General features: G+C 40.9%; 1 protein-coding gene across 7 annotated transcripts; it reads right to left on the bottom strand.

The window, feature by feature from the left end:
- Window positions 1-34,780: 34,780 nt before the first annotated feature.
- pdgfab (platelet-derived growth factor alpha polypeptide b) lies at window positions 34,781-55,806 on the bottom strand. 7 transcript variants are annotated; one of them, XR_002427131.2, is made up of 7 exons: window positions 55,093-55,806; window positions 54,250-54,346; window positions 50,013-50,147; window positions 47,771-47,961; window positions 37,806-37,932; window positions 37,136-37,261; window positions 34,781-35,772 (listed from the first exon to the last, which is right to left on the bottom strand). XR_002427131.2 is itself a non-coding variant. In XM_012853318.3 (6 exons), exons 1-6 carry the CDS (start codon window positions 55,150-55,152, stop codon window positions 35,738-35,740), a joined length of 624 nt encoding a protein of 207 aa, XP_012708772.1. In that variant the 5' UTR covers window positions 55,153-55,800; the 3' UTR covers window positions 34,781-35,737. The 7 variants fall into 7 exon arrangements, 3 of the variants coding, with proteins under 3 accessions (XP_012708772.1, XP_012708770.1, XP_021166687.1); XR_004932947.1 differs by having other exon boundaries at window positions 34,781-35,751; window positions 54,250-54,349; window positions 55,093-55,804; XR_004932948.1 differs by having other exon boundaries at window positions 34,781-35,748; window positions 54,250-54,349; window positions 55,093-55,804.
- Between the last annotated feature and the right edge of the window lie 16,283 nt (window positions 55,807-72,089).

Below are 72,089 nucleotides of genomic sequence, written 5' to 3'. Positions count from 1 at the left end.
CCAGCACTAGTGCCAAGATCATGACTATATATGTTATACTTTAGATACTTGCCGATCCCAAGTACCGATACTTAGTAGTTACTGAATTGGTTCTATTAGATGACAAATAACTTAACATTATTATTGATCACTGAAAATGACTAATATTCAAGGGCAATGAATTCAGTTAGAGCTTCAGTTATTTTCTCTTCTTTTTCTTTTGGAGGATCATCAAACAACATCTTGGTATACTACCTTGTATACTAGTCTGCAAGTACCGGTCCAACTCAAATGCAGTATAGTACCGTTTTAAATGATGCAGTACCCCGGTACCAAATTAGTACCGGTATACCGAACAACTGTAGTTGTATACCCAATACCGGTGCCATTACTGGTATCCGGACACCATTGGGTGTGTACTGTGATTGGGCTCTTTGTAGGGGGTTTATGTGCATATAATGGTAGATATGTATGCAATCTCTATGACAGCTGTGTTGGCATTACATCAAAATGGAATATTACCTAACTGTAGCATATACCAGACAATGTTACCTATCAAGACAAAGGGGTAATGAATGCATGTTTGTAAAATTCTTACCTTTTATCGTTCAATTCAGCATAATTTCTTCAGGGTTCTTTTTTTTTTTTTGTCCCATTCCTGCCGTCTTGTCAAAACTCTCATTGCATTCTTGAAAGAATTACCATGACCGCTATGAGACTGACAAAATTGTATTTATCTGATTAAACTTGTATTTGTGTTTCTCATCTTCTGCTCTCACAGCAACATTGTCTTTATAATCTCTCCCTTTTCACTGTATAAAAAAAACACAGTGGGTCTTCTATCCTAACCGAGCCGTGAAACACTGACACTTTCTCAAGTCAAAGAGCTGCAGTCTATCTGTCAAGTGTGGTATCACTCATCTGATTACGTCCTGGACACCACTGGCATCTCTCAGATACGGTTGTTGTGGCCGTTGCCTGCCGACGTCTCTGTTGTGGTCATGTTTCAGAGATAAACCATGCGGTATGTTGTTTGTATAGTCTTTTGGAGAGGTGATAGAGAGTGACTTCATAGCTGAGCTGTAATATTATTTTGGACTCATGTTACAGCTCACCCAGCATTGCTACTTTTTGAGCTAAATCATTGTGAATTAAGAAAGAATGATTATTTCCTGATTGTATTCCAACTTGTTTGCGCTATAAGTGTATGAACTCTTTGACACCCTGATCCTACAGGATCCTAGGCTTCAAAAGCCCACTATCCAAACATCAATCCACAGACATACCTTTGCACTTTCCAGCTTGCTTTAACCTTTTTCCGTGTGAACATCAAACCCCCTTCCTCTGTTTTTATATCTCTGCCCCCCTACTCAAAACACAGGAAACCTGTCCTGGAAAATTCAGCTCATATGTCACTCCGCTTTAAAGTGAGAGTTTCAAGCAGGAACATAAATATGGGAAAGGGAAAGTAGCTGCAGAACAAAGTAACGCTAAATTGGTGTGGCTGCATAGCTTGGTTCTGGCTGATGTCCATGCTGATAAAGAGGCTTAGGATGCTAGTGTTTCTACAAAGCTACCTCTGATGCTATCAGTGACATGCTATTGCTTCACTATTAGACGGTGAGGGCCGTGATTGTGGCTTTGATTATGCTGCTATGTGAGCAGGGCAGCGACTTTGTATGTCTGATTCTTCACTGAGTAATCATTTGGAAAGCCAACACGGATTAGCATGTGCTCACAATGCAACGGCTGAGTTTCACTGCTTATTTTTTATGTTCCAGCTCCCCATGTTTGTCTCCTTTGTAATCATTCAAAGCTGCGTAAATTGTTTGTGAGACTGGAACAAAGTTAAATAGTCCCTAAAATCTTTACAATCTTTGTCATACAATCATAATTTAATGTAATTTATTCAGATTTTATGTAATGGAAAACAGAGTAGATCATAGTAGTGAAACGAAAGAAAGCGGTGCATTGTTTTTAAAACTGTGACAACCCATTGAAAAAAATCCAGGCCAACTTATTTCCTACAGAAGTTACCTAAGTAAACCACTTGTGTACAATAAATCTCATTACAAATGCTGCTGTTCTCTAAAGAAAAGAGTGTTCATTCAGCATTGCTCAGTCCCTGATTCAAATATGGAAAGAGTCTGGAACAACTGCCAACCTAGACATGGCTGTCCACCTAAAATCGGAGGCATAGCAAGGAGATTAAGGAAAGCTGCCAAGGACAATGGTAGGTCATACGGAGATTAATTTAATTGCACAAATATTCACAAAATTGCCTTTATGGAAGAGGGGCAAGAAAGGGATTGCTGTAATAAAGTCATAAGGTGATGTGGAATAAAATCAATTTCTCATCCCCCATAATAATACACCATCCTCATGCTGAAACATGGCGGTGGCTCCATCAAGCTGTGGGGATCCTGAAGCTGTTTTAGAGTTGATGGGGAGATGGATGTTGTTAAATACTCAGATATCCTGGAAATAAACCTGTTTATAGGATGAAAAAACTCAAGTCGGGATCAGAGGTTTACCTCTCAGCAGAGCAAGAACAATAAACATGCAGCCAGAGATGGAAAATGAAAAAGTTTTGTTCATCCTAAATCCAACTTCAAAACCGATGTTCTCATAAATGTACACAATAATGCAAAGACGAATGGGCAACAAATGGTGGTTCTACAAAGTGTAGTTTATTAAACATCATGAAAATCACGTATCATTTTTATTTCACTTCCCACTTATGTGCTATTTTGTGTTTATCACATAAAATCTAAGTAAAATACTGCAAAGTTTGTGCCTGTAGTGTGACAAGATGTGAGGTATGAAGGTATGGGAAAAGACACCGTTTCCTCTAAACTCTAGTCACACATTGTCTTGGCCAGCATATAAATAAGGCACGAAGAAGTCACTATAAAAGAAGTCAGGAAAATATTAACGCAACAAAACTCCAATTATGCTTGTCGAGGCTTTCAAAGTGTGGAGCATGTCAAGGAAAGATAAACACAGCTTCTTTAATCATTCATCAAAGTTATCATTGTTGTGGCACGTTGTGTCTTGTGCACTTCGAAGACAGAAATCTGCCGTGCTGCTACTTCTCCCGGTGTCTCCGCACATAAACGAACACACAGAGGCAATTTAAAAGGATCATAACAGCAGTGCAAATATTCATCTGTGGGTAAACTGATAGGAGGGACTTACAACACACAGTTTGGCAGGTGCTGCGCCGAAAGGGGGACGATTTCCCAACAAGTCTTAACGGCTTTGCTCTAAAACGATGCTGAGTGGATATTTATCTAGTGGAATGTGGGGTAAATTCGCAGCCTGCATATTAAGCAGCCTGGCGAAAGGAAAAGACGATACAGAGGGCCGATATGTTTAGGTGGAAGGTTGAGGGGGGGACCGCAGGGGGTTAAGCATTCCTGTAAAGTTGCTGTGGGGACAGTCGAGGCTGTGTTCCAGGATCGTGTCCACATGTTGACAGCTTTACGCCTGTGGTCCTGGACTATAACTATAACTGCTGCCTCGGATAAACCCAGAAGCCTCCGTCTTTCTCTGATTCGTGTGCATATACTGACAGGAAATTTGGACTGAAGCTTGTAGCTCAATGCAGAGCATATTAAGGAGAATGAATAAAAAAAATACATCACAGGTATGTGCTGTTTGAATAAGGTGGAAAAAAGTCAGTTTTCAACAGGTGTTCTGTCTAAAGTCCAGACTACTTCAGGGAGCAGACATCAGGTGGTCATGTTGCTTGAATTTGCCATATTTTCTCAGAGCTGATCTAGACTTTCAGAGGATACGCCATCGTCGTCTCCACCAGCGGGTCCCAATGCTAAACTGGAAGAACCACTTGTTTAATGTTGACTCTTTTTGCTTCTTCCAACAAAAGCACTGAAACACATCTTTCATCCAGTACTGGAGACGGGTTCTTTGAGACCATTAACTAGGCAGAATATTAAGGGATGTTTATGCTATATTTAGCAATCATTGAGACACATCTAGCAACTCTTCTTTTTAAAAAGCAACTAGCAAAATATCTATCGACCTTTTCTGTTTTAATTGGGGCCTCTCACTGAGCAACAGGTGCAGCTGTGGGCCCCATCCTGAACCACACAGGCAGCCTTGTCCTCGCAGACAGTCAATCCCTCCCAGCTGCAGTCAGACCAAGACATTTTCAACCCCCTGTCTCAGGGGTAGGAAAACTTACTATGATTCTCTTACATTGCACTTTTTTAATCAAATTTGTATCCATTTATATTGTCAATCAATAACCTACGAAAAATTGTATGGTTAAAAATGTTCATGTTTTATTGTGATCCTGCTTAACCGCCCATTCCTAAGTGGATGAAAAGGCCAAAAGCCAAACTGTTCTTCTTTAGTTAGAATAATGCTCTCCCACATTGCATTCAATGATCTTACCTGCCAAAATCTTACAGATGACTGAATTAGTCTTAAGTTGCTGTCCTTGTTAAGAGGATTATTGAATCCATTTATACGTTGTGGAGCTTTCTTAATCACAGAAGTAAGTCATTCTTAAACATCGTTGCACAAAATCAGAGAAATTAGTGAACAAAACTCAACTTTCAGTGTTAAACATTAAACCCAGAAAACAGTTTGGATCTATTTACAAAAAAAAATCTCTCTCATGTAAGATTGCATAAATATTATTCATCTATTCATTCATTTTCTATAGCCCCTATTCTGTGCAGGATTACAGTGCCTATCTCCAGCGGTCATTGAGAGAGAGGTGGGGTACACCCTGGACAGGTCGCCAATCCATCTCAGGCATACAGAATATATGTGCCTTTTTAACGCCATGTCATACATTTATGGCTCTTTGTTGGTCTAGTTTGGCAAGAGAACTTCACACTTACATGATTTCATTCATGCTTTACATTGCTTTTCATGCATTGGCTACTTGACAACCAGCTGTCTAAACATCTAAATATACAGATTTGGCTTTTGTAATGATAACCTGACACCTAACAATGTGTCACTGGTGCAGAGTAACAGGTCATAGCCATAGTCATGCCTGCCGCTGCTGCTGCTGCTGCTGCTGCTGCTGCTGCTGCTGCTGCTGCTGCTGCTGCTGCTGCTGCTGCTGCTGCTGCTGCTGCTGCTGCTGCTGCTGCTGCTGTGGTGGCTGTTTTTTGCTGTTGTTGTTGTTTCTGCTCAGATTCTTTGAGCGGTGCTGACACATAATGTAGGATTCATGTTCCCCTAACAAAGTCTACTGTCCTGAGACAGAAATATAGTTTCTGGTGGATGTTATGTAAGTTAGAATTACTAACAATGGTTATGTATGCAACTACAGTCCTGGATGACCACAGCGAACCGTACGCAAGAAGAAAAAAGGAACAGGGCCTCAGACGTGTCAGACTATATGGGTTCTGATTGGTCATACAATCAGTCAAAGGTGTGACTCCGTTGATCTCTATTTATTCTCTGGATATCCGATTGGCCAAAAACGTGAAGTCATTTGCCGCCATCTTGATGTTCCCTACTCTCACGGAGTCACGGCATAAACATGCCGAGGTGTGTAGTTACTTGCAATATTATTAAAGGCTGTGCATTCACATGCTGTGTATGTAATGTATAAATATACATGTACACTTGAGTGTGTATGGCAGTACGTGAATCTTATAATAGCATTTGTATTTTCTACAATGGGAACACATATTAACCATGAGTGCTCTCTTATTATTTGGAGTTTCCATGTGAATTTTTGGGCATTGAAGTATAAAAGTGCATTTCTTGTTGTTACTATAAGCAGAGAGCAAAATATGAATTTAATGTTGCCTGTTATTTTGCAAATTTATGTGATTTTGCTAGTGTAGAAACTGAAGCTCTGTGAAGTGATTTAAATTGGTTCATTAATTTAGCTCTATTGTAAATATATGTCAGATTTAAAGTCTAATACACAGACACAGCATAAAAGTACATGGCATCATGCATGCACAATTTGTGCATGCATGCAATATGTGCAAATGGAAACATCACACACACACACACACATATATAATAACATATAATAACAATAACAATAAATATATATAATAACAATAACATATAATTAACAAAATAATTGTTGTTCGATGCTGTAGCGCACGTATTGTTTACATTCCGACTGGTCGTAACTAGGGAGTATCAATATGGCGGCTGGTGACCTCATAGCAACGTGTACTACCAATGGCCAATCGGATATCCAGAGAATAAATAGAGATCAGTGATTATCACTCGAATGGCACATGCACGTAGGGAACATTCAGGGGTTTCAGCACTGCCATCTAGCGGTCAGGAGGGATGAAATAGACCTGGCATTTGAACATATCATATCTCTCTTCATTTCATTTCTGCTCTACACCAAATTTCTGTCATTCATCCATTGTCTATACCTGTTTATCCATGCTGGGTCGCAGGGCGGCTGGTGCCTGTCTTCAGTGGTCATTAAACGAGAGGCAGGGTACACCCTGGACAGGTCGCCAGTCCATCACAGGGTAACACAGAGACACACCAGACAAACAACCATGCACACTGTGGAAGTACCTGTAAAAAACATATGCATGCACAGGGAAGAATGTACAAACTCCCTACAGAAAGACCTTGGGACAGAATTTGATCCTAGTATCTTCTTGCTGCAAAGCAATAGTGCTGCCAACTGCGTAGCAGTCAATTTCTTTGCTCTTGCAAATTCAATTGGATTTGGTTGTAAAACAGCACGAGTTATTGGAAATGTGCTACCTGAATAAACCTTGACCTTGGATTGATAGGTAAGCCTTAACGTCAGCGATGTTAGAACTGATGTGTGGTCTGTTTAAAATGTCTTCTAAAAGACAGCTTCTTGGAATTCCCGAAAATATGTAATATAACCTTATAATTTTAAAATTGTGAATTGTTTATATCCATTAAAGTCAAGCAATTTTTAAAAGCCTCACCTAATATAAGTCTATGAGTAATACACAAATTACAATATTTGTAAAACATGCAATGAAACAATCTTTGTCTCAGGGCCCTGGGCTACAGTCTGTGTAAGCTCTTTTCTAAAGTCTGGCCCTAGTTAAGGGAGTTGGTACCAAATAACTTTTACATAAACATTTTCACATTCTCTGTGAAGAGAAAATAGGAGTTGGCTCTAAATGTTTTTTCTCCAGTTTTGCTGAAATTCACACATCCTCAATCATCCTCTCAGCATCACTCTCTCTGTATAATACCACCTTCTATCCAACTTAAACTCTGCCACTGTTCAATCCAAATTCAACACAGATTTGATTAAAGTATTAAACTTCTTAAGTGTATGGTTCACAAGTGAAGGACCCTGCTTGAATGGGCTGGTCATAAAGATGCAGGTGTTAATTTTATACCTGTAAGGCTGTTTCTTTTTGACCTGCTCGTCCTCAACGGGTGTGGACTAAAAAGCAAACATGCAAAAACCAAAGACAAACACACGCCTCATAGAGGATGTTTTACAAAGTGTCACCAGATGAACTCAAGTGCTTTTACTGTATTTCATAGGTAACTTTAAAGCTAAGGGGGAAATACGTTCTCTTGATTCTGGGTAGAACGATATTTCCAGCCAGCTTTCATTTTTAGCATCTGTTAATGTAAACTAAATGTGGCTTCACAGGAGGACACAGAGCTTTTTATACTGAATTGTATGCACATGTAACATTAACTCTGTCCTACACTCCACACATGAAAAAGACATTCCTGAAAATATACAGCTCAGGTGGTGGCCGAAATGACATGAAAATGGTAATGTTTCGTGATTAATCAGAATTGATGAATGCCTGTGCAAATTCTCAGTCAGCAAAGCCTGTGTGCTATAAATGATAAATGTGTTGATAATAACACAACTTTCACTGTGTTTCTGAACTCTCTTCACAATTATCAGACATTCTGGAGAAGATAGTTACTGAACTGTAGAAAAAAAGCTGCACAAAAACATGTTGGCATCAAGCGTAGCATTAAATAGTCTCAAAATTATTTGTTGCAGTTCAAGCTGTTCTGGACTCACACATTGTTGTTCTGTTTCTATATACTTGCAACTTAAGACCAGGACACTTCCCCTGACTTACAGTAAGAGCAGCAAGATGCATCCACCTTGCCTCTCCTGATTCCTTTTTTTGTCCTATATTTGAAGAGTGACTTGGAGAAATGGACCTCTCTGTCATGTCACATCAAGAGAAACAAGTACTTGTTATACCTGAAAAGCTACTCTTGAAAATGGGATGTAGGAATTAACAAATACTTAAAACACATACATTTTCAGAAAACTGTTAAGAGGGATAGTATTTTAAATACTAGTAATTTTGTCAAAAATATGTATATTAATTGTCTTATCAATGGATAGATGTAACCAAATTAAAGGCTGGATTTTTTTACATCCAAAAAATTGTTTTCACCAAGAGATTATGTAATTGCAATAAAAGATTAATTTATTGTAATGTCTTTCTCCAGTCTTTACCAGGAGAGATAATAGAGTTAGAAGACATGTGTTCTGTGCACAGACAGAAACTCAAAGAAGCTTTAATCTAATCAGTGCTGACTGCCTGCAGACGTCTATACTATGTCAACGTAAAGTATTGGGGAATAGTTTATATAAAATAAATATCATGTAGACAAGCAGATACTGATACAATAAGATAAATTTTAGTGGAATGTCAGTAGTGTTGTTTTATTTTCTTGATAACTTAGAAGTATGAGCCTCAAATACAATTGATGCATTAAGTCATTACTTGTTGGACCATGAGCTAGATGGTCTTTTTGCGCACTTTTAAAGCAGTAGTCTTGTAAATTTTGTCCACATGCAAATTAAAAGGACTGATGAGCCAAAAATATCAGCGAGTCCTATCAAAACAGAGAGAAAACAAGCATTAGCATAACACCTAAAAAAAAACCTTTGTTAGAGTGGATATATAAAATTTCCTGTCGTGGTAGTAGAAATAAGGGCTTCAATATTCATTCAAATCAGAAGGTAATTTGGCTGGACAAAAACTATTCTAAGGCTTTTTGTTAACTTTAAAGCGATTTTAGGCATAGCATTAGCTGAGGTAGTACAGCAGTTTTCCAGCAGTCACTTTTTGTTTTGTATCAGTTAAACAGTGTTTCATTTGAAGTGTGCCACGATAGAGGACAGCAGAAGAAGTAATGCCCCTCTGCCGTATCGTCTGTATTAGAAGAAGGGGTAGATAGGAACATGGGATGAGCATGATGAAAATGTTATGATGGTAAAAGAAAACTGACAGAAGGGAACGCCAGGAGAGCAGGACAATGAACCTCAGCCGGAATAACAGACAGATAACAGGAGAATCCAGTAGAGAACAATGAACAACGAAAAACTCTGATGCTGAGGGAAGTGTGGAGAAAGACATTGGATGCAGGTGTTTTATCAGGAGATATGTGTAGGAGCTAAGGCAGAAGTTGAGCCGGGGACGGTGAGAGGGAGACTAATTAACACAGAGGGAGCAGAACTAAGACACAAGGAAACACTTAAAGGAAACAACAAGAAATACTAAGTCAATGGAGTAAACTAGAATTCCCAGGGAACACGAGAAATAAATAAGAAACTAAACCTAAATTATGTAACTAATATAGCAACACTTAGAGAAAATGAACAGGAAAATTATGGAAACAGAGGTACAAAAGAAACCAAAACACTCTCATCATAAAAACCCTCTCTTTGCATGAAAGTATTACCGTCCTATCTAGAGGATGTTTATTTGTTTTCTGGAAGACTGTTAAAGAACATTAAATAATGGAGCCTAATTGGAATGTAAACACTGTAAAACTGCACCCCTGGAATACAGTTTTTTCTGCAACATTGTATTGGATTTTTATTCTTGATTGCATGTGCAAGACAGAGCAGTGTTTCCTTTTATTATCACAGGCAGAACTGGCTGGTTGGATGTTTTTCTGGTATCAATGCAGGACTCAGATATTTGAGTATAAATAGCGTGAAAAGAGGAACTGTGCCAGACAGGAATGTCCTCCTCAAGGGCATCGCTTGGACAATGCCCAGAATGCTGTGATGGGTGTTAAAATGTGCTGGTGTACGGCCAAATATAAGCGAGGGGGGGAAAGTGGCCTGGAAAAAGACAGAGAAAATTGTCCAAAGAGAGGCCTGGGTAATGTTCTTTCGCCCTTATTAATCTACTTGTTGGGAGGGAAACATATCATCCAAGATCCATGTGGCAACAGGTTCACAGCAACTCTGCAACTCAGAAAAAGCAGGAATTACTAGATCAAATGTATGCCAAGAAGAAGCCAAAAGAGATGCAATTATTTCATAAACTCTTGTGGTCCTTATTGAGGTCACCTTCAAACACACAGCAGCCAGACTAGAGGTAAATAGAAAGAGTATGAGGTGGAAAAATACAAAACAGATTTCCTTGCTACTTCATAATTATGCACTGGTAGCAGCAGGAGTTTTCCATCATAAAGGATCCAAATGAAATGTCGTTTAAGGTTGTAATGTTACAACATTTTCAATTGGTTTGAATGATTTTAAAAGATGCTGCATGACAGGTATTGGGTACTAATTTTGTGCAAACCTTTTCAGTGAGGAAGTCCTGTGTGGCTGCACAGCTGTGTATCTATATGCAAGCAACCCCAATAGCCTTGTTGCCTTGTTTGTAGCAACAGCAGCTCCTGTCAGTCGCATAGTGAGCCACCTATTTTACAGAGGTCAGGGGTGAGAGGTCAGTGATGTGACACTGGGATTGTTGGGAGACATGTAGAAAACCAGCCCAGAGGCAATATGACAACATGGTCTCTGAGCTTATTTTCTCGGGAGGCTTTTACATGGGGGTGCCGATTTTGAGTTGTTAATCAAGGAAAAGGCAACAAGAAAAACTGAGGCCTTGTGATCATTTGCCACTTACAGTGATAAGCTTGAATGGAAATGATCAACATCACTGGTGGATTGTCGCATGACAACCTATGAGTCATAGTGCTGACAATGGGGAGACACCCTTTAAGTTTTGGCAACAGATTTGCACAGAAAAATTGGGAAGTTAATGCCCACAATTGTGAAATTTGAGATTATTTGATTGTGACAGACACCAAAGAGGTCATTGAACTGATGGCACCAGGAGGTATCATAACTGTTGTCACTGTTTCTTTTTTTTCTATTATTATTATGCTGCATTTGGATGCCATTAAAGGTCTTTGACCTATTGAGTGATCGGATTCCTCTCAGGAACCAATGGTTTGAATTTTCAGTCCAAAATATATATTTTGGGCAAGACATTTAGCTATACATTGCTGTCATATGAGCTATTGTAAAATCTAAAATTATCCAGAAGCCCACCCAGCTTGTGTGATAGAACCACTATGGGTTTTCTCTTTGATTTTGATTCTCATCATATTGAATTATTGTGTGGTTCTGGTTAAGTAGAAAATATATTTCCCTAAAGTATTCAAAAGGTTTTGCTTTTGAAAGGGAATGAGCTGGAGAAACAGTTTAAGGTAAAAAAAAAAAAAAAAAAAAAAAAAAAAAAAAAGAATACTGAACCATGCACTGTTGCATTGTTTAGTAAGCAACATTTGAATAAAGGCTAAATGGACTGAAAAAAACGTGTTTTGGTAGGTACTATGATTGTTTATTGTTTTGTCCATGCACAACTTTTAAAAACCCAAGTCTTGAAACACTGAGCTAACACTACATTTGCTTGTTTTTCCATCAGTTTAGATGTGATTTTCCTAATGTTTATTTATTTATTTATTTACCTTTTTAACCAGGAAGTCCCACCGGGATTAAACTCTCTTTCACAAAAGGGACCTGGCCAAGGTGGCAGCCATAAAAATAGTAAACAATGTAAAACAGGTATATAGTAATAAACGATACAAACAATCACTTGCTACAGGCAAATGGTATAGGTCAACTTTACAAGTTTTCACTTTAATCAAAGGAAGTTTAGTAAATAATAAACTGCTGCTTTTGGCTAAACATTTCAACACTAATCCAACATCAAACCTTATTCTTGGCTGGGCTAAGCCTGGTTTGATCATACACAAACACTCAAGATTAGTCTTCAGAGGACAGGACATTTGGTCAAAACCCTAAAATTAGCAACAGTTAATTATATATCAGTTTGTTGTATGGCTCAACAGATTTTTGAGTCTGTTCTTTGGATAGTATAAATGTTTAGGAATCATGTGGCTACTGAGGTCTTGGCAGGTGAAATCGGGCAAATACTTCATACAAAGATGTGATTGCTGATTGAATTCACGGTTTAACAATGTGGGGAATTATTATTTTTCACTAGACCAGGTTGGTTTATGTTGCTTTTCTCTCCTTATAGATCATATTCTCATAATTTGAAAACTACTTTTTGTATTTACTGATGCTTTAACTTTGTCTAGTATCAAAATTTGCTGAATGATGTGAAACATTTAAGTGTAAATAAAAAGAAAAAAAATGGTTTTCACTCTGTAACATTACGCCATGGGCTTAATATATGGCAGATATGATCGGTGTTTTAACATCACATAAAACAAGAAGCATTATAAATATCGTATATAAAAGTTGCAAAACAAAGAACAATCTTACTAACTTGATTTTAATTATGAATTTTAAATACAACCGTGATTTCTGCATTGTCTGTGTGAAGTTACATGCACAACTGACGATAAATAGTAGACAACTATTCAACAGCAGCAGTGGTAGAGTACAGGTTTATCATGGTCCAGTGTATTGCTACTAACTGTTCAAACCAGGCCAGAAAAACAACAAGTCTAATTTTTTTTATTTTCTCCCAAAGACAAAAAACTTTGAGAGACTTGGAAATGTAAGCTCTGATGTGAGAATTACAATACAAACCTGAGTGACTGCCTGTGTAGCAGCAACCACTTTGAAGATTCTTATAAAAATATCTGTTAGCATACCATGCTAAGGACCATACTCTAAGCCATGAAAATCACTAGTGATGCTCTTCAAATCACCTCTTCTCATCTTGAATCCTGGATTTGTTATGTCAGAATCAAAGCAAATGTGACTCATGTATCTCATAACATAACATTGACATAAAACATTCTTTTCAATGTTTTGAAGCATTTCAAAACATAATCAGTGTATCTGTTAACCAATGCAGGTTTAACTGTATAGCAAATTTCACTAACCAGACAATTCAAAGTGCTGTACACGAACAGAACATAAGAAAAGAAAGTATTACAGAAACCAATACATTGCAATGGAATAGGTCAAGATATAAGATGAGTTGGACTACAGCCTAAAACATTAACATTTAAAGGCAACTCTAAACAAATTTAAAGAAACTCAGGGCTTCAGGTCTTTCACAGTCTCGCAACTCATGTATACACTAACCCCATGGCTCTCAACCGTTGGTACAGCTGGTAAAACAAGCTTTAGAGGTTCTTTGGGGGATGAAATTATATTTTAATTCAAAGGTAATACAAAGAAATAACTGAGATGTAAAGCTTGTAAATTCCAACAGAAAGACCAATAAAGGATGAGTAATTTAAACAGAAAGGTGGAGCATATGGACCATGTGGAATACTCCCTTGAACAAGTCAGTTATTCCTGACAATTTTCGAGCTTTTAACCATCTTTATTATAATAAATAAATATTATAAATTGTTTTTTTAATCAAGAAATAGTCCTCAGTGACCAGGCTAAAGACTGTCGTCATTGCAAGCTAATGAAAATCGGATTTTCTGCATTTTTCTACCATCAAACATTTGAACCACATATAGCACCAAATCACAACAAATGTCATGTTTAGGCATTTTCCAATTCATATCCAGTTATAAAGAAATGCACAATAAATATTATTCATGCCAAAACCATTCAGTTGTATAGACAGTTTTGATTTAATGTTTCAATCTGATCCTGATGTATTACAAGACAGCCTGAGTTTGTAACGCCATGCCAGTTGGTCAAAAGTTATTTTGTTATAGTACGGAGGCCCTGCCAATTACTTCGGGTCATTGATTTTCCAGCAATTCCCTTTCAGCAATTCTTCTGCAAATACTCTTTTTTATTATCACTGTGGTTGTTTTATATGCAACCCAAGTTCTTTATACAAGGCAGCCATGTTGGATTTTAAGATTGGGATTGGTGAGTATCCTCTGACTTTCAAACTTTAAAATTCTGACATCAATAGGTTTCAAAATTTAGACATTTTAACTCCTAAATAAAAATACAACATTTAATTAAACCACATCCTTGAGCTAATTATGCTGTGTCAATGTATAGGAATGTTTTTCATCAGATAACCTAAAACCTAAATCTAGTTGTGCAACAGTATTAAAATCTCTGTCATTATGGACGAACTGGGGAATCCTAAGGCTTTAAAAAGGTGGTATGTCCCATAAGGAACAACTGCATAAAACCATGCAATGAAAGCTTGAGGGCGAAACTACAGGAAATATGCCACCCATGCTTCAGCCTGGCACCCACTATCAAATCCATCTGTAACCACACACCCCAGTGAGTTAGATGGCTCTAAGTGTGAGAAAAAGACATTAACGCAGGAGGAGGATTGGATGAAAAGAACAGAACGATGCCATCGCTGCCAGTAACTCAAAGATTTTATTTTGGATCTTTGTGTGTTATCACAGTGTGAACATGAACTTAAAAAAAAGAGACAGAGAGAGATGTGAGGGTGAAGAGTAAGGAGGGGGTGGAGTAATGAGAACAGTGTGGGAATGCATGTTATTCCCTTGATTATCTTGCTTCTCCATCAACTCTAAAGCAAAGGCCTTTTTAGCGAACTGAGGCTGCAGGAAAATAGCTGCATAAATATTTACACACAGGACTTCTTGCACTACATCTGCTCTTTTCACCCTGCTCATTGTGCAGCTCAAGCTCATTTTATTTGATAAATGCGAGGTCTTATTTGCTGGTATCCTCTCTCGTTTGTTTTGAAGCTTCGTTAACTCTTCTTGGATTTGACTAAAACTTCAGTTCCTTCCTTTCTCTTCTCCTCTTTCTCCCCTCTACCTTACTTCGATCTCATCCTGTTCTCCTCTCTTCTTACATGTCATTATGCTGTACATTTACCCAGGTGGCTCCATGCCAAGCTTTCACATACAGGAGCCATTGTTCCAGTCTGCTCTGAGACAAGCGGTTAAAACCTTAAATATCCTCACAATTTATAACATAAACATTTACCCATTGAAGTATTGGTTTCTGCTGTACAAACATGATATCACTGTCTTTGGACTCCCATAAACACACACGCACACACAGAAGCCTTCAAGCATTCGGTGTCTTGGATGAACTCAGCGTTGAAATGCACACTTGTGCCATTGGCATTAGTGCAACAAAGGTCTACACAGGCCCTGTTGTCCTGGGACAGTAAGGTAGTTATCTGTGCCACAGTGGGAACATAAAGCAGTCAATAGATGAATGCTATCTTTATATCTACTGCACCAGAGGTGAATTGAAATGCTGCCACTGGACGTCATGGAGCCCCGCTCTGAAGCAGTGCCTTTGAAGCACTGACAGCACAGACAGAATCAGGCCAGCTCTTTGATACGGCTGGTTGGGAGAGGAAAACGCAAACCTTAAGAGGGAGCATTATTTAGTTACAGCACCATATAAAATTCTGGACTTTACAAATAAGCCCTGTAATAAAAACATGTTTGAATGTAGTTTTTTTTTTTTAAAAGACTTTCTTACCAAACTTGTGGTTTTTATAAGTTAAAAAAATTATAATGTAATCGTTTCTTAGGGGAGCAAAAGTTATATTATAGTATTACTATAACCACCTTTTACAATACATTTTTAATTAAAATAGGTGGAATGTAATGGAAATATATGCAATAAAAGCAAATGAAGTAACCTTTTAAAGAAATAGAGCACCTTGCAAAAGTATTCATAATGACTTATACTTTATCATATTTCAGCAACACAATTGAATGTATTTAATTGGAGTTTTGAGACGGATCAACACAAAGTAGTGCATTAATCTCATTGAGAAGCTGTGGCATGACTTGCATACTGATTATAAAAATGGTCTCTGTCCATTTTGGCAAGAGCTCATGGGCTATTTGTCAAAAAAGAAAGTGCAAAAGATTCCTCCAGTCCTTCAAATATTCTGCCTCTTTTCAATCTGACCTTGTTCAAGCACACCTGAATTAAATGACCGAATCGCCTCATCATCCTGAAATGAAGTGATATTGATAATGATATAATCACATATCCGGGTGTGCAGTAGCAAAACGCCATCTAAAATCTGCAGGACTCTGTAGAAAGCTAGCAGAGATGACAGTTTACCCCAATGCACTTGAGGCAGTAACTGCAGTGAAAGGTTTTTCTACTCAAGAACCACATTCCCTCAGCATGATGCTGCCATCACCCTGTATCAGGAGGCTGTTTACATATGCTTGCCATTTTTTTTGAGTTCATAAGTGTAAAACCATGTATAATTTCCCTTTCACTTCATACTTATCCCCCACTTTGTGTTGGTCCATCACAAACAAAAAGCACAATAAAATGAAATGAACTGTGCCACTGTAATCAACAAAATGTGAAAAAGAGGCATGAATTCTTAGGAAGGTACTCCAGTAGTCCAAAGGAGTTTAATCAGCTGAACCGGCTTGTTTTACCCCCAACTTCCTGTTTTCCAATCTCACACCATCTAAAGGGTCTTTTTTCTCTTCTAGCCAACATGACTTCAGGTAAACCAAAACATTACATCATTACAAGGAAACTCGTGTTTCATCATTTCAGACCCTGAAGGCCTTTCTGAGAAGAAGGATAAACACCATTGCTGGCACTCAGAGTGAGCTAATTGTGGCCGCTGATTCACTGGCTAATAGCTGGACCACTTCTGCGGGGTGTTTTTAGAGGGCTCCAGGAGTCAGGCGAGCAACAACGTTGTTTTTTAATGGGACTCTGAACAGTTAGAGCTGGGAACACAAACTGAGCCACTGCTTTTACTTGTGGTGCAAAGAGAATGATCTCATTAGAGGGCTGGTAATAAAAGAATCCTGGAGTGATTAGATCATAAGGAGCTGAAAGAAACCCAAGAACAGTATCAACAGGTCTTCTCAACCCAAAACACACCCTGCAGCATTTCTCTCACCGCAATCACTCTTAATGTCTATTATTGTATAATTACATGCTAAACTTTCACTTTAACTCAGTCATGTTACAAAAACGATTGTCTTTGCAGAGATAAGACATATGCTGAAAAAGTACACTACTTGTCTGCCACCAAATTATTACGGTATGTCTCTCTTTACTAGCAGAGACATAAATCCCTCAAACACAATTAAAACAAAATAAAACAGTTGTTAAAAAGCTAAATAAATAGTTTTACACATTTATGAAACAGCCGCTTGAGATGAAAGCAAGATCAGCATGGAAAAGCTTTTAATTCCACAGCTGTTACCATAAAGCTATAAAACCTAAATTTGGAAAGTTGAAAAATAGAAGAAGAAAAAAAAGCAGCTACAGCATATTAAGTGTAGCTTTACTAAGTCTGGTCTCAGAAAACGTAAATGTAATTTTTAACGGCAGATTTTGTGGTTGAGGCATGTGATGTGTTAAATTTATGTGCCAGTTCCACAGAACGCAGAAAGTTTCCTGTAGTCGCTCGCTTACCAAAAAGAAGGAGTCCCAACTAAAGGCTGCATAAATCTTCTGTTTGAAAAGAAAAGACAAAGAGGAAGTGCAAACTATTGATAAGAAGGAAGTGAAGGCTGCGGTTGAAAAAAGGATGTCTAATTCAACAGAAGCATACTAAAGAATTACTTAACTTCTCACTTTATTTGTAACTTTTGCAAACATTGCTAAATATGAGCATGCTGTCACAGTATATTTTCTTTTTGAATTGTGCTATTATTGTGAACATATTTCATTTTCTAAAAAGATACATAGCCTTGTTTATTATTATAAGAGTAAACTATTTCTGTTTTGTCAATTAGAATCACCAAAACCTTAACTATTTACTCAATGGCAGTTTTTTGAGGCAACATCTCAAGCACACTAGCTTCTATTACAAAACAATTATGTCATAAACACATAAATGAGCCACCTCTTAACTCCCTCTGGTGATTCGTAAATCCAGAGTGGAGATGGCAATGTCCTGCATAGCTGGAACTGGATGGTGCTCAGTGGGAAGATCAAAGATTTGAATGTTGTTTTATAACTCCGCCCTGACTTGTATTTCTCAACAACTTTGTCCCTGACTTGTTTGGAAAACTCCTTGGTCTTCATGGTGTGATGCCTCTTTCTTACAGGTGCTGCAGCTTCCAGGGGCCTCTCAGAGAATTGTGTTTATACTGATGGATCATGTGACACTTAGACTGAACACAGGCGGACTTCATTTCACTAATTATGTGACGTTTGAAGATAAGTGGTTGCATCAGAACTTTTTAGGGGCTTCATAGCAAAGTGAAAAATGCAAAAGCCAATTTTCAGGTTTTACACTCTAATTCTTTCTTTATACATATTTTTCTCATTTCACTTCACCAACTAAGTCTATTTTGCATCTTCTTCATCAGACTGCCGTACAGTAGCAGAGTATCTTTAGTCAGAGGCTTCTCCAGATCAGCTGTAGAACAACAGGATATCCGTCCTGCCTGCTGCTATCAGTAGCTACAACATGTTGTTGAAGAAACCCCATAACATCACACCACCATTTCATTTTCCTTTGAGATTGATTAAAGTATTGAATGGGGAGCATATACTTTTGCCAGCAGAAATGGCTCATGTATAACAAGTTGTATATTCAATTATCCCGATAATCCTGATAATGTCCTAAAACCCCTTCTAAGAGAATTTAAGTAACCTTCTCGACAAGACCTCAAAAGCTAACTTGGTTTAACCTCACAAGCTTGAAATGTGCCTTGAACATAAGCCTTTCATCAAGTCTAACCATTGTCACAGTTCTCAGTGTCACTGAACAAATATGCAATGATGAAAACATACCAGGTCAGCAGACAACACATATATTCAGCTTCAACTTTTCCAACTCTGAGAAGACAGATATTCATCTTGCATTTACTGTAAATGATGATGTCAGAGCTTCCAACAATGAAAAAAATGATTATGAAAAGCATGGAAAGACACATTTAAAGGTGAGGTAATTCCTTCACATGAGCAAACTGGTGGTGATGTAACAACAGAAACACCTCTTGTCTCAGTCCGTTCGGGAGGCATTATAGGCTTGTTTATGCTGAACACAGGTTTTCTGTTTTATGGGAGTTTCTTGAAATCACTTCTGAAGTCATTTGCTGCCTCTCCTCATGACTTACCTGTGAGTCATGAATCTTCACTTTAGACTAAGCACGAGGCACATTTCCAAATGGAAAATCACATTACAGTCTGGTTGTCAACAATAGCTTTTAGAAATTTAATAGTGACTCTTCAGTGAGAGATGTAATGAGCAATGTGTCAAAAGCTAATTAAAAACATGTTTACTGTCTCACTTTTACTTTGAGAAAAGAGAAAAGGAGTCACGTTGCTCACCCTGAACTCAACACCTCAGCCTCTCTGACTGAACAAACAGATTGCCTTATTTACCTCCGACTGTCTCCTTTAGTACTTTGTGGCGTCTTTGTTTAGGCTTAAAGTGAGACTTACTGTTAAATCAAACTGAGACTGAAAGGAATGTTGTTTGTTTGTTTTTTATTCAGCGTGTTTAAAGACCATTACATTCTGCAATTTTAGAGTCGAAAAAGTCATTACAGCTACTTATGACAAAAGACAATGATTGTGCATAAGTCTTAAGGATTTTATAAACTTTCCACCAAAGTAATAGTTTGATTTATTTTTTTTAATCATAATCTTGGAAGCTTAATTTTATAAAAAATCATATGGTGCTGTACCAACTGTCATCATATGCAGAGTTTCAACACCTGTGTATGTGGTAACGTCTCCCATGATGCTGAAAAGAGGATGCTCTATGTTCAATTAGGTAACTGCCATCCTTAGAAGGTGTTCTGACAACTATAGACAACACAGATTGTTGAAAGTGCCATTCCTCTGTAATCAGCGGTCTGAATGATGTCAGTTTGGAGAACCTGTTCTCACTGCTGAGTCCTGCAAATCAGACAGAAACCAGTTATTAAACATTTCACCACAGTTTATGTTTCAATAAAAGTGCTAGGTTGACAGAGGAGGAGAATTCCCTTTCTGTAATATATTAGAGGCAAACTGATAATGACCGTTATTAAAACAGAGAGACGACATGCTAACATTAGCCGAGCACGTCACAGGAAGCTACTCCACATGAAAACGTGCTTCTCATAGCCAACTAGCAGTCTGGTCGGAGAAAAGTTTGCCCCTCTCCTCACTTTCAACTTGGAGATGTCTGAAGGATATATTGAGTACTTGAAGCTTGTTTCAGATCACCCCACAAGATCTCAACAAAATCAAGACCTTTGACTTAGTTTGACTCTTCCCATTGCTCAGTTTTTAGCCAGTCCTCAAAGAAAAGTTAACATAATGTGTTACTTTACTGCACTAAAGCAGCTGAGGTTTAAAGCAAACACATGACAGTGATCTTATTTACTTGAATGCCGTACTGGAATGGAAATCAACCAGATTTCTCATTTTAAGTTATATGAATTGGTACCTGGAGCAAAAAAAAAAAACAACTCTGCACATTAGAAAATGTTCTTTGCACGCATTAAACTAAAATAGCCAACGTGTCTTATGAGACTTGCTGTTCTTGCCGGATTTTAAAGCTGCTTGCTCTGATTCCTGTTTATATGTTCTGTTTTACAGAGGAAATCCCGGCAAAGACATCTCAAAACGCTGACGAGACAAAATCCAGCATGTGACGAATGTGTGTCTGCTGCTGAGTGGGGCTCGAATAAGAAAGGAAAGGAATGAAAAGCGAATTCCTGGACACTGAGCACATGCTCTTTTGCTCTGCTTTCGCTGCTCACAGGGTCAGGGATGTCAGTCATTTGTGCTGGGCTGCCTCGCACGGTGGCTCGCAATGATTTACACCTCCATCTCTGCACAACAATGAATATGTCATTTAAAATAGCAGGTGTTCACATGCTGCTTAGTTCATGGAAAGCAAATTAAAGAGGAATGGGGGCCAGGCAGAAGGGTGTGTGTGTGTATGTGTGTGTGTGAGGAAACAAGGACAGCATTGGGCTGAACCTGAATTAAACTCCTTTAAATTGGTGCAGTCAAGCTGGCATGCAGTTCACTGAGTTTCCCAACCACTGGCAGGCCTGTTTCTCATCCCGCCACAATAACTTTGCCAGGCAGCTTCCAGCAGCCCTGGTAGCACTTATGTTGCTGTTATTAGCTTTTGGTGAAAGTCATCTCAGAGATATGCGGGTCAGGCTAAAACCGCTGAATATAAAACCCCAGGGTTGGTGGGAACTTTGCATGCATTTGTCTGCATGCTTTTGATTTTGCCCAATCTGCGATGACATCATCCAAGTATTCGAAGAACGGATACATGAAAAAGGTCTGCAGATAGACACAGATCAACTGAGTCAGTAGGCAAAACTGCAGTTTTTTTGTTGTTTTTTAAGGGAGGGTGGGTGATGAATAACTCTAAGATCGTATGACGTTAGCACAGATGGAAACCTTGATGTCAGAAAATCTGAAAAGATTTTGTCCTTTTTAAGTCATGACAAAGAGAACAGATGGAGTTCTGTGAAGTCTGAGAGTCGCCCATGTTACCCTCTTCTGCCACGACCTCCCACTTCCACTCAGCATCTTTCAGCCTCACCTCCCATCAAAGACGGTCAAATGTGGGGAGTGGGTGTCTTTAGAAGATAAGTTTACAGAAAGACATCCCAGCCTTTAAGTGGATACTGCAGGAAGTCCACATCCAGTTTGGGAAGGTTCTCCAATAAGAGAGATCAAGAGATTGTCAGGGAAGTTCATTCTTTTTGCTCTCACATTGAAGTTCACAGGCTTCCTCAACATTAAAGACTGTTTCAATTTACAGAAACTAAGAAAATTATAAGATTACTTTTGAAGAGTAATTTTTAGAAGCTATATCTGACCTGTGTATTTGTTTTGTGATAAAGTATGCTACACAACATGCTTGACTGTCCCTTGAAATTTGAAAGTAATTTCATGTCAGGAAAATATTTGTTGAAACATCTTATTTGTTACATTTTGCTATTTATTTTTAGGACAGGAAGCCCCTTTTCTCTGATGATGAAACTACTACTACTACTACTACTACTACTACTACTACTACTACTACTACTAATAATAATAATAATAATAATAATAATAATAATAATATACTTTTTGTTTTTACATGTTACATACATTCTTTCTTTAAAAGCAGCTTCCTATCATAGAGCTTAAAAAGTATATCTAAAAGAGAGATTGTTGCATAATCTGTAGGTTGGATACATTTTGACCAAATGGCATGAAATCATAAACAGACTTTGAATGTATTGTGTTTCATATGATTCTGGCTCAGCTGGCCTCCTCTATTACTCTCCTGCAGCGTAGCAATTAAGATAATTTCATGCACCTGTCAGCTCTTCCACTGCACCGCACTCAAAGTAACCTGCTTCACCTGATTCGCTTTCTTTATATACTGAGCCTTCACAGACAGTCAACGCCATGATTATGGCAGTATACCATCATTACTAAAAAAAACTGACAACATTCAGTATCAAGCATTGAGATTAATGAACAGGTGTCATAGGAACTACTCCAAAATCAGCAGTACAAATAGAAATGAGAGAAATGCCATTTGATTTGAGAAGATTACAAATACTTTCTACATACTGTTTTCATTTAAGGAGTCATATTAAAGATCATTCGTGTCAAGAGATTTTAAAACCATGTGTGAGACAACAGAAAACAAGAAACCAAATTATTTTAGCTGGACAATAGATAATATTACAACTAATGTTGAATTATCTCAAACAAACATCAGTCAACCAGTTCTACGGTCATCAGTTTATCATTTGTGTTACCTGATGTTGATGCTGATCTTACCCTGTTGGATAAACGTAAAAACAAGGAGAACTTTTCAGATCTGTGTACAAGCTTATCTAAATAATAAATACTGTGGATGCTTTCAGCTTTATTGAGATGCATCAAAAGACTCAAATAACAGAGATTGGGTTTCACTTATTGTTTATAAATTAGTGATGAAGTTTCAGCCTACACAAGAGAAATGTGGTATTTTAACCCCTAAAATGAGATAACTAGATATATGTCACTTGAAATAAGATGACAGAGATGAGTTGTTCCTATTTTAAGTGCAAACATCTTATTCTACTGGCAGATTCTTATTTACCTACTCAAATCAAGGAAAAATACACAAATTTTAAGAACATTTTACTTATTTTTAATTCAGTTTTTGCAGTGAGGAAGAACTTACCAAGACTAACGATCCATCCTGGTCTCTGAGGATGTTAGGGGCTTCAAAGGTTCACATCACTTAATGAATATATCTCAGCCACTAACCTTTCTCTCTCCTTGGCACGTGTTTCCTGTGAGCACTCCTGGCAGTTTCCTGTTTCCCACAAGTAAACCTTCTTAATAAATATTTTAAAGGCACTCTCTGTTAGACTGAATTTCAAGGTTCTTAGTCTGTGGCATTAAAGTATTATAATTAGCATTGGATTGCATGTATTACTGTATGAATACATTATATTGGAATGGACTAAATTGATTTCTTTCTAATTGGAATCTATATAAATCCATATGATTTGTACCTGTTTGTAAGGTGCATTGAGGTGACTGAATTGAGCTGATGTATGTCATCAGCAATTCTTATTCACTTCTTGAACATTTCAAACCTGAGTGCTGTTATCCACCTAAACGGATCCAAAACTAAACTATAAATTGAATAATTTTAGAGTTAATAAAACTAGCAACCTATAACTTGTTGCAGAGACTATATTCTGTGCACCATTCCGGCATAGGTGCACTAAAAGAAAAGCAAAAGAACAAAAAAAACCTTCCCACCAGATACACCAAAAAACCTGAACAAAGTCTCACATCACAGCATAAAACAGGTAAAAATCACATAAAAAACAAAAAAATAAAACTAAATTCACAAGACTAAATGAAAGCAAACCAAATTTAAGCAAATAACAAGACATGATGGAAATAATGAAAGCAATCTCTACCATTATAGGTAAGGTGCACCAATATTTTTGGTCCTGATTGTAAAAAGCATAAAAAAACAACAACAAAAACACAGTTGGTCATGACAGATGGCTGAGCACACTGAGCCTGGTTCTGCTGGAGGTTTCCTCATCCTTTCTGCCGTCGCTATATGCATACTCACTATAAGGCATTGCTGCAAAGTCACGCAATGCAAGCGGCTGTCCACTGCCGCTGCATGCTCATCAAGGAAGAGTCAATGTTGCAGGTCAAGGACTTGCTGCAATCTGCTGTGTTTTCTTAGAAAACATGTGAACAAATTTGTATAACAACCTAAACTTGACTGTATTGTTTGATAACTTAGAAAATATTTTGGAAATTAAAAAATTGACTTGAAATCTGTCTTTATGATTCGACTGCACTGACTTTGTGAAGTGCTTTGAGATACCATTTGAGATACCATTTCTGTATGAATAAACTGAATTAGATTGGATTGCTTTCTTAGCTGACGAGCATAAAAGGTAAATGTCCTCTTGTTTATTTCTTATCCATGGATCCCAGAATGAGGCATTCTGGGATGATCTGAAGGTGCTGCATGGTTCAGACCTGGCCTTCAAACCTTTCCAAACAGAGAGCAGATGCAGTGATTTAATGACTGGTGTGATACAGCGCTTCACTGGGGACAGGCATGTCAAGGTTTTAGTTGGATACCCTGTGATGGATGGATGGATGGATGGCTGGATGGATGGATGGACGGAACAACAGCCTTGTAGAATGTAGCTGGAAGCAAAGGAGTAAGTTTCAAATGTGCACTTGCGTCCTTTTTTATAGTTTCCAAATAAATGTAGGTGTTATGTCGGTCAATTTGCTTCTAAGATCATAAATGAGTTTCTATCTAGCCAAACATCTAGAGCTATACTGATCAGGCCTTTCTTTTGGCGGCTTTTTAGGCCATTTCTGACTGATTCAGTACTCTCTTTCTAAAGGTCAAACATGTCAAAGAAGAAAAAATGTGCTGTAGGTTTTTTGTTAGTAAGTCATAGATCTGAATCAAACTAAACAATTTTTTATATTAAAGTATGCGATCCAAATATTACAGACAGCTTAAAATCTTCTAAATGAAAATATTAGATACAACACAAAGTATTTGTCTTTTAAAGCTATAGTTTATAATCCTGTTCAGAATTTTTTTTTTATTATACTGGGTAAATATCATCCTTCCATCCTGAAAGTAGTAAATACATTATGTATTCAGAAAAAGGAGGTTTAAAAAAATTGTATCTCTGTGCGAGCTGCAGGCCTGTAAAAACTCTAACCAACCACTGCTCTTTGCACTGAAAAGCAGGGATTTGTCAGAGTTTTGTACCTGCTCTTACTCCTTCTGTCCCTCAAGTTCCAGGCATATCTGCTTATCTATTGGTTGTCCCACATGTCAATCAATCTGACATAACGTCAATGCTCGTGTGTGTTTCTTCTTAGTCTCCGCATGCTGGCTGCGCATGCGTACTTCTAGTATTTAGGGATTTGGTTAGGTTAGCGGTTAGATTAGCAGTTAGCTTAATTAATTTTGGAAAGCTCAATGCATGTAAAAAAAAAAAAATTTAAAAAGTAAAAAGAGGATGCTTACAGGTTACTTTTTCCAACGTTTTTCTTTTTGGAGCCAGACTGAATAGGTCGTTAGCTCCAGTACATGCAGTTGGTTTACAATATTAACAAAAGTCACTGCAGTCGGGCCATTTTTCTGTTGCCAGTGTTTTGTGATGGCCTTTTTGCTTGCAGCTAACAGTAACCTAAGAATGTACATATCAGTTTTACTCATATCATTTATGTTTCATTAGCTTTTGAGTCATGCCTAATGGTCTACTGACCATTAAAACACAGGACTTTTGAAATTATTTTTGTCACATCCTTCAAGAAGATCTGGATGATGGTACAGGACCAAAAGACATGGGAATGAACAGCAGAGGTCTCTCCACATTCTCTCCAACAGCCCAGTTGTTTGCCGGTCTGTTTGGATTTCTGCTAAGGAGTAATAAAAAAAACATTTTTTTTTCCAACAAATGTCTCCCCAAGTCCAGAAGTTGGTGGAGCCACATGTCTTCAGTTATCACAATGTGCAGTTCTTTGATGCTGTGGTATAATTTGCCTATGAGTCCTTTATTATTTGCTGAGTTGTATGCATCCATAAATATGTGAATAATTCATGGTGCTTCTACTGGATTCAAATCCTTCAACTTTTTACCTAAATCTACTTTTGAAGTTCTGGATCTAAAGTGGTTTATACATCTCTTTCATACAGAAAAACAAACTCATTTGTTAAATTAAAATGTTGCATGCTTGTAATTTGTGGAGCAAGTCATACAAATTCACACTATTATTATTTCTAATGGAGGGGGGGGTTATAATAATTTTTGTCACCGAGTACTTTTGTCTTGACAGATTTGGCCCCCGTTGACGAGGAGTTTGGATGCCCCTGCCCTACGGTACCAAATTTTCCCCTGAGAGACAGTAAATGTGTGAAATGAAACCGCACAAATCCCTAAACCCACCATCCCAACAGTAAAACATGGTGCTGGCAACATCATGATGTGGAGATGCTTTTGTTGATCCGGAACCTGAAACCTTGTCAGAGTTTATGGGAGAATGGCTGGGACTGTGCAATCCTTGAAGAAAATCTGTTAAGAAGTGAGAAAAAGAGGAAAAAAATACCTTTTGGTCATGGATGTTAACCTAAAAAAACACAGCCTGAGCTACGTTTAGAATGGCCTTTTCAATACATTGACATATGTGGTTGTAGTGGGACAAATATCAAATGTTAGAGTTCAAGGTGCTTGTCTTTTGTTAAATACTGTGCTAAAAGAAAGAAAGAAAGAAAGACTCCCTGTATATGACGACATGCTTCTCTTATTTGTCGTATTTAGACATTTCAAGATTAAAGAGCTCAAATTCAGTTTTGAAAAAAAAAAAAATTGCTCTGCTTTGAAAATGTCCATAGGATGTCCTTAACAATAGGTCCCACATAGATGTATTTCAGATCTTTCTTTTCTTTGAGAATCTGTGCGCAGATCCACACTTTGGCACCAGGTGTGTCTGCCACCTGCCAGCTGGGCTGAACAGTGTGAGGTCTGTGATGCTCTCATCATACCCTCATCAGGCAGATAGAAGGGCGCCTGCTACCTTACTTCTTCCTCATGCCATCTTTTTCTTCTTTTTTTGTCAACACAGTGAGGTCTCTATGTGTGTGTGTGTGCTTCTGCCCAGTTTATTGACAAGATTTTTCCTTGAAGATAAGGGAATGGTGGGTCTCTGTGTTTGTCCGTGTGTGCCAAACCACTTGGTCTTGTTGAACCGCTTCATTATGGGGCTTCAGATTCTGTTCAGAGCACGGTTTACTCGGGCTTAAATTATAAGGTGAACAACATTCAGAATATCACCGTCTCAGTGAAGTCAAGCGTCTCTGAGAGGCCAAGTTCAGCTGAGTCCATTACTTCACCAAAGATTACGGATCAAAGTAAACACTGATACTGGCTACATTGAAATCAATAATACTGCCGGCACAGGAATGCTGGTGGTGCTGGCTACTCCCGACCTCACACATACAATCGCACACATGCGCACCAAGTCCTCATTCCTCAACAGCACTGACACATTGTGAGCTCTCATCGTTTCTTCCCACAAAGCACAAACACTCCTCACTCCTTCCATCTAATTGTAGACTTTTGATTTATTTGATGTGCAAAGGAAAACTGTCTTCCCCTCGCTGCACTCCCATCAGAAAACATGCACGCTCACACATTAATCCTCTTTCGAAACAGCCCACTTGGTAGCGGCGCTTCTCCCTTTCTAATTACAACACATGCGAGCTTCCTCTCCCATTAGAGACTGACTTATCGCCCTCAAGAGACCTCTACACTCTGTAGTTCCTGTTCCACGCCAACTTTCTCTCCCTTCTTCTCTTGGGTTTTCACTCCTTGAGTTTTATTGGACCTGACAGGGGCCCTGCCAGACTCGCCCCAGCCAGACGGAGGGAAAAAAGGTCTCTTGTAAAAGAGAAAGAGATACATTTTCTGTCGAGGAAGTGAAAGCTAAACGCCAAAACTGTGTGCACAGATTTGAAGCGAGTTGGGCCGTATGTTTTATTAGATAATACCTCAATGAATCAGCCAGGCTAAGGTCCATCCCCAGTTTATCAGCAGCATCAGTTGGCTCTCCTCACAGAAAATTTCTAGAGCTGCTGCTTTCATGTGTTTTCTCTCCTCATCACTGTGGCTCTGAAACATGAAAGGTGAAATGACAAAAAAAAAATTACTAAAATGTATGCTTATAGTAAAGATGTGTATATAGTTTTTAAAATATTAATTATTAATAATTGTTAAATCATTCTTGAATTATAATTTTTATTCTAAAAAACAATCTAACTTTAAGTTGAGTAAATTGGCCTAGTAAGGGAAAACCTCTTTGGTAAGAAATTTGTTTTTAAAGCTAAAATGTACCATAAGTTTTGTTTCTGTTTTTGCCTCATATATAGCTTTCTTTTATAGGTTGATCAGAATTTCTAGGAACTTCTAATGAATGATTCATGGTATTCTTTTTCTCTTGTGTACAAATGTGAAACGCCGTAGAGGCTCATTGGTTTTCTCCACTGGACACTACACTGGATGGACCCCTTAATTAACTTGCTGCCAAGCACAGCGAGAAGGAAGGTTAGGATATAAAAAAAAAAAAGAATCTCCAAAGCTCACACCAAGACAACTGCAGCATATGAGTCTCCAAGTCTTTAAAATGACTTCTAGATGCTCTCTACACTCTGGTTGTTCTGGTGCCATGTCAGAGAAAAGCCTTTTATGTCCTACCATCACAAACATACATATTTGGAGTTTAGCAAACTTTTTGGTGAATAACTGAAAGACTCTGATTGTTTTTTTGACAACCACACCAGCTGGGCTTGTCATTAAACAAATGATGGATATCTGGAAAGGCACCTGATCCCTACCGTAAAGTATGATTGAAGAACTCAGATGCTGTGGGCTTGTTTATCTTCCAAAGTCTCTGGGGAACCTTGTTGGATTGCATGACATCATAAACTATTTAAAATACCAGGACATCTTAAAGTAAAAAAATAAAAATCTGGGGGCCTCTACAAGTAAATAGATAACGGGTCATTACTGGGCATTTAAACAGAATAACCATGCAAAACGTATGAGCAAATCAACAGAGAAGTGGTTTCCCAGACACACAACCAACCTTCTCCCGTGGGCGTCTCAATCCTCAGAACCTGTGGGGTGAGCTGAAGAGAAGACAGCATCAGAGAGGATTCTGGATGACCCAGTAAGATTAAGCAAGGAAGAGTATTAAAAGATCTCTCTCTCTTTCTATATGCTCCAACCTTATGAAATTACAGGAAAATATTTTAGTGCTGTCCTGCTTCCAAAAAGGGGTCAAATCGAATTAAAGGTCAGGTATATCAGAATGTTTCCATATCAAACTATGCTCCTTCAAGAGCCAATAGCTTCACTCATCTTTAACGGGGGATTAATACATGCATCTAAAACTTTCATTTGAATTCTGTCAGGACTCCTTGATGGATTTCATGGTTGTACATAGACATTAGGTTAAGTTGTATTTAGGTAGTCCTAAATACAACTAAATTAGGTAATGGAAAAGCGTAGATCTTAAATAGAGTCAAAAACGTTACAAAACGGTGTTTTGCATCAACATGAATCTTGAAGTAATTTAAATTTAGACACTTTTTGAGAGTACAATCAAGATTGCTTCATCTGAATGGGGAAAGACTTGTGAGGGTTTCTGAGGGACCCAGAGGTGAAACCAGAGTCTAGAAACTCCAGAGAACAGTCAAAAACCATAACCTCAACTATCTGTTGCTTGAATAAACCTTTCCTGCCCTAATCCAGTGTTTACATTCAACGCTGGGCAGTAATGATAGCCATGAGACCATGGACCACACCACGGGCCCTATACACCTTCCCCTCTCCAACCGCCACGCCACCTTCCACCACTAACCCCTGAAGCTGTTTCACAGGAGCCAAATACCTTAAATACATAATTAGCGGGGTCATTTGTACAAAGTGGGCCCCAGCAAGGGCACGACTGTGTTGGTGTGAGCTTGTGGGGGGCAGATGGAGGATACTGAGTGAAGCAAGGGAGCGGTGGGGGGGAGTAGGATATGAAGATGTAGGAGGACGGCAAACAACAAAGACATTCATTCATGGTTGTGGCCCCAGACAAACTTGGCTGCCGCCTTCTTCAAAGGCCACCTCTGCCTTTCCTCAAAACCCGGAGGCCACAGGTTGGGGCAGAGAGGAGAAACATAACAGGGGGGAAGTTGGGGGAAAAATTTAAGGGGCAGATAGGGGGGGGTTGGAAGAAATGACGCTAAAAGCTGTGGCTAATCCTGACAAGGTTGCTCATTAGGATCGAGATGAAGTGTTCAGTAACACACATTCGGGTTATGAGCTGTAAATACAGAGATGAAGGGGGCTGATCAAAGCTTGACAATTCATTTAGCACCTCTTGCCACATCCTCCTAAGTTCTGTGAACCCTGAACTCAGACCCCTTTGTATTGTAGGCATTAAAACCCAAGTTTGCTCTTTGGAAGAGCCTGAAATTCCAGCGGCCCGTGTTTCACACTGGGAGACCTCCTCCGTATTGTTCATCTGCATGCACAATCACGCACATTTGCAGACTTTCACATGCACAAGCGTACATGCATACAGCAACATAAAGCCCATTCACCAGCTCCCTTTTCACACCTTGCCTGACCTCTGTGCCCCTCTGGTATTGTTTATAGAAGCACGTCCACTTAAGAGCTGACCTGTCTGGCCTTTCTTGCGGTGGTGCCGATTATCCACATCTTGAGTCCACGCTGTTCCCTCTTTTCTTTATTTTTTCCCCCCTCTGTCTCTATCCTATTGCACTCTCACTCCTCGGGGTATCCCCACTCCTCCTCCCTCTTTCCTCACCATGACATATTGCTTTCTTTTCTCTGTGTGGTGAACACTCTAAATCCCCACTTCAGCCTCCCTCCTCGCCTTTTTAAAATAAAGCTGTGCATGTCAGATAAAAACAATAAAATCAATCAACTCCCGTGCTCTTCCTTTTATCTTTACTTTTTTGACTTTATCCCTCCCGTTCCCCTGGCTTGTCGAATTGCTGTCTCTCTGATCCTTTCTTCTCTTTCATGTGTTGCCTTTCTTTATCTGGCTTCCTATTGAGGTTATAAGAGGGGTGTATAGCTGGGAAGTGGAAAGGAGAAGGATCTTTCATGTCCCTCCACCCTAAGATTAGGGTTAGCTCCTTGGGAAAAGCAATAAAGCTCCCTTGAACCTCTCGTCTGTTCCTGATGGGTGCTAGAGTAAAGCTCTACTGTGCAAGCCTGAAAAAGCTCTTATTTCCTTTACACCACCACCTGCCTTTGTAGCTTTCAGGTTGGCTGCAGCTGCAGTACCTGTGCAAGTGAAATGTGAACATTCAAAACAGATATTTTTGAGATATTTTTTTATTAGATCCTGTAAGAAGTATTTAAGAGCCTAACTCTCTCAGCGTCTCCTTTCAGTGCATTAAGCAGATCCAGCTAAAACGAGACCGATGTAGATTTCTACAGTAAGGAGCTTCTGCGAACGTATGCCCAGTGATAATTTCCTCAGCATTCAGTTTGTTCAAAATAACCTTCATGGAAGGCTATCAGCTTTCCATGAACGTGAGGATTTCCATGAAAGCAACTCAAACAGAAAATGTTAACAAGTCTGTTGCTGTTTGCCCAATCAAGCAACTTTAATGTTACTACTCTACAGTTACGTTGGCTGAGGGTGCAAGAAAAACCTGCAAAAAACTCAAAGACACAGAAAAGCTTTGTAACATACCATCTTCGATGCCATGCAGAAATTACAGTCTGCTACAAACAATCCTAAACTTTACTCCGCTCTTATTAGCTAAATGAACTGACGAGTTACAGCGCACCAGGTGGATAAATCCAGCCCATAGCCTCAACTTGCATAAGTGTACCTTTTAACCTTCTAAATACGTGCTTTTTACAGTCCTTCAGCTTCATAACAGTTACTGTACAGTAGGAAATGCTTTAAATGTTCTGTTCTCAGTGCATGTTTCATGTAGGACAGCTGCTGGTGGTGCACCATCTCCTACCTCATTTCTTTGTTAATAAGAGCACTTCTGGGAAAATAACTCCTCAAAGCACGTTTTAAGACAGTCAAAGTCTTGACTCCCCTTGGACCAGCTGTTAGGTTCAGCCTCTGGGATCACATTTTCTTGTTTTTTTTTTGTTTGTTTTTTCAGATCTCTGTTGTAGTCTATCAAACTTTCGGTGTATTAATTGCTATTTTGCTTGTGTACCTATCTTTTTTTTGCATAATATAGCAAACTAAACCTGTAACAGCTTTCAAAAAAACTTGCCGTAAGTTAACTTAACATTCACTGAACAGGTTCATCAACAGAAATGTGTTTATTATGAAAAACATAAATATATAAATTACGATTATTAGCAACTGTGTCCAATGGAAGTGTGAGCTATAGCAAAATGGCATTGTTAGATGGTTATCAAACAGCTGTAAGCGTGGTCCCTGGTTTAGTGAGAACATAACCGTACATTGATGTTATCTTAATGTGAACAGTGTTGAAAGATCCACCTTATAACGCGGCACCAGTCAGCTTTTGCTAAGATCCTTCACTGGTCAATGTAAGATTGTGCAGCCAAACTTTTCACCCTTGGTTATTCCCTCTCTTTGTAGTTTTTTTTTTGCTGTTGTTGATTCACATCCAACCCTGTTAATGCAACTGGTAGAGGAAGTGGTTGTTTGTTCTGAAAGGGTGCAAGGTCAGGCCAGCACGGCAATGTTTTCAGACCACCTCGGTGAACTCATCATTTGTCCTGATTGTACCTGAATGCATAAAGAGCGAGTACCCTCCACAGGGCGGAGTGATTTGTTCCCCTGTTAACACGGGGAGTAAAGCCTGACTAAACAAGGAGGGCATTCATGCAGTCGTCGATTTGCTTTGCTCACTCATTCACTCTTTGAAAGCGGACTTTGCTCTTTGAGGCATATGTGCACTTGTGAAGCTGACCAGGCAGGCATCTTCCTTATCAGTGTTGGAGATATGTGTGAAAAACAGCCTCTTGTTACAGACACACAATCTAGAACTATCTACACTATACAACTTACCTTTGTGTCTTTATGGAAATGTGTCGTTTGCACTACAAGACGTTTTATATGTTGAGTTTTAAACATGTGAAATTTCAGTACCAGTTCAAAAATATACCTCTTTAAAGGCTGGTATAGAGTTTCCATTCACTCCAATCAAGGAATTCAGATAGAGAAGTGTTTAAGATTGCTGACTTTCAGATTCAGCTCAACAGCAACCAAAATGTTCTCACCTGCATTAACTTAACTTTTGAGCAATTTGCAGGCAGAGGTTTCAGTTTGCAAACTCAATCTTAATGTTACGTGTTACTCTGATGGAGTGCAGTGGCTATAGTTTTGCTTCATCATATGGACATAAAATAACTCTAAATACGTTTTTGTGTCAGTTTAGATTTATCTAAACCGACATACTGTATTCAGACCAATGCTCTGGTTTGAGTTTAGGATTTTTTCCCCCATACATACGGCTGGTTTTAGAAGGACATATGGCTTAATTAACACGTTATCCCACGGTTATAACATAACCATAACTGAATTTAGTGGCAGCAGCATTATGCTGTGGGGATGCTTTTGTTGACAGAAGAACACAATATTGTAACAATTACACCTGCAGGTCTTTGTGGTGTGATTCTCAAAGGTTTGCACATCTAAAGACTTGAGGCTTTGTGCCCATTCGTATTAGCAAAAAAGCCAAAGCTCAGTCAGACACGAAGGACAGTGTCTGTGACCTTCAGTTGTTGTTGTTTAGCAAGGGATTCTTACCTGGATTCAAGTCTGGACTTTGATTGGACCGTTTCAGCCTATAAATGTGTTTTGATCACAACCACTCCATCATACATCAGGCTGTATCTTTGGGTCTGTTGTACTGCTGAAAAGCGAGCCTCTGCTCCATTCCCAAGTCTATTGCAGTCTTTAACAGGTTTTAAACCTACATGTATCTTTACACAAAACCAGGTAGGTACTTTTTAAACAGGTGAAAATAGATATTTCTTTTCACTTCTGATGTAACCATCATGTAGATGTGTCAGTAATTTTCCATGCATCAACATGCAACCTCTGGATCTGCAAAAGTAAATAAATCTTAAATATAAACTTAAGGCAATAAAGATTAACAGGATACAGCAAACCATTTTTGCAGCATTAGCTGCAATTGTTCTGGGAAAGTCTTTAGCTTAGCACTGCATTAGCCATGCTTTAGATTTTCTTATTTTGCATTCTGTACAAAGAAATAAATGGGTTTTGCATAAATATATTTCTGCTGATCATAATGACACCGAGGAAGCACTACCTACATTTTTTTACTTAGAAATATCTGCAAGCTGTGGTAGCTATAATATTCTGGTATATTTATATGATTGTCATTGGCATATAGTGATATTTGTTTGTTGTTGTTGTTGTAAATGTAACTAGACTACAGCATAAGGAACAGTAAATTACCAATAGCTATGGATTATCTGATTGTTTGCCCTTTTCACAGCAGTGATGCAAACCGATTTCAACCCCACCCATTTGAATCTGGCAAAATATTACCATTATTACCCAAAAGATTAAATGCAGGCTTTAAAGCACAAAAACTAAGAAAGAAAACATAATTCCTGCTTGGATATAAGTATGCATAATATATTTCATAACAAAAATAAAACATCTTCCTGTACTGACGCTCACATCTCCTCCTTTCACACATACATCCGAACCATATGCAAGACTTGACATCAATCAGATATACTGCAATATAATACGAAACATGGTTGACGATGAAAAAAAACAACTGCTAAAAAAGACAAATGACACTGAGATTGTGATACTGGTGAAAGCAAAGGACTGGACCAAACATACCACTTGCATGTCTGCAGAAATTAATAAAAACTTTTTTTGTCCTTTCTTGAAGATCGAAAGTGACAAAAGCAAATGTCGACACGCATAAATAGTTTGTAAGCAGCGGCGCATCCTCTGTTTTTTTTTAGATTTATATGTACATAGCAGGTAAGGTAAATTCAAAACTGGAAGACTCTGAGGCTGATTCAATCCTTAATTACAACAAATTGTCCATCAGTCACAACATTCGCTGCCTCTCATAGTCCTGCAAAAAAAAACACACCTCCAGGTTTTCTTTGCATCCTTTTTCCTATCTTCCTTTTGTTTGTTTGTTTTTCCTGTGAATGCAACAGTTATTTGTACAAAGAGGGGCACTTTCTTTTTGAGTCATAGCACTGGATTCCCAAAAGTTTTTGATCCAACAGTTTTTCCATTTGGCTTGTCTTTTTGAATTGTTTATCCCAAATTCCTTCCATCTTCTTTGAGTCTGAGCTTCATGGCATCTTCTCTTTTCTTTGTAATCGGAGGCTCTGTTCAGTTGCCTTCACCAACACTGTTTTTAAAGCACCTTTGGCATTCCGTATTTCAGTCTGTTGTCTGTTTTTCATGACTCATGACTTTAGGAAAAGGCATGTTTTCCTCGAACAAAGTTTGCATGGTGGGTGGAGAGATGGACCAAGAAGACGTGTCCTCTTCTGCTTGAGGTCCATCCCGTGCTGCAGTCCTTTAACCTGGGAGGTCTCACCTCACATCTGCTGGTGGACAGAGAGACGAAGCTGGAATTAATACAAATGAAAGAACACAGTCATTTCATCATAAGTAAAAACATATATCTTAATAGATCTTTGGATTCATATGCCAATTTCAGCATTTAAAACCATGCATTCCCTGCAAAGTGACACACCACATAGATAAACAAAGATTTTAAAAATACCCCCCCCCCCCCTCCCCATTGAAGAACTTGATCAACTGAAGCAAAGTTAAGTTCATTTTGATTAGTCTGTGTCCAAAGGACAGACAGGGCAAAGAAAAGGTGCCAAAAACGTGTACTCTGAAAGTGTTTTTACCCCTTGAAGTCTTTCACAATTTGCCATGTTATAACTAGAAATTTTACATGATAGGTCATTTGAATCTAAAAAGTGTGATGATCATTTGTACTGAGTCCCACTTACTTTTAAACTCTTAAAAATCTGCTGCACTCAATTATCTTCATAAGCAAACTGCTCAGCAGATAAAGCACACTTGTACAGCATATCTCTGTATGTGTATATATGTTATATATATATCATTAGAGGTTAATTAAGGAACATAAGTGGATAAACAGCAACATGAGGTCATAAGCGTTCCCCAAACAGGTCAGGAAGAATGCAAAATAAGGTTAAGTAATGGAACAAGTATACAATATTTGAACATCAGAAGGAGGACTATTCAATACAAAATCTAGTTCCCCTGTAACTGGCAGAAAATTAACACGGCATATTACCCTGAATGTTCCCGCCCCAGGAGTGAAATATGGTGGTGATAGCATCATGTTGTGAGGATGATATTCTTTAGCAGAAGACTAAAAGTCTTTTGTTGGAGGTGATTCTATCAGCTTTGCAAATCTAGAGACTTAAATTTCCAGCCCATGACGCTCTGCAGCATAATGGTGCCACCAATATGTTTCACTGTCGGTTCAGGGTGATGTGCAAGCGTTAGGTTTACAATGCATTACTTTGCATTGGTCTGTCACCTAGAATACCAATGAATGACACTGAGACTTTGTGATTTTTAAAATAACAAGTGAAAACTTTCAGGGGGTATGGAAGCTTTTGCAAGACACTGAAACTTAAAGAAGAGCAAAAATGAATTATGAGTGAAGGGTGATTTTTTTTATTTTTTTTTAGAAGTTAAACAAAACAAACAGAGCAGGTGCACACGTCAAGTCACAAGAGCAGTGCTGTGAAACAAAGCACATTTGCAAAGTGAGCATGCTTAGGAGGCCGCTAATTCAACATGCAAAATTGGGACAAAGAGCGTAAAACTTGGCAGCCCTCCTTCTCTTCACACTGTAATTGGTGACAGTGATTGGCAGGTCCATTTTTGGCTTTGGTTGGATCAGTGTGACACCAAAAGATGACCTCAGTGCTCAAGTCCTACCTGTGTCCCGTCACAGCCTTCCAGTGGACTTTGGGCAATAAGAGCAACTTTATTATGTCACCAATAAGTCCTTGGTGGGTCTTAGCTTTTTAGGTTTCCTTTTTTTACCCTTAACCCTACGATGGCCTGAAAACACAAAAGTTGGGGAGGGTGAAAAGGAAGGAGGGTTTAAAGCAAGAAGCAGGCTTTATGGAAACCGAAGACACCGCAACAGCCCTGGGACAGAAGCAGAGAGTGCAAAGCTATAACTCAGTTTAAATTCTTCAGGTGCCTTATCAGCGCACATTACAGCGCTTATCTGCACGCAGATATAGAAAATCTTCAGATCAAGGCACGTTACCTGCTGTCATGCCAAGCAGCCTTTGAACACACACCCTTAACACACAAGTTTGCACACAAATTCTAACAGAGCAAGGCTCAAAGTTTTACAGTTTTTAAACAAAGAGGCACCTTGCAGGTGTGCATGTCTGCTGAGAAGCATTCGGTGGTAAAGGTTTGTTCATTCGGTGCAAAGCAGACAAGGAATAAGGACGCTTGCACAGCGGCAAAAGGGTGAATGTGGGATTTTGACCATCAAACGTTAGAGTTTGACTGAGTATAACAATTGTGCAGAAAAGGGAATACTGAAACCCTTAGGGAGGGTGTGAAGGAAATCCAAGCTCCTATTTACCTGTTTCTGCATCTAAGTGTTCTACCACATGATGTTGCGATGTGCACACACACTCCAGGTGGTCCTCTAACCGCACAAAGACCTCCTTCAGCTTGGGTCTCCTCCTCACGTACTCCACCTTGGCTACCTAAGGAGAGGAAGAGGAGAAAGGTTAGCTATAGGCTCCGGCACATTTACTCTTTCCTGTGTGTGTGTGTCAGTGAACGCTCACTCTATTTGCCCACCAGCGAACATCAAGAGGTGTAGCTCCGTGACTGATGGCACATGCATAAAACTAATTCATAAAAAAAAACTCAGCCAAGGCTTTGCTTGTTGTGTTTGAAGTGTGACGGCAGCATTCCTCCGAGGCTGATTCATTAGGTTTCCCTTGTTGTGTGCTCTATGGTCTGTAAGCGTCTCAATGAAGTGTATGACCCCGCTGTGAGTTGGAGGAGGAGGAGGGATGAAGGGTAGGACAGAGCATTCTGCAGCCTTAGGCCCTGTGAAAGTTTACTCTGGCAAAAGAAAAGAGGCTGGGAGATCCCCTCAGCTCAGGCCCAAAGCATCCACATCCAAACAGACACCTAAACTCTTTCACCTTGCCTCGACATGTTGATTTTAAACCATGTTTCTACATGGATTATGGAAAGTTCTGCTTTGCTTGCAAGTTAGAAATATACAGTGCCTTGTATAAATATCCATACCACTTGAACATTTCCTAATTTTGTCACATTACAACCACCTGTTTGTGGTTTGCCACAAGTCAAGCAGCGCGCACCGCAAACGTATGACAAAAGGCGCTCCTTTAAGGTGAGATCAAAACTAAAGTTTGTGGTCTACGCACCAAAACACTAAACCTGCCCATCACCGCCATCTCAGTGGTGACACATGGTGATGGAAAGCATCTTGCTATAGGAATGCTGTTCTACACCCTCTGGTGTGACATTTCTTTGGACGCCACCAGGGTTGGTCTTTTGGTAGCAGCGAAGGATCTCTGTGCTGTTCTCCCTGTTTCATGCCAGATTGTGTCTCAGTATTCTTTTGCAGACGTTCCCATGTGTCAAGCACATCAACAGAGGTAGATGGATAAGTTCAATTTACTAAAATAAAACACTTCTCACTGTTCAGTCACCATCAGTTTGGAAGTTACCAAATATATTTATATTTTCTCTGTGTCCTTGTACTAAACAACCAATTAACTGGTGGTTGGGGACTTCTTTCCTACATGGTGCGAAAGATCTGAGACTGTTGCAGAGGTTCACCGTTTTGCAGGACAACAACTGCTTACAACCAAAGCTTACATCAAAGTAAACTTGTGTGTTAGAATGACCCAGTCAAAGTCCAGACCCAGATCCATTTGAGAACCTGCAGAAAGATTTGAAATTTGCCGTTCACACATGTTCTCCAAACGATCTGGCTGAACTTTGGTTGCTATGCAAAGAATCGGATAAACATAATGTGCAAAGATGGCAGAGACATAACTCAAAGGACTCAAAGGTATAATTACAACTAAAGGTGGTTCTACAAAGTAATAGCTCAGGGGATATTAACCTGAATGCACACCACTCATTTATTTTTCTTTTTTTTTATGTAAACCATCATTACTTATCTTCTGCTTTAGACTAATAGACCACTTTGTGTTGGTCTGTCATTTAAAATCCAAATAAAATGCATTGCAGTTTGAGGCAGTGATGCTATTAAAAGTTGTAAATGGTTCAAAAGATATGAAAGCTTAGTGATTTTTTTCACCCAAGGCTCTGCACTGAATCAGTTCTAAGCCCAGAAAATGGTCAAACAAGGACAAAAAGCGCTACAAGAATTCCTGTCATTCCAAAATAACAACCTCTCGGCTTCCCGTTAATCAGCTTGTTACAACCACCAACCCAAGGGTTATGAATGTGCTGCGCCTTCATCAACAATACGCTGCTGATTAAGGCCCAGATGAAAGCTGCATAGAAAAGGTTGCATGGAGGTTAGGATGATATCGTTGTGCAACTCAGGAAAGGTGGGCACATGCTTCTGCCTCTCAGTTCTGAATGCCAAGAAAGGTAACATCTGAAATCCTCCCTGAAGGCCCCCCGGAGCCACACGGAAACAATTTCCTCAGCTTTACCTATCCCAGGGGCGGCACAAGAAAGGATATTGGCTGACAACCTCCCAGCAATCTCCAGTGGTATGAGCAACACAGTCCGGTAGTCGGCATTGAGGCTTCCACACGCATGAAAATCAACGAGAGTGTGTTCTCCTCTGTCCCGTGAATGGCGCAGCACCAAGACTGGCTCTTGGTGGTGAGTCAGTCATGCAGACAAATCAACATACCGATCTCTGTCTAATAAAACAAACAATAACGCTGAAATTTAAAAAAGAGAGAGTTGCTTTTTGCAGGTGGGTGGTGAAAAAGTGGCTGCAGGGAGGGAGGGAGGGAGGGGGGGGGAGCATGGTGCCACTGGAACTGAGGCAGTAAAGAGGCAAAGGGTGAGCGGTTTTTAGCAGCCACTCCTTTGCAACAGTTTCTAACTGTGGAAACAAGATGAGAAAAAAGAAAAAGAAAGGGAGTGAAAAGAGGATAAGCAGGCAGGAGAGGTATGTGGAGAGCAAACAGAGGACAATGGTGTCTGGGTTATTGGTGGTGTGTTTGCTGTTACCGAGCCATGAAAGAGAAGAGGAGCGGGTGAAAGGCCAGCGCGAGGAAGAAACTACAAGCAGGAAGGTTAACCAGCATTCTCATTAGCTCTCACAGGGGTGCATGCATGTGTGTGTACAAATAGAGGTGGTTATTTAAGGAGGGGGAGGAGCACCTAACCATGATCATGACTCGCATTAGAAGGCATTCATGTGTTACCTATTAACACTTAGTTCCTGCGTTACCCATTTGGGAAATTTATTAAACCAAACCTGACACGACAGAGTGAGAGAGAGAGAGAGAGAACTTATCAAAGGTTTGCATTCCTCTGCTAAAAAAGGGCACAAAACATTCCCAAATGGCACAAGTGTGACAAAAAAAAAAAAAACACACAGCCAATGTTTAATCCAATTATCTGACTGGAGGGAAAACGGATTAAAGGAGGAAGGGATGAAAGATGCAGCCGCCTCTGCGGACAGCTTGCCTGCTGATGGCGGTTTACGGGAATGTGGAGCGGGTTTCAGAAGTTACCAGCAGGAAGCAGAAAGGACAAAGTCTTGTCTAACACTTAATGCTGACGCTGATCCTAATGACTAACACACACACACACACAAACTCTGTCGGCCCAAACAAACAGTTGTTGACAATAGGATGAAGCGATGGGTTTGCTGTGTGAAGCCCTGTGGTACATTTGTCCCCTTGCTTCGCACACAGCAGGACGAAAAATATATATCAAGCAACCAAACATGCCTCTCAATCCCTAATTGTATTCCCTTACCAGTCACACAACAGCCCCTTACTTTCATTTATTTTATTGGCGCCAATTTACTTTAAACCCGAATTTTGATTGGACATTTTAAAAGAAAATAGAAAGCGAAATATACTGACCAGCTGATCTGATACAAACACCCATATCACGTTCAAAGTCCTTTAAATTGTCTTTCTTCCCCATTCTGATGCTCATTTTGAACTCCAGAAAGTTGTCTTCACCGCATCTAGATGCCTTAACGCACTGAGTTGCTCTCTTGTGTTGTTGGGGAGAGTTCATGAGGGCTTCTGTGGTAGTCTTTTTTTTCTTTGTCTTCAAATCTATACAGTTTTACACTCTGCTGCACAGTCAGGGACTTCCCGCTTAAAACATAGATCAGAAAGAGACCCTTTTCCAAGCTACAACCCATGGCCCCACACTCTCTTTGAATAAATCAAACCGCTTCACATTCCCTGGAAATCCAGGGCCCTGAGAAAGGGTCCCCCGAGCGGCAGTGGAATGATATCCAATCCAGAGGGTTGGGGGTGAGGCATGAGGCTCTGGGAAGCACACCCCCTTTTGCTTTTGGCTTGTCCCCAGTGTCACCAGCAGCCCTTCTGTGTGAAGCCGTTTGTCCGAGTCGGGGCTAATTGGGAATTCCCTGAGCACAGAACACTGACGATGAGAGCATGATGAAGGAAGGGGAAAGTTTTGCTCCGGACTTCCAAGCAAAACACAGCGGGGATGTGGATGTGCACCGCGGGCCATGGCAAACTGGAACAGTGACAGATTGAAGCAAAAATAAATAAAAAAGTGCATGTGTATGTTTGCAGAATGGAGAGGGGTGGAAAGAGGCTGGGCAGGGTCACAATTCATCCATCAGGAGGGAAAACAGGCAACAGAGACACTCTGTGTTTACTGCCCAGAAAAAAAAAGAGGAGAAAGGAAAGGCTTTGTCCATCTCTGTCTGTTACTATTTCTGTTTGTGCAATGAAATTAATAAAAGGAAAAAATTACATTAACAGGGCTGACTATGTTGCTTCTAAAATTTTCTTTTGGAGCCTTTTGCAATTAGGTGAGCATTAAGTTACGGTTTTAAATGTTCCGGGGGATTTACGTTTGCAACAAAATGCCTTTTCATCGTGGGAAAGGGTATGTTTTCTCATTTTGGACACTCGTGCACATCTTAATTCTTGCAACCTTCGCCGCACCGTTCGCCAAACAGGAGGAGTACAGTAGAGACTGAAAATACATTTTTTTTTAAAAAAAAAAAAAAGTGTGCATGGATGAATTTAATCACTGAAGGTGTGTTTTTTTGCAAAATTAAAAAAATAAATCCCTAAAAATACAAAAGTAGAACTTTGTAGTCATAGTTGTTTATGAGGAATGTTCTTCTTCCTTATTCTTCTTCTGCAACATATTGTTGTTTACAATATGCGGTGCACCTGAAAAGGCAACATTGTTTATGATGATGCCAGAGGTAGCTGGAGAGAGGAGCCACGCAGAGGTATACCAAAGTCTTTACTTTCAAAATCATCTCTATGCTTTTAAGTCCTTTCAATGAACAGCAAGAGAAATTGCTAATAGGATCTTAGTTTTTTGCAGCTGTAGACAGCACAAAGTAATGCATCTCCACTAAATGGTGCTGCACCCTGCCAGTCAGCTGGCTGATCACTGGCTACGATCCTTTTCTCTGGCTTGCAAGAAGGACAACTACAACTGTTAAGAGATGAATCCTGTTGGAAAGTGAATAGATGTCATAGATGGCATTAATGTAGTTTACTGCCTGAGCGTTTACCATTAAATATCCATTTATTGTACATGTGTTGCTATGAAGAGAGCAAAAATGGTAAAAAGGCATGTGCAGTAAGCACATTACAGTTAGGATGTGTTTGTTTTAAACTCTTGCTTTAGTCTGTGAATTAAAAATGTTGCAAAATTATTATGAATACAGAACTAATAATTGTTTTTCCTGTTTTAAATGAAAGGCAATTAAATCACATTCTATATTTTTGTACTAAATGATTGTATTTATACTGAAATATCGTGAGAATATCGCACCAGCCCACGCCTGATTGCAGTACTCAAGACTAAAAAAAAAACCTCCTTCTGTTTATTCCCGACTCCAAGTCCATTGACAGAAACCATAATTTCAGAAAGGGACATTACTGCGCACCCAAAGGATGAAAAGTGAAGGAGATTTTAATGAGAGAGAGCATGGATGATGCTGAGACTTGACATGTGGGGTAAAATTAGAGAGTCGCTGTCTCAGGAGAGACAGAGGGAGTGAACAACTATTTCACACAACAGACAATCAGACTCCAACGCTGAAGTGTGCTGAGAGGCGATGTGGACGGGCAGAAGGATGAGGAGCAGGAGGGAGGACAGCAGGGGAGGAGTGAAGTAAAAATACAGAATATTGAGTCAAATATAATTTAACGAATGCTGCTTCTCTCCCTGCTGAAGCGTCGCAGCTGCTGCAGCAGTAGCCAATATCTCAGACACTCCCATGGTCTGCGACCTGCCCTGCCATGTTCACACAAACTCCCTCACCCTGCTTCATCCGCCAGGAGAGTTGACTGAATCAAAGGGTAAATAATTCACAGCTGCAAGGCACTTCAAACACGGAGGCCCCCTCACTCCCATCTGATCCCGCCCCCCTACCCTGTGACATGATCATAAATCATTCTCACTGTATCAACGGCACACTTTTATTTATGAAACACCCCGTAAGCCAGAGTCCCCATACAACCACAGGGGTACAGCTACCGCTACCACCCCCCCCCCCCCCCCCAACTCCCACCGTGACCCGCCGTCTGCTGAGGTAACCGTGTGTGAGCGAGTTTGCGTGTAGGGGTCGGGGACCCGGAGGCTGGCGCTGAGAGATATGTGGGACCCCCACACTCAGCAGCGGGGCCATTTCCGTCTGGCCTCAATTGTCCTCCACTTTGATCCAGTAGCCATCAACACTTCATTACTCTGTGGTCCGTCTTCCCCTTGCTGCAGCTTCACAAAAAACGGCCTCATCTAGGTTTGCATTGTGTGGGGGACTCACTCTCCCTCACCCACGCTCATGTTCTACAAAGATGTGTCCGGACAATCTTCTCTGAACGCTGCAAAAATACTTGCGTGAAGGCCAATTACAGGTTCCCAGCTAGTAAAAGCTACAAAATGAGATGGATTTAACTGAATTGTAACAGTAATATGCTCCTTAGATTAGATAAGGGCACATCATGAGGCTACTTTAAAAGATTGGTTCTCACATTTTGCCTGTATTTCTACATATGAGTGCCAAAACTTTTTCTATCATAATGTGATTTATACACATACTATATGCCTTGCAAGTCCATATAAAGTTAGTCTATTTTTGTGTTTACTATTTTCTAATGTCTTTTCTCTCAAAAAAATTGAGAGACTTATATTAATTTCTTGATGTGTGTGCAGTGTGTGTGTGTTTTTTTTCATAGAAACATCTTAGGCAATGGATTTGAACATGATTGTCATCAAGTATGTGATTCTCACAGTATGATCACTTTAGGGAAAAATCCAACACTTCCATGGTTGTGGAAGTGTTGAGGAAAAACAATTAGGAAGCTGATGAGTTATTACCAAACCGAAGAAGCTGTTAATGTTTCAAAAGCACAAAAAAAACTTTCAAACCTGCGCTCCTCTAGTTTAACTTGAAATTATAATCTTTATCATCTATCAGAAGAAGGAAGTTTAATTTTATTTTGCTATTTTGCTATTGCTATTAACTATAAACCATAGTCAGAATGCCATGCTTTGTGAAGTCGCAGCCCCACCAATGAACAAGACGATGATTGTACAGAAGAGGCCTGCATAGACCTATGCTTCTTGTTCTTTCAAATTTACTCTCCGGCACATGCTCTGAGGTCTGAGGCTCATCTTCAGCTAATAGTGTCTAAGACAAGGCTTAAAACCAGAGGGGACAGAGCCTTTTCTATAGTTGGCCCCAGACTTTGGAATACTTTGCCCCTCCGTATACTAACAGCCTCCACAGTGTTTTAAGTCTCGTCTTCAGACCCACTTTTATTCTTTGGCTTTTAATACTGCATAGTTGTGTGGTCATCTGTGTCCTTTTTAGTTTATTTTTTTTGTTATGTACAGCACATTGGAAACTTTTTCTGTTATTAAATGTGCTATATAAATAAAGTGGATTGGATTGGATTTTCCCCGTCAGGGGTCACTACAGCGAGTCGTTTGTCTCCAGCTAATCCCATCTTCTGCATCTTCTCTTTGCTAATCAAAAGTAGCGCAATTTCCACTGGTACCCTGTCGGTCACCAGCACCAATGGCTGGTCGCCCAGAGGCACAGAGACCTACACTGCTTCCTTTAAATCCCCAGCCTAAAGTGAATGGGTGGAATAGAGCAGAGGTGCAGATTTAGACAAATCTAAGTAAGCGTGAGGTGGAAAGAAAACAGCAGAAGTCATTCATGCTGATCCTTGGCTTACAGAAGAATAACAATCCAGGCCACTGGCAGCCAGAACATTTCTTTGCTTTCTAACAAACGAAGAGAGAAGAAAAAAACCAAACTACTGCTTAAACTCAAACGTTGCAATGCTATAAGGTTTCTTACACACAATGTGGGTAATATCTCTCAACCAGAGAAAGCCCTGATGGGGCGCCCTCATTTGGGACACCGTGCCTTTCACCCTCCCTTCCACCCCCCGAAATATCCGTCTGTTGTCTATACGCCGGTTTGGTCGTCTGTGTCATGAGGGGGACACAAACAAAGCTGCACGGTATACAGCATTCCCGGAATAGCTGAATCGAGCGTCTTGCGAGGCTGTCGTCAGTGTCTTTCCATCCCTCCGCATCGGTCCGATCATAGACAGAGCTCCCATTGAGGATGACAGACACCAACTGTTTGGAAGCCAGAGACGCTGAGCAGCTTCCGTGCAGACAGACAGACACGGATGATTGTGCTGTATATCAGAGCCCTCGACTCTCCGCCCGCAACATGAGTCAGCATTTCTGACCAACTATCCGGCAACCTTCGCCCCAGTGTTAAGTGTTTCGCAGCCTCTAGCCTCTTTTCTCTTCTATCATTGACTGACTATAGCTCCATAAACCATCCCATGAACTCTGACCAACTTCAGGGTCTCTGTTAATGAAAAGCAGCCCCATACCATGATGCTGTCTCCACCGTGTTTCATGATGTGAATGGCATGTTGCAGGTTATGTGCAGATCATTTTGACCATATTTGGCATTTGGAATGTGGGCCAAAAAGTAAACTTTTTGACTGACATGAGCAGAGCACCTTCTTCCACATTTCCTTTCTTCGTACATAGAGGGTGGTTAACTGCAACATCTTCTGCCTTTGTTTAAGCAATGGCTTTCCTCTTGCTTCTCTTCCATTAAGGCCAGATTTGCACAGTACAAGACTAATAGTTGCTGTTTTGACAGACTCAGATCCAAACAGTTGTGGATCTTTGCAGCTCCCCATTTGTTGAAAACGATGCATCCCAAATAGATCTTTGTGTTAGTCTAACACATAACAATCTCAATAAAATTCAGAAAATTGCATCAACACAAACTCCATAGCTTGGATCAGCGTTTAATTTATGACTCTGGTAGTCTATCAGGCAGAAATCTTTAAAGCCTTGCATGAAAATCAAAAGAAAAACAGCTCTGGCAGTGCCAGTGGCTGAGCAATATCAAGCTGTCTGCAGCAATAATTAAGTTCTAATATAGACAAACACAGTCAGAGTATTCTTGGCTCTGCTGTTTATACCTTGGTTGTCTCTAACTTCCACAGGGCAGAGCTCATAGTCCCCATTCCTCCAAACAGAGCAGCTCACCAACTAAATAGCTTCACTGTAAATATAACGAGAAATTCATCTCATCTCCTGCCACCATGTCTCCTCTGATCCTGAACAGAGGGACATGTTTCTCCCCGTGGGCACATGGCTTCCAGAAAAGACAAAAGAATAAACAGTGAGATGTCAAAGCAGTCCTGCAGTATGTGACACTCAGACAATCTCAAGCATTGTTTTTTTTATGTCTTGAATTTGGCAGGAGCTTCCCTCTCCGGGTAATTCCTTCGACACCTATCCCAGCCAACAGCCACCTCTTCCCATTCTCTTTAACCTTCTATCATTTGCATCATTCTGGCACCATCAACTTCGACTTGTTCGGGAAGGGATATAATGATGTGAAGGGGGTTGAAATGGTAAGGGATAGTGTTGGATGGATGGATTCACTGCTTTCTTGTGTGGAAAACAGCTTAATGAATGCCGCAAAAGCAATTAAGTGTTTGGGGCATTGATGTTATTTCATAAATGGATTATTTTGGAAGGATACATATATTGGCCAGCTAATGGGACAGCTAACAAATCTTGAAAAGCAAATATTTTTGCATCTAATTTTTCTCCATGGTTAGCCAGAGCCAAAATCCCTGCTTTTCCAGATCTCAAAAACATGTACTACTAAAAGAATTAAGGCAAATAATCCATATGTTTCTAGACTGTGTGGAAAACGTGTGAGTTGAGCGGAAAAGACAGCCAGACAGACTTACCAGATGAGAGGGTAAGAGAAATGTTAGTACTCGGTTTGATTAAAAATATTTATATTTATGCATCCCATCCTACCTTAACGGTGCGGTGGTGCTTACGGGAGGGGTGACAGCGCATGTTGCTGGTGTTGCAGCAACCTGTGCAGCGCTTCACCTCCACACACGGTGGCCATATCAGGAAGTTGGCAGACGTGGGATCCACCTGGCTCCGGGGGATCTCATAGATCACCGTCCGCGTCTTGCACGCTGCCGGGATGGCCTCTTCGACTGGAAGTGAGATAATGTCAGCTTAATGCATTTGTTGTGCATGTTAAAACATCTGGTGACGCATATCCCAACCACTACTAAGTGCCTATGTGTTGTTGAAATCTGATCTTGACACACACAGCTGCTTGCATTCTTGATGACTTACTTGATGTGAGAGCTGTTTGTCTTGCCTCTGATAGCAGATCTTTTAAGAGTGTTAAGAACACAGGCTTTCTAAAAACCTGCTCTCATATCAGCTAAAAGTCTCAGAATCGTGTGGGACTAAGAAGACAGCTGCAATGTCAAGGGCCCTCACCGCAGTTAACGTAGCATGACCAGGCAAGACAGTCTTTACTTCCACAGGTGGGCTATTTAATACCTGCACCTATTTAATTCAAATGCACTATTAAAAAAAGGAATTTTTATGTGTCCCAAATTTAAAACCATATTTTAATCATTATATCATATTTAAACAAAGTTTAGTAATAGTATTTACAAAAATCTGAGTTGTTTTAATTAGGTAAAAATATTATACTTAAATATTTTGATTAGAATTTAGCTTAAGATGTGTGGTTGGTCAAACAGTTAGCTACTCTCAATCATAATGTGTAGTGTCCAGCAGACAACAGTAACGTGGATATGTGTGGAGGTTACATTATTGAGTAATTCAATTTTATAAAAGTTAAGAACCATCAAAGACTTGTGGCTGAAACAGTTTCTGTGTTGGAGCAGGAAGTTTGTATCCAGCTTTAGCTAGTTTAGCAAAAGCGCTGTTGCTAAAATCTGACGCGTTAGCAAGCAGAGCTTCTAAAATCTGAGGCAGTCATTGTAAATGAATTGTGGATTTTAGGTAGTTGTCAGGGAAAGGATTAACATGCCACTTTGCTAGAACAGAGTGTAAAGGTTGTTGTCCCAGCTAGTTTAGCGACACCATTAATGCTAATCTCACACTTGCTAGCAAGCTGGGCCTCTTAACCCTGAGGCAGTCATTACCAATCTACAGCACAGCTTAGCTGTGGTTGTCAGGGGATGAGGTTACATGCTTCCTTATTATAACATATATAAAAAGATTTATTCCTCAGTCATGAGCTACTTCTTATTTTGTATTTATTTTTAAAATGGTAAAAAAAAAACAGATCCAAACTATCTTAATTATTCAAAGGGAGTTGTCATTTACTTGAGTTAGTACTTTTTTAAAAACATTATTGGAATTTAAACAATTTACCTAGGTGTCTATTGATTTAAAAGATACTTTTTAGTTTAGCTTACTAAAGTTACATCAATTGTTCTCCGAATATGTTGTAAATTTCATGTGCAGATATAACACCAACTTTGTTTAACATGTTTTGCTTTATCAGTGTGCAATGGTTTGAGAGGCATAAAACTGTATGCAGTACAATAATTATCCTGTAAAGATGAACTGCCAATCATGTATTGAATGTAAGGACTTCTTTGGAGAGAGGCCAAAATGCTATACTATATCAAAATCTTTTGGTGCCGCACAAATAAACGAAACCTGACCAGTAGCTTCATCCACTTCAGCTTCTGACCTGCTGGGAGAGACGTGGAGAGCATGCATTCTGCACTCTCCATGGTATTCTCCACGCCTCGATCAGATATCGTACCGCGTGGCGTTTTATGAAGAAATCTGACTGAGAGCAGAGGCGAGCTGCAACTTGAACCCTGAATGTCTGGAATTTCCACGCTCGAGGATATATTTCTCCCCTGACGTGTGTGTCTTTAGATCTGCAAGCCTCGGGCCAATTAAAAGGCTTGGTGTCAGACGTCCTCGTCAACCCTGCGCACTAGTCTCCGCTTCTCATGATTCCTTGATTGCAAATAAATACTGGGTAGATGTCTTCATTAGAGTGCCTTTTATCCCCCTTAAAAAGCACTATAAAAACCACTAACTGTTAGCTTTGTTGGAAATTAGTGTAAAGTGACCTGTTTCATCTCCTGGGAACTTATGTGTTAGAAGTGAAATTTCAAACTATTTTCAGGCATTGCTGACGCCGTGTGAGCCAAGTTTTCACGCATATAATGATGCAACCTCTGGGTCCTAAAGGTCTTACCAATGCTCCTCTTGCGTCGGCTGTGCAGCTGGGAGCTCTTCAGTCCATTGTAGTAACCATGATGATGGGAGGAGTTCTTATGGTGGCTGTGGTGTTTGTGGTGCTTGTGCTCCTCGATGACATCGTTTCCCGTACCTCGTCAGAACAGAAGGACGCCATGTTAATTATGTCACACACGTGCCAACAGACTATATCTAACAAACAAACAGAATAGAAACATGTAAACAATGTTGAATAGCAGTGCTGCATGGATTGGTAGACCTGAACAAGACTGTTTGATTAAACTCATTTTAGGTCAGTTTATACAGCAACAAACACCAAGAAATCTCATCTCAAGGCAAACAGGTCCAATTCATATGCAATTATAAAAGAACAGATCAGGTTTGAGATTTAACTCGCATTTAGAGCCTAGACCGCCCCTCAAATTCATGACCTAAATACCACGCTGAAAAGGATACTGTGAATTTTATTTCTGACCCAAACAGTTTTATGTATAGAGATTCCCATGAAGGCATCACTAATGGGAGCCAATTGAATGAACGAACGAATAGATCTATGGCTTGAAGCTATAACTTGATCTTGCTCTGGTTTCTAAACTGGACTGAAGGCTAAGACTTCTACCTCTGAAACAAAGCATTTCATTTATAGAGATTCCTATGATGTCGTCACAATTCAAAGCTAAATAGACATGAGGCTCGAATGCATGAAACATTGTTAGTCTGGCCACTGTACTGGGAAAGATGCTATGGATTGTATTTCGAACAGAAACAACTTTACCAAGATTGCCATAAAGCCATCCCTACTGAGAGTTAAAGGAATGCTTGGGTAAATGGTGCTACAATAATAAACTAACAAGCATATTTTAAGGATTAGGTAGGATTATTCAACTAGAATAATAAGAAAGTATTGGTAAATAGGAAAGCCCCAACAGTTCACTTCCACACGCAAGCATGGTAACTCCTAAAATGTTAGAAGATGCGAACGAAAGAGACATGTCACCCTAGACGTGTTCCGAGTGCACTGACTGCAGGTAGGAGGTACAGTTTTACGCAGCGCTCTGGTTAATTGCTGGCTTTATGTGTCAGCCTCCCTCAGTGACTTGGCTGAACTTATTTTAGCAGTAGCAAGACGAAGGTGAGTCAGCACGGACTCTAAAAAACAACCAGCTTTCACAGACACACAGAGGCTTTAAAGCGGTCATTTGACAGGTAGGGCCCGGTCACCTTTATTTCAGGCCTAATTAGTGGTTCGGTGTCCCTCATTTACTGAAAATGTTTGCTTTTCAATCACTCTGTGGGTTTTTGGGAAAGTACATGTTTTGCTAACACAGCCAGTTCAGTATTTTTTTTTTTTTTTTTTCACGGTCGTCTGATAAGACCTGCTTGTTTTGGTCTCCGCCCAGACTTTCAAGGTGGATTGAGGAAAAGTGCTAGACCAGCAATAAATGATAAAGCTTGTCCGGAGGACACTGAGAGCGTCTGAGTGTGTTTGCAAACTGGGTGGGTCTGCCTCTTCTAAGTTATAGCATACCTTTCGAGAACAATTCTACACATGTACACTTAACCAATGGACATGCTAACAATTGGATAAACTCTTCTCCTTATCCTACAAAACACAGAAAAGCTTTGAGTACACACGTCTCAACAGAGCTCAACCATGGGCAAACACAGTCCACTCATCCAGCTTTTTTGTGCATTCAACCAGAGTCATTCGAAGGGATTTCCTCAAACTATACACTGTCCACCGCTGGGATCGGTTGTTTGTTTGCTTTTTGATCATTTCTTTTTCCAGGTCTGTCTGTCAGAGAGAGAGAGAGAGAAGGGAATCTCTTTCCAGCTTGTCAGAGAGTCAGTCAACCGGTTGGCGACCCAGAACCAAAGGTTCACTGAAGGGAAGTGTTGCCTGCAGCTGAAAGTGGGAGTCAAACAAAGGGCTGAGCTATCATTCTTTCGGACCATTACACTCAAACACACATGCACATACTGTACATAGCATCCGAACATATAAATCTTTTCATCCCTCACTGTCAGGAAGAGACAAAAGCCAGAAGAAAAATGGAACAAATATGGAAAGGTTGATACAAGGCCACATTAGAAAAGGGAAAGAAAATGAGGTGGAAACACTACAGGAGCCGAGTGAGGGGGCTTCCTCCCTTCTTGGTTCCAGGTGACTAATATGTACACACACGCCTGGAGCTTCTAGACAAGAGAACAGAGGACAGGAGACAGTCTCTTACCATGAATCAGGCTTTCAAGTCTGGCAAATTACTCCCTCCATTAGCTAAGGGCCTTAACTCACTCCTCTTACTCCTTCTCCTCCTGCTTCTTACTTTCTCCCTCTCTGGGAACAAATAGCCAGCATGTTGTTGGCTTCTTAAACTAAGGGGCTCTCCCCCTCTTCTGTCATTCGTTTTGGCTGAGTTGACAAAATGCAAGTTCAGTTCTAATAGGCAGCTGAAGATTTCTGTTGCTGTGTGCAATATCAGGTTCTTTTAGATTCAGGGTTATCTCTTCTCACAGTGCGGGAGACAGGAGACAAAGCAGATTGCACAACAACCTGCGGCCTCGCCGATTGAAGCTGGAGAGCTGTCTCAAGATGCCTGCAACTCCCTCCTCCACCTCTGCCCCTTGCCGAGAGTCAGGTTCCCTTTTCTGTCAAAGTTCTTCATTGAAAGAGATAAGAGCAGGCAGGCGAGGGGCCACCTCGGGAGAGAGACAGGGACAGAGAGAAGGAGGAGAATAGCGAGGAAAGCAGCACCTCGGGGGCCAGACAGCCATCTGCAGACTTCAACAGGGTCATCTCATCTGACAGTCAGAGCCGAGGACTGGGACCTTGCAAAAACAGATGCAAGCCTGCACTGAGCACAGGAGTACTGTAAACCGCCCCTGGGCTTCCTACTCATCCTGCCACTTCCAAACTTTACCCCTTCCAGGGCCAGAAACCACAGATACTGACAATCGAAAGCTACAGATCACTATAAAGTAATGCCGACTTTTTAAAAACTTCCCCGAGCAGATGATGTCATACCACATTCAACTTCCCTGTCCACACAATCTGCAACAAAGTCTCCAAAAATACCCCTATGGCTGGCGTCTAGGGTCTTTTAATGGGCTGACCAGCGCTGACCAAGCTGACCCTCAAGACAGATTTATGTCCTCGTATAACAATAATTAGCCTACTACTGTTACGCTACAAAGCATTAATCTGTTTGAAGAAAGGCACATTAATTCAATTATAAACACCTTTTCTCATCCGTGAGGCACCAGAGCAATCTATTTTGGGCTCAGATTGTGGTGAGGGGATGCCTGTTGTGGGAAACGGTCTGGTTTGATGTTGATTTAATCCTTTAGGGATACCTTTGAGATTATTCTGTTAATTATGTTTCATAAAAGCTTGCAAAAGTACTCTTCCACATTTTTATAGGTTGCAACCACAGTCTTCAGCATATTTTAATGGGATTTTATGGGATAGGCCAGCACAAAGTAGTGCGCATTTTAAAGAGGAGGGAAAGAAAATGTGGTTTTAAAATAATTTTATCAATAAAAAATATGGAACGCATCACATAGATTTTCATTCAGCCCTTTTCTTTTTACCTCCAAATGAAAAGTCCTGCATAACTGCGTTCATCACTTAATCCCAACTATGTCCAATTTGATCATGGTATAAATCCAGCTGTTCTTTTTTTTTTTTTTTTTTTTTTTTTAGAGATTGCTGGATGTAAAATGTATAGAGCTGTATTGCAGAACCAGTAATTGCCCATTTCTATCAGCAAATCTGCACAGATGGAGCCCTGAACTTGATATATGACAGCAGCCTGTGTAAATAGAGGCTCATGTGAAGGCAAACAAGTTCCTCCAGCGCACAGATGTAATTTAATCAGCAAGACAGTCTGGGACACAGAGAGAGAAGAAACCAGCTTGACCTGCAACCTGCTGCAACTTTTCTCTGGATTTATGGCACAAAAAACATGTGGCGCTCTGGCTGCAACAAACCAAGTTTACTGCAGCCCCCCCTCCTCATCACACGTGTGCAGTAAGTGGACTTTTTTCCCCCTTTTTTTCTTTTTTTGCATCATCCTTTCTCAGATTTGCATGCCTGTGTTTGGGTTAATCATAAAGCCACGAAACGACAGTTCTGACTTTTCATGTAAGGGTTAATCAGATTAACACCCCGGGACTGTGAGACCCACTCTGCAGACGCGTGAAGTGTAAAAAAAGTAACAAGAGGCAGAATTTACCTACGGAGTCAATCTCCAGTAGCCGCTGGAGGTCGCTGATGCTGTGGATTTCACTGTTGGAGAGTCGATCGATCAGCTCCTGGGGAAACTCCGCTTCCTTCTGAGGGAAGGTGTGGGGGGGTGCGTGGGGGGGGGGGGGGGGGGGTGACAAAGAAATCAAACAAGAAAAGAAGGTTAGAGATACGTCAGGTGATTGGGAAGGGCTTTGGCGTTCATTTGCCTGTATAAACACACGTTCAACAGCTGACACGGTCCTTGAGAGGACAGCTTTGCAACAAAAGTGTCAGAGAGATCAGTTACGCATTCAGCGAATAAAGAGTTTGAGAATTAGGTCTCTGGCAGATACACCCTTCCTTCGCTGCTGCTGCGCCACAATCAGACGGAAAGCGTTAAGGCTGCGGGAGCGGCTCCGCGCACCCTTTGCACTTGTCGCGCTTCATCCAGCAGGCACCTTGAGTTGAGCAAGACAGGAACAGCGACTATTTTTATCAGCCGGAGCCGTTCCCATGGACGCGCTTGACCCAACCAAAACGTTTGCCCGGTTGCCCACAGACTACAAACGGATCGGGCACAATAAGACCGAAAATAACTGCTGTGTGCGTCCAAGCGCATAAAGCGGCGCTTGTTCTGAGAGGCGCACTGATATGAGACGCTGCTTTAAATCACCTTGGTGGTGTTTTGGTTGTTGTTTTTTTCTTCTATAACTGATAAACTTTAAATCAAAACCTATAGTCCTTTCAGAGTTTCAATTAAATATCGCGTTTCTGCGCGTTGCATGCGTGGCCCTAGGAGAAAGGACCTTACTTCAACTGGAATTAAATCTTGCTACAAATCTCACATTACCTCAGCAGTGGCCAGCAGGTAGGTCGTCCACAGCAGGAAGCAACAAATTGTGGCTCTCATCTCCTTTTATTGTAAAGTCTCCGTCAAACACGAAAAATGAGCTGCCGTGTAGGAGCCCCTGAGTCGCTCCTGGCTCCAGAGGATCCACAACCATCCCCTCAGGGAGGGAAACCGTGTAGAGTCAGAGCTGCTCAGCCAGACGCGTCGCTTGTACTTGCTTAAAACTCTCAGGCTGAGAAGTCTTCTTATTATTCACATTACTCTGCGTCCTCTTGAGCAAGCCATGCGCTCCAGCACAGAATATACCTTCCTTACGCGCACGGGAGGCAAATCCAATAAACAAGTCTGGCGCACATTGCACTTGTCCTTCACCTTAGCAAAAAAAAAAAAAAAAAAAAAGAGGAAAAAAAAGGGATTCACACTTTGACCCAACGCAAAGAGAAGCCAAACATATAAAAGAGCTCCTCTTTATGAGGAACAAGCGAAAGCACACTGTTTTCTTTCTCTCTTTTTTTCAAAGTCTTTAATGAAAAATAATCCAAAAGATGCCCTCAGGAAATCACAATGTAGAGAGGCGTCCGTGTCGAGCTGTTCAGAGCGTGTCTGCGCGCAGGTCCTTGGACGTGTAGGACTCTGGAGTGAATGGTGTCAGGGCGCCTCTGAGACGCTCAATATAGAGAGCCAGCAGCTCTGTGCCCATTGCGCCTCCCCTCGCGTTTGGGTGATCGTGCATCTATTCAGCAAGGGGAGCTGGTTGGCTGGCTGGATGACTTAAGACTCCAAGATCCGTCCCTATCCACCCCGCCAATCACCCCAGCCCATAGACCCCCCCCCCCCCCCCCCCCCCCCCCCCATGTGTGAGTGGGTGTGTGCATTGGTGTCTGTGTGCTTAAAAAAAAAAACAGCCCATTCACAGATTTTGTGTGTAATAGGTTTTGATTTACAGTAAGGCTGAATAGCTGCTCCATTTATTTGAAGAGATTTCCCTCCCCTCATAACTCACAAATAAACGGATCGACGATTGTGTTAAGAAGCAGTAGGATGAAGAAGTTTTGGGTTCATCAAGCTGCAAATCGCTCAGGATGTTTTGTCTTTAGATGCAGGATAACATGTTAAATCGTATTTACAGTTCTGTTGATGGTCATGACCCATGACTGCAGTTTTTCTTTGGGTATTTTAGACCCTTAGTTCATTCCTCACAGCATGTACTGTGCTTTGCAAAAAATATTCAGCCCTCTTGAACTTTTTCACAATTTGTCATATTAAAACCGTAAACCTTTCGTTTTATTTGACTGGGGTTTTAGTTGTCGGACCCACATGAAGCATGAGTATGATTGCAAAGTGCAGTGAAATGGATACATCCTTTTAAAAAGTTTTTTCACATAAGAACTTAATAATTTCATTATGCAGTTTTGCATCAGCTCTTTCCAGCTTCTTTGTCTGTGATGAAGAAAAGCATCCCCACAGCATGACGCTGCCACCACCAGTTGTCACGATGGGGGTGGCGTATTTAGGGAGATGTCTGTTTTCCTGCCATTGTGACACTTCAGTCATTTTATTATTCGTGTATAATCGTGATGCACCGACTGTATTTACTGTATGACGACTGACTACATGTTCTGACCAGAGCTGCTTCTTCCAGATGTTTGCCGTCTCCCCACTTGGCTGAAAGCAAATTTGATACGGGGCCACTTCTGGTTCTCATTCAGCAATGACTTTCTGAATACAAACATTTTAAAATCTTTCTTTGCAAAACCTTTGAAAACTATGCATCGTTGCCCCGCCCCTTCACCATTGTGCAATACTTTGTATTGGTCTGTGACATGTAATCACATCAAATTACATTCAGCGTTAGGGGTTATAATGTGACTAAATGTGAGAAGGTTCAAGGGTTGTGTGTGTTTTAGCAACGCTCTGTACCTTCTTGAATATTTATGATTTCTGGACACAAGGAGCCACTACCTAACAGGCAGTTTCACAAAACGACTGGTCCTAACTTGTCACGGAGCAGCTCGAGGTCTGCTCGTCCTGTACTGGGAGGTCTGGGAAAAAAGCCCCAGGGTCCTCACGGAGGAGACATCCACGCAGGAGCAGAGACACAGACAGACAGACAGAGAGCGTGCAGACACATTATCAGCAAGAGGTGACGATCGGCAGGGAGCCACAGGTCAGCCGACCAGGTGGTCCGGCCTACACCTTGTCCGTTCGAACCTGGAGGGCGTTGTGTCTGGAAGTCCTGCAGAGAGAAATCACTTCAGCAGATGCTATGGAAATTAGTGCAACAATTTTAATAGGCCGGCTGAGCTCGTTTTTTTTTTTTTTTTCGTCATAAGATGAATCAAATATATTTACAGGCAAATTCCCTCTGCTGAAGTAATTTATGGCACGTTGCTGCAACCGAGGTCTTTCCTGAGGTGCACTGGTCCATCATCCCTTACTGGAAGGCTGAGTGCATGAAGTACATGATTGCTATGGCACCAGACAGCTTCGTGATGCTGATATGTTCCTTTTTCCTAAGGGCTTTTATTCTTAAACTTGAGACGCATACATGTGGTGCAGATAAAAGATGAAGAAAACTTCTGATGCATTATTCACATGAGCTAGAAACATAAACAGAACTGAGCAAGAGAGAGGAAAGATATGTCTAAAGAAGTAAAAAAAAAAAAAGAAAAGAATGATTTTTCTCCCTCTTTTGCTTTCTTCTGCGTGAGCTAACAAGCAACATGTTTACTGGCAACTGAGGCTTGTGTACCTAACAACATTAACCCCATTAAATGACTTTATAGATGCTGCTGCACAGTAAATCGAGCCATAAAGACTCTGCAGAGAGGACGTTGGGAGTGAGGTGATGACTCCTGTTTTGCCCCCGGGCCACACATAGTTCCCAGTGATTGAGAGAAAGGTAAACAGGGGAACATTTTTGAAGAATGCGTTAGATATGAGTTACATAGCCTCTGGAGAGCTGACGTGAGCTTTTTAGTCTGGCCGATCTGTCGGCTTGAATCATCTATTTCCATCCCTGAGAGGGGAAATGTTTATCTCTTTCCACCGTAAAATTTAATTCTCATTGTCGGAAAATGATTGAGAGGTTTTATTTTTGGTGTTTTGTATCATGGTGCACTCCTCAAGCAGTTATAACATTTAGTAAAAATGAAGAAAGGTTGAGATTCAAGTCAGAAAACAAGGTCCTCTGTTTGTCATGTGGCATGCCAGGTCAACACTGAAAACTTAGTTACCCTCATTTCTGATTCTGCTTCATTCAAAGCAAACTGATAAGAATTTACTCACCTCTGATGGAAGGACGGGCCTGGTGTTGGAAAAATGACATCCCTCGCTTTCGAGATGATACTTAATTAGGCTGGAAGATGCTGGAATACCAGAGTACCTGTCCAAAGTTGACATATCCATGCTTATTGATAGAGGGCGCTAGGGAGCACACACCCCCTTTGCAATTGCAGAAAAAAGTGTAGACACAGTAAACATAAATCACAAAATCAAAGCTAATCATCACAACTGTTCTCTCATAGAAATGTTTCTAATGTGTTTTTCAACATTTCGGTCAAATTTCTTGGGGTTTATTTTGTGTTATTTGTGGTGATGTGTTTGTATCAAATGCCAAAAAAATGTGTAGGCCCAATTATATATATTTCAGTTGTGAGGGGTGCCAGCCAGATGAGTGTGGATGCTTGTTTTAAACTTTTGTCTTCCCTATGACTTCATGCTGGTCTGTGATGTTGCAGTTCTGTGCAGACACCCTGTATTTTGCCATGTCCAACTCAAACTACGTTTTTACATGTACTTTCTGGCAGTGTAGCATTAAGAATTGCTGACTTAATGCCAAAGAAAGCCCAGCAGATTTACTTTCACAAGTGGAGCATTACTGCACCGTCATATATATATATATATATATATATATATATATATATATATATATATATATATATATATATATAGAAAGATAGATAGATAGATAGATAGATAGATAGATAGATAGATAGATAGATAGATAGATAGATAGATAGATAGATAGATAGATAGATAGATAGATAGATAGATAGATAGATAGATAGATAGATAGATAGATAGATGCTAAAAGCTTTATTAAATATTATTTTGGGTCTATTTCACATTCAATGGACACAAAAATGGAAAGGTAAAGGAGAAAGAAAGGAAGAGAAAAAGATGACAAAATTTGCTAACAGGGAGAAAATGTGAAAATGATAGAGGAGAGGAAAAAGAGTCTGCTTCTACACCTGCAGAGAGACAAAAAAGAACAACAAAACCGACCAATAAAGTATCACAGGTACAAACAACCAATGCTTTGATAACATCACTGAAGTATTATTTAATACAAGATGTATAAAGTGACACCTTAAGATAATAATAGGGGTTTTCTGTATGGAAGTGAATCTGTAAGCACCTGGATCCAACTACCTGTAGGTGTTTGTGAAAGTGCCCTTGTGTATGTAAGGTTTATCTATAAGAAAAATGCTCAATAGTGGTTGTGAAGAACCAAAGACCTGCCCCCCAGAGCCCTGAGGTAGATGCTGGGGAAACCAGAACCCCAGATGCCCAAAAGCACCCCTAGAGCAAAGGAGCCCAAGTGGGACCAACACAGGTGTAGCTGCCTCTCCCATCCCAGGGAAGAGGAGAGAGGAGCCCCAGCAAACTCTCTCCCCCCCCCCCCCCCCCTCCCAACAGCCACAGTGTCGATGGTGCTGCAACGATGAGCCCGCGGGCTACGCCGGAGTGGATCCAGCCATGGGCCCAGTTTTCCCAGGACCAGTGGCACCCTGCCCCCCAGAGCCCCGCGAAGCAGCCGCCAGGAGTGAGGCAGCACACATCCAAGCACCCAGACCCCGGACACCGAGCGGTGCAGGTGCATTGCACCCTCAAATCTGTCAGCTGACAGATCGTTAAGCTTCTAGAATGACCCAGACTTCAACCCTATTGAAAATTCACGACTATGCTTAAAAACCGAGGCTATTCGAGGCAATAAACCAACGTAAATAACTTCCACCATTTCTGAAAAGGGATCTAAAGGGGCCAAATATCTAGCTAGAATTAGAGTGCATTCTTTTAGCTACAAGAAGCCAGTGGTTAAGGTGTGTTTAAGCATTTGATCCTATTTATATGATTTCTAACGCTGATGGTTTGGAGCAAATGCTGACTGTCGCAGCCAACTTCTTTATTCATTTTTTACAATATGTTGCATTGTTCTTCCACACTGCAAAACAATCGTTCAAGTGGTTTTGTGTGTATTGGAAATGCCCAGCCAAACAGTGTCCTATTGCAGTAGCTGTGAGAACAAAAATACCATTATCCATAACTCCATCTTCACTTGAACCCTGATCGTGCAACGAAAGCAAAGAATCTCACACTTCTGTGTGCCAGAGAACCATAAAACGATAGCAGGACTGACAATAGAAACTCCGTGAACTGATAGCCTTTATTTTATAGCTCTCGCTGTCATATTTTCCCTTCACAGAACTGTTTTCCACAGGGCATCCCCTGTCTATGACACCTCATGATGACAAAAAGCGAGTGGATTGCAGACTGGATTGCCTTGCAACAGAGAAACAAACACAGATTTTAACCTGGTGTCCCCCCCATCCACCCCCCACCCCCGCCTCCAACACCGCCCAATCATATCATGAGCACAAATGAGTCATGGGCTCAGGGAGTCAGGCCCTTTGCAGACTACTGAGTGATTTCTTCCCTCCTCATCAGGCCAGAGCTTACTAACTTGGATCCTTACCAGTTCATCACTGCCTATGATAACAACGGTGATGCTATTAGTGGTTTGATGTTTTGTAGTTGGGAACTATTTTACAAGAGCTCCTGCAACGTACAAATTAGGAGCGGTGGTAACGTTTATGGTTAGGTGGCTCATGTGCACGTTCAAGAGCACACGCACAGAAACCTAAGTCGTTCAGGTGAGATTTTCCAGGAGCAAAGGTGCATTCCACACACCGGCCGCAATATAGATTGGACTTGGAAAGTATCCAGAGCAGAGTGCATATCCAGGGCAACCTCCGCACTCATTACCAAACACACAGTGTATTTACGCCGAGAATGCTCTAACACACACTCTCTTATTTAAATTGTTGTTAAGTATCAGAGACAGTAAAGGTGCAGCAGCCGCATTTGCAGTCGGTTCTGACTACAGCTGCTCTTTTATAGGGACAATTACCAGGAGCCATTTAAAGGGCTTAATATGTCTAACATGCACAGCAACCTGAATGCAATGCAGTGTGGGGCCTCCCAGTAACCCTCCGGACCCGTTTTCCTTCAAGGCGCTCAAGGTGTGCAGCCGTTCGGGGGGCACAGTACCCCACTGCTCTTTCATGAGCCACGATACAGTCATCAAATCCGCCTCTGGGATCAAAAAAAAAAAAAAACATTACGCCACATGCACACATAAACGTACAAAGATGTTGGTACAAGGTATGCGAGGCAGCTTTCCAGCTGCAACACATTATACATTACAGCAGCACACTTGAGTTGTTAAGGGACCGCAGCATCCTCTCTGTGCGATCTCCAGATCTGTCAAAGTGTGGTCTGGTCTTGTCATAACTCTTCCACAATTCCTTTTTTTTTTTTTTTTTTTTTCATTCTGACATTGTTAATGAAATGTATCCTTGGAGAACTGCATTTGGTCAATGGGAAAGAGAAACTGTGAATACAATGCCTTGTAAGTTTTCCTGCCCCTTTAACTTTTGACCATTTTGTTACATTGCACCGTATTTTATGTGATCAACCAACACAAAGTTGAGCTTAAGTGCGAGTTAAACTAAAATGATGTGTGGGTTTCAAAAATTTCAACACTGTGGCATGCATTTGTATCAACCCCCTAACTGATACCAATAACAACAAATCCAAAATATTAGATCACCATCAAAACTCACCTAATTAGCAAACGGAGACCTTTGTCCAAGTTGTCTCATTATGAATTCGACTGTTCTGTGAAGGACCCAGATGTTTGTTAGAGAACAAAAAAAAAAAACATAATCATAAAGACCAAGGAACACAGCAGACAGGTCAGGGAGAACGTTGTGAAGAAGTTTAAGGCAGAGTGCTGTATCCCAAGATCATTGTTCAGTCTGTTATTTGAAAATGGAGTACTAAGTACATGACACAGTTTTAAGCCTACGAAGACATGGAGTCCTTCTATTATGACAGAACAGCCAATAGGACTACAGCAACCCTAGAGGAGCTGCAGAGATCTACAGATGAGACGATGGAAAGCTAACAGTGTACATCACACTGTACTCACAACTCTACAGTAAATCATGGTAGTGGCAGCATCATGCTGTGGGGATGATGCTTTCTGCCGGCCCAGGAAAGCTGATCAGAGTTGATTTGAGGATGGATGAAGTTAGATGCAGGGCAACTCTGGAAGAAAACCTGTTGGAGGCTGCAAAGGACTTGAGATAGAACATCCAGCCAGAACTACAATGGGAGGGTTTAGATCAAAGCATATTCATGTGTTTAAATGAAATATCCAAGACTTCAGAATTGCTGTTCAAAGACACTCTGTCCAATCTGTCTGAGCAGGGGGTATTTTACAAAAGTAAAGGCAACAATCTCATATGTGCAAAGCTGGTGAAGACGTTACAGAAAAAGACCTGCTGTTGTAATTGCTGCAAAATGGGGGTTTTGCAGCAAAGGGTCTCAGGGGAGCTGACTAAACATGCAAGCCACACTTTTCAGATTTTTATTGCTAATATAAAATGAACACCTTATAACATTTTCTTACCTCTGGTCAATTAAGCACTACTTTTTGTTGGTTAGTAAGCACATAAAAATCCCAATAAAATACATGTTGTGCTTGTAGTTCAAGCAGCTTGAAGGCTTTTGCAAAGAGCTGCCCTGCTTCTTTGCAGAATCACCGTCCGGGTCACACCAGACCCTAACGCTCTGTCCCCAAAAAAACGGACTCTTGACCACAAAGGTTTAAAAGAAAGCCTCAAGCAGCAAGCTTCAGGTAGAAAATCCCCATTTAAGGGATTTCAGTCCTCCCACGCTCGCATGTAAGCTACATTTGGGAACCTTTACCCATTTACACACCTTCATTCCCTCATGCACATTTACCAATTGCTTTAACTGGACAGACAGGCATGAAGCAATCTGGGCACAAGTCCCTGCAAGCAGCTACCCATTGCCCCTGTCCCGGCTCATTTTCCCCTTAAAACACTGCCTCTTTATTCTCTATGAACGAAAAAAAAAACTACTCTTACTACACACACACACACATACACACCCGCATACACTCCTGCACATGAAACAGGGGACTTCCAGCCTCTAAGAAATAGCAGCATAATTGCCGGTGCTCTGTTGTCTATCAAGACCTGACCTTTTCAACATGTGTGCGTTGTGTTGGGAGCGATGGGAACCGGCGAGGAGGAAGACAGGGGTCTCCCCGGCTCTGCGGTGGTCTGACCCAAATCCCCCTCCTCCTTTTTTTCTTCTCCCTCCGACTCCAGCGAAACTCTGGGAACTCCCAGCGTGTCCGGGCGTCGGGCGAGTTCGGAGGCTAGCACTGGGGAGGAGGTGGCTGACCCACAAATCAGGTTCTTGGCAGGGCCAACATCAAAGCCGGCACAGGACGACGTGGAAATGGCAGCGGAGGGCACAGAGCTGCTCTGTCTCGATGGGGTCTCAGGGGGACGGAGGAAAATTGGAAGTCTATAAGTAGAGCCCAGACATTACGATGGCAAGGCCCTTTTCCCGGTGCCAATGGGAAAGTCGTGGACCAGTATTGCCTTACATTATCTGGCCCCTGGAAACGGGACATTAAAGAATGAAACATACACAAGGACGCATTCATAATAAACTCGTGGCAATTTGCAGGACGTTGCATCAAGCGATGCAGAGAGGAGTCATCCAAACAAACAAGAAGAAACCAATAAAAGTGGCAAAAAAGAAGATGTACGGGTTCATGGGAGAGCGTTCCTTAGGATGTAATAAATACTGCAAAGGCATAATGGATCGCCCACAAACCTAATGAAATGTCATCTTCACATCCGTACACGACAGACAAGCCCAGGAGGGGCACACAAAGCTGACCTCAGTGGTTTATTTGGAGACCATAAGCTCATGATTACCGCAATTCGCAGATGTGGTTTCCACCTTACTCTTCATCTTATTTGTCTTTCACTGGCTATAGGCAGACCCAATCTCATGGACCTTAAACTGAGGGCAGTGGGGGGGGGGGTGCCTGTGAGGATGGTGGTGACGTGTGGGATTAAGGAAAGTTTTCTCTGTTTGACTTGACTGACAGAGGAATGAGGACGACTTAGCTGAGAGAAGAAGGGGGCACGGAGATCGCGAATGGCTGCACGATTTCACCAGCTGGAAAAGGCGTGGGCTTAAAGGCGACTTGAGAATCCACTTTAGTTGCTTTATGTCCTCAGCATCAGCAACAAACGTGCCTGGAGGCTGTTTCGCAGAGGGGCCTAAATTGAGATTTTCCTCAACAACACTGCGACTCCTATGGCAACCACACCAAGCTTAGCTAAAAAAAAAAAAAAAAAGGCCCTTTGAGTCCAGGAGAGAAGCCCCTTCCTACTTTATGGGCCGCACCGCAAAGCTGTTTCGCACGCATCATGCTAACGATTAACTGCGGCTAATGTAATCCCCCGACCCCCTGCCCAGGTAGCTGCTCTCAAAGCAGCTCTGCGGCTGCCTTTAAAAAATAATTACAGCAGGTCTTTGGTGCTTTTATTGTTGTTATTATTGGAGGCCATAAAAGCGGTAGCAGCTATGATCCAACCTCTGGGATCAGGAAAGAGTTTTTTTCTGGCTTTCTTGTCTTTTTTGGTGGAAGTTGCAGATGCAGGCGCAAAGTGTTCTCAAAAATGCATGCTGTGGCGTTTACTGGAGTATAAAGGAGTTTCCGTTGATCAAAATCCATTCTGTCATTACGGTGTAACAAGGCCTTCCTTCTTTGGATCAAACTGCTTTTCTCCAGTTCACTTCAAAATGTCCCGGTAGAAGCTCAGGTTCAGTCAAAACAACTTCTGATGCGGGCATGTTGTGGGTTGTGATGGTCGAGTTGTTTCTCCAAATTGCCAGAAAGCAACTGTAAATGGGACTAAAGCAGCCTGTTTCTGTGAAAGTCCAGCGCACATCTGATCCAATATGTGTCTTTTCTGTTCTGTGATGCTGGATCTGGATCTGAAAGCTGACAGATAAAGGCTGTGATATGAAGATATGAACAGAATCCTAATATTCTGTTGAAAGGAATCAGAACGAGGCCATAAATTCATTTTGGTGAACTCCATTTTTGGTTTTCATGGGTTTAGTTATCGAACAATATTTTTCTAATAATAAAATGTGTAGCATGTCATTGTGTTAGTAAATCACACTAACATAACCCGAAGAGGGTCCCGCAGTGGGGAAACTCAGGGGACCAGGGTGCCTGCTAGCATGGCCCCAAAGTACACACAAAAAGTAGTTTTCAAAGAATTATTTTATCTCCCAAGGGAAAATTTATCTAGATCTAATGTAAACAAAAAAAAATATTTGCCCCACAACCTGAAAACTGCTCGTGTCACCATTCTTGCAATAACTGGAGTGAAATCTTTTATGTCGCTGTGGAGGAAATCAGGGCTTCTCATTTTTGCAGCATTGCTTTAATTCAGCCTCATTGAAAAGTTTTCAAGCATGGATGGTGTGCTCAAGGCTGTGCCAAAGCATCTCCAATTAGATTTAAAGCTATAGTTGGTGTTTCCTGTTCAGAAATACTTTTTTTATATACTGGGTAAAATCGTCCTTCAAACCTAAAAGTAGTTAATACATTTTGTATTCAGAAAAAAGGAGGTTAAAAAATTGCTGCAAGCCTGCAGAAACTGGACTGGACTGGACAAGTCGCCAGTTCATCACAGGGCAACACAGGACAAACATCTATGCATGCACTCACACCTGTGGGTGATTCAGAGAGACTATCTAAGCCAACAGTCATGTTTTTGGACCGTAGAAGGAAGCTGGAGTACCTGGAGAGAAACCATGCATGCGGCGGGAAAACATGCTAACTCCCTGCAGAAAGACCCCAGGCTGAGGTTCCAACCCAGGACCTTCATGCTGCAAGACAGCAGTGCCACCAACTCTGCCACCGTGCCACCCCAGGCAGGTTGTAATTATGTTATTTTTGGACCTCCATGCAGCTAGACAAATGTAACCCAAAAATTATTGTATTTAATTTAGAATATAACAAGATTTTTCTCATGGGGCCAGGTTATTTTGGACTTCCTTTTCAGGTTAAATTTCTATCCCATATTAAAACTTTGTAAACTCTTGAACTCTCAAACATCTAAGTGTGAAAACAACGTGGAAAGTGAAAGAAATTTCCAAAAGGGGGCAAACATTATAAGGACCTAAACTATAAATGCCTCTTTCTAACTCTTCTTCTCTTTCTCCTTTGCTACTACTCGAGATAAAATGACAAAAAGAGGGAGATCACAACAAACTGATTATCAGCAGGAAGTGGCTCCATTATGGGCTTAAAGATGGGGAGAGAGCGCTCTTTGGTTACAGCTCTCAGTCAAATCCACACATTCCTTCAGGGTTTAGGGTAGAGCCGGGTCACCCCAGTGATGGGTCCTGCGGGTATTCAGGACTTCGGCGGGCCACCCTCACTCTCTTCTCCAGCCGCTGCCCGCGGCACCTGGAGCGCTGCTCTGGGCACAGCCGAGGATGCCGAGCAGATTCCTGGACACTTGAGGAGGAAAAAGGAGGGTGTGTGGATGTCTGTCAAGAGACACTTGACAGCTATTTGCTTTGACCTTGCGAGAGGTTGTGCTTGTGAAGGAGGAAGTTTGTTTGGGAGGGGGGTGAAGCACTCACATTTAATTATCCCTGAAATGCGGGCGGTCCCTCGGGGGGGGGCTAAACATCCATGCATCAATCAATAACGGCACACTGTATCCGACCCGATCCGGAGAATCAGCAAGAGCAGACAAGTGGCTTGGAAACCTGAGATGCTCCAAGAGCGTTAATCTTTAAATTATGAAGTAAATTACATCAACTTCTAAAATATCCCCCATCGTCTGAGGGAGCCTTCGTGACCATTCTCCTAACAACCCAACAGGGACTCATTCTTCTTGCTGCATTCCTTCATCTTCCTAATGTGATCGGAAAAGAGTGTGAGCGCTTTTTTTACGACCTGTACTCCAATCCCCAGACGATTCCTCTGAGAGGAATAATTGAGACAACTGCCTCCCTGGGAGTGAAGTCAGAGATGCATTGTGCCGGGTTTTCATCTATGTAGGCAGGAGATCGCAGGATGGAATATCTTACTCTGTGTGTGTGTGTGTGTGTGTGTGTGTGTGTGTGTGTGTGTGTGTGTGTGTGTGTGTGTGTGTGTGTGTGTGTGTGTGTGTGTGTGTGTTGATGCATTTCTCTCCTCAGTTTGTTTTCTCTACACGTCGTTCGGAGGCTCCGCTCGCTGGGAAATGGCTTTGAAACTGAGGCCAAAACCGAGGCAAGATGGGGAGGCCTGGGTCTCAGTGTTGGTACATGTATACATGTGGATTATTTACTTGTCGTCCAGCAGGAAATGAGGAACGATAACAAGCTTGGGAAAGAAAAGCAGAATAACAAACAGATGGTATCTCATCCACTTCTTTTTTTTTTTTTTGTAGCTTTCTCTCTTTGTCTGTTTTTTTTCTCTCTCTCTCTCTCCATTTCTAGTCTTTAATTTCTTTTATGTGCCTCAACGGGGGAAAGTTTCCTAGACCGCAACAGGAAGTGGGGAGAAAAGTTTAAAGCAAATACGTCCCTACATCTGATTCCCAGCTGCAATCGCTTGGTTGCATTTAAAGGAGTCACCTTTGTGGCTGCAGAGGGAGCATCGCCAAATTCTCAAATATTTCTTCAAACAATTTTGAGGCTGTTTCGAAAACAAGTGTTAAAACAACGTACAAAGAACATTTTCAATAGGTGAGCATATATGGTGCATTACAGAAGTATTCAAACCCCTTCAACTCCATTCAGTTCTACAACTAATTATATTTATAGGACCATTACGTTGCTTCGACCAGTTTTCCTGCCCCTGCTGAAGCAAAGCATCCCCACAGCATGATGCTGCCACCACCATGTTTGACCACCAGGACAAAGTGTTCAGCCTATTGTGCCTTCTTAATTTTTGCTGCACAAAGGGTTTTGCATGAAGTCTAAAAAGTAAAACAAAAAAAAATGTTTAAGCTGGATTTTTTTTAGGGTATTACAATAAAGGGGGCGGAGGGGGTACAATATAAAAAATGCATGCAACAGTCTATTGATTTTTCTGTTTTTTTTTTCCTTAAAAGCCATGTAAATCTAAGTTGTGTTGAATTATCCCATTTAGATCACATTAGAGAATATTCCTTTGAACATCCAGTTTAGGAAATACACACTTTTTTTCAGAAAATGCAACAGCAAAATGGAAATGATAATGTCAATGAGAAATCCACATGAACGCTCCCAATAAAAATAAGATTTTATTCTTCTTCTTTATTTTTTACAATGTGATTTTTTTTTTTTTTTTAAAGTATAAAATTCATTTTCAGGTTCTTCCGCCTAATGTTTGCTTTAACTCGCGTGTGGATGACTGATATTCTTATGGGAAGTTTGTGAAGAATGTGAAGCTTCAAGGCTCTTTTCAGGATCTTTTTGCAAATCTTTTCTACAGAAGTAACTAAACGACTAACTATTCACCTTTCTATCTATCTTTCTGAACTCAATTTAGAGTTTTTCTCCTCCTGATTTTGCCTCGACACCCTCGCTCATCCCAATCAATCCCATCAGCCTCACTGTTGCTCAGCCACCTGTGACCAAGCCTTGGCAGGTGACCCTTTGACCCGAGAGGGTCGCGATTAGAGCGGAGACTTAGAACTGGGGACCCAACGGAGGAAAAGGACGCTGTGGAAAGAGATTTTTGTCAACTTCTCCAGACTAAACCGTGCTCTGAAGCAGGCAGGTCGCCACACCCAATATATCCTGACAGCTGCGTATCAGAGCCGCTGATCATTAGTGCAGGTGGTTTGGGTTGGGGGGGGGGGGGGGTGATTGGATCAGAGAGAGGAAAAGCAGAGAGAAACAATGGAGATCACCAAGCATTTTAATTAGCCTGAATCCCTCCGGTGAAGGAGGGGGAGATGGAGGAGAGGTGGCATCTGTGGGAACACGGAGACCAAGCGCAGAGGGTGGAAAACAAAAGAGGGAGACTTATGAAAGGGGGGGGGGGATGCTCACACACCCAGTGGCACTGTGCCAGGTTTAACTATCTTCTCATAAAAGAGTGTGTGGGATTACACATGCCAAAAATGCTCAAAAACACCAAATTCCTCCCAGAGAGCTAATCTTGTAAATTTTAGGCACTCATTATACAAAACTTGGAATTTGGAAGGGATGCGCATGAGAAGCCACCCCGTAAAATGAGTATGTGTGTGTGTGTGTGTGGGGGGGGGGGGGGGGGATCTTTCCATGCTGGGATAATCTCTAAAGCATTTATATGAGGGACTCTCACAGGAACTTACTCAGGAGTTCACAGAAAAACAAAAACTACAGAAAAGGCGCCGCTATAGGTCCCACAGCGAAGCTTGTACGCGATCCTCTTGCATGTTCGTCGCCTCCTGTAGCTCCATCTCATGTCCTCAACACAGTTTCCATCTCTTCCCTCTTTTCCTTTGTAGTCCAGATTTCCTCATTTTGGGAGACAGTGATGGCCACAGGAACAGTGTAAGAGGTGGAGAAGGTTGAGGTAATGGTAGCTACTAAGATTATCAGTTACACTTTTAATTTTCTTTTACATCCCAACCCCAAACTTCAGTAAAACTTTTGTGATGTTCTGTGATAGACCAATAGAAAGTAGTGGATGATTGTGAAGTGGAATGACAATCAACATTGAAAATGTGACAATTTATTTTCATTTTCAGCTTTCTTTACTCTAATATCCCCGAACAGGCTCGCTTTATAAATCTCAAGCATTGAACATCTCACAAAGCACTGTTTTATCCAGAATTTGTCCTGTTGCAAAGCTGCCAAACGTGGCCATTCATCTGAACTGACAGGCTGGGGCAGGGAGAGTGAAGTAGCCTAAAGGTCTTCATAGAAACTCTGGGGGAGCTGCAGAGATCCACAGCTCGGGTGGGAGGATGTAAATGACTTAAGTTTTAAGACGATTCCCTACACAGACGAGTGCCTAAAAAATAGCCATTGTATTTAAAAAAAATTTAGCCACTCTGAGAGGCCAGAGACAATCCCTTGTGAAACTCCAGTCAACTTAAACCAATTGAGAAGCTGTGGCACGTCCAAAATGTGAGAGCCTCTCCATCCAACCTTTTATTGTACAAATCACTTAAAAGCATATTCCAAAAGACTAACAGTAGCAACCACAGCTGCAGGTGTTTCTACAAAGATTTGACTGGAAAGAGCTGAACTGAAATGCCCACCACACTTTTAAGATTTTTATTTGCAGGGAGAAAAAAAATTATTATCTTCGTCCCACCTCACAGTTATGCAAAACTTTCTGGTTGTTTCACATCTGCTCCTAACTTTTTTCAGACCACCTCTGCTCAGAGAGACATGAAGGGGACATAACCGTGGCTTAATGAAGTGTGCGGCAGAGAAACCAAACAAGGGTCTTCAGGAGAAGAAGAAAAAAAAATAGTTGGAACCTGAATACATGTATAAACCAACTTGATTAATGGCTGATAGGATCACAGTGTGACATGAGCTGGTGAGATATTGTTTTAAAGTGGGGTCATGGAGAGCTGTGTGAAAGACGGATAGCCATTAAGGATCTCAGCAGCAGGACTGAGTGAGCTAATACAAAAGAAGTGTATAGAGTGAAAGTGTGTGTTTGTGTTTACTCCCAGACTCGCTCCGGTCCCTGGTTTCAGGGCTTCATAACACTGCCCATGTGACGGTGCCAAGTTCTGTCCTTAGCTAGCCCACCCAGGCCGGCCCGGTAATGGCCGTGTCTAATTGGCTGCTCAGGAATCACACACACATACACACACACACACACACACACACACACACACACACACACACACACACACACACACACAAAGGAAGGCTTAGGTGACCAGCTCAGCTTTTGTCAATTTAGGCGTAGCCTGTCACACAAACGCTGCTTTCTTTGATAAATGTTTGGATAATAGCGTTTCTTATAAGGTTAAGTTTCATGCTTTCTGCAGCACTTTGAATCAAAATGAATGGGCTTATTGAGCTGTCAACAAGCCGGACAGTAAAACGGGTTCTTTGCACCTGCCTTGGGGTCAACCCGAGGGCCTGAAAGACATGGCAGCTAAATTCATTCTTTCCCATTTGCTCACATTAACTTTAGTAAAATTTCTGACCCGACAAGAACCTCATAATTTTCGTTTCTAAACAGTCTTGTGCAGGGATGTGAAAAATCTCTATGCTTCCTTCCATTGTTCTCTTAGGTGTTTTTAATCACACATATTTTAGATCATCAAATGTTACTTTTAGACACAGATAACCTGAAAGCATGCAATATGCACTTTAAAATGATTATTTCAATTTATTAAGGGAAACAAGCTATCCAGATCTACCTGGTGCTGTTGTAAAAACTAAATCCCCCCCCAAACCTCATAAATGGTTGTGATAACTACAAACGGGTCTTTTATGCCAAAATAGAGAGATACCAGGCCACTCTTATTAATACACGTTTAAGGGTTTTCAATACCACAGCATTCTCAGTCATATTTACATTTTGGCTATGCTTGAGCCATTCAGACGGATTTGCTGGTGTGCTTGGTGTCATTGTCCTGCTGCCTAACCCAAATGTGCTTAAGCCTAAGGTCATGAACTCATGGGTGCACTTTCTCCTTCAGGGAAAAAGTAAAATTCATGGTTCCATCAATTATAGGAAGCCGTTATGACCCCGAAGCAGCAAAGCAGTCCCAAACCATCACACTACCACCTCCGTGTTCGACTGTGGGTACGATGATCTTTTTTCTGATACGCGCTGTAAGTTTTATTGATGT

This window comes from Fundulus heteroclitus, chromosome 16 (assembly GCF_011125445.2).
Source record: "Fundulus heteroclitus isolate FHET01 chromosome 16, MU-UCD_Fhet_4.1, whole genome shotgun sequence".
Lineage (NCBI taxonomy): Eukaryota > Metazoa > Chordata > Actinopteri > Cyprinodontiformes > Fundulidae > Fundulus > Fundulus heteroclitus.
Note: the sequence above shows the minus strand (reverse complement) of the source record. Positions and strands in the feature narration are given on the sequence as shown.

Excerpts from the sequence above, each read along its gene's own strand:
- pdgfab (XM_012853316.3), bottom strand. The coding sequence starts at position 55,152 with ATGAGAGCCACAATTTGTTGCTTCCTGCTGTGGACGACCTACCTGCTG. Across the intron at positions 54,350-55,092 it reads ACCTGCTGGCCACTGCTGAG|AAGGAAGCGGAGTTTCCCCA; the intron begins GTAATGTGAGAT and ends ACCTTCCCTCAG. Across the intron at positions 35,773-37,805 it reads ACACTTAGATGCAGAAACAG|CTTCGTCTCTCTGTCCACCA; the intron begins GTAAATAGGAGC and ends TATTAATTCCAG.